General features: G+C 51.5%; 1 protein-coding gene across 1 annotated transcript; it reads left to right on the top strand.

The window, feature by feature from the left end:
* Positions 1–14,236: 14,236 nt before the first annotated feature.
* On the top strand, positions 14,237–57,874 carry SMAD6 (SMAD family member 6). The gene is made up of 4 exons (XM_086471645.1): positions 14,237–15,044; positions 17,402–17,458; positions 19,276–19,353; positions 57,333–57,874. The coding sequence occupies exons 1-4, from the start codon at positions 14,237–14,239 to the stop codon at positions 57,872–57,874; spliced, it is 1,485 nt and encodes a 494-aa protein (XP_086327771.1).
* The last annotated feature ends 12,075 nt before the right edge of the window (positions 57,875–69,949 follow it).

Here is a 69,949-nt window from a genome sequence, read left to right as displayed (position 1 = left end):
AAAAAACTCGATGGAATGTATTTATCTGAAAACAATAGTGTGTCTGGATGGAAAATCAGTGTTTTACACCAATCATGTGGTTGTTATTAATGTTTTCCAAAACACCCAGAGGTACCTTATGCCTTAAGTAAGAGCGGCCTGTACTATTTTGCAAAATGCGCATCTCTGCACCTAAAACTGCTCTTGTATTTCAGCCCTGCATTGACGCCCAGATGGCTGCCAGAGGAATTTCCCGTTCTCCCTAAATCTGCAGTCACAAGGGCTTGATTTCGGCCCAAGATGCTGCAGCAAATATTTATGGTTGCTTTTCAACGCTTCTTTTCCATTCGCTTCCTTAAAGAAGGAGAGCACCCTGGAAGGGTGGAACTGTGGGCCTTGCAGCCCTGCTCTGCTTTCGGCTGTCCAGCGTGGGCTGAGATGCCATCCCTGGAGGCGGGGGCAGTGCCAGGGGTACGCCGGGGGTACCCCGCTGGGGACGATGCTCGCAGGCAGCGCACGGCGGCGCCGGCCGGGGTTGACACCCCGTGCTTTCACCAGGCAAAGGAGCGAACCCAGCGAAGAGCTGCCGCAAGGAGGAATTGTTTAAAGCAGCTCTGGCAGCAAAGGCCGGGCTGGAGGGTTCATTTCCTCGGCTGTAGCGCTGCTGCAGCCCCAGAAACCCAAGATCCACTGATAGCCATTGAGCAAGGATTTCCATTTTTGGTGCGAGTTCAGACTTAAAATAGACAAGTCTTGAGCGAGGAAGAAACTCTGTTGACAGAACATAGGGAACATTCCTCCAGTGTACTTTTGCAAAGGACTATCTCTGTCTTTAATCTCCGCGCCGTTTCCTGCAGGTCTCCCGGGCCCAGCTTCCCTCTCATTGTTAGTGGCGCTTTTGGAAATGACCTCAGGCAGTTTGCAGTGACTGGCGACCCACGGTCAGAATGACTAACCCAGTCTGTCTCCATCCCTTGGACATGTCCCATTGACTAAATAAATGACAGGCACTGACATGTGAATAGAAACAAAAACAGCCTGGCAAGTGAAATCTTAACTCTTTGGAGCAGAGAAGCGTCTGGAGGGGTGTTCAGCCTGCCAGCGGGGCGGAGGGGAGTCGCTGCAAACAGTCCTGTCGGTGGTAAGAGTACAGCGAGCCTCCCCGAGCTGCTCAGGACACATGCAGATTGGGTAGACAACCACCTCTAATATTATTTTTAATTGTTTAAAATTGTTTTCTGAAGCTTTTTATCTCGGCACAGCTTTAATTAAAAGCACGGCTGTGCGTTTATGTGGCCATTTGCGTGTCTGGGTTCAGCATGAATAACTCCACTGACTGTTACAAGCAAGGGTGAACGACGAGGGTGCCTGTCGCAGGACCGTGGTCCTGTATCGTACCCGTAACAGTAGCTCCATAGCCCGCCATAGGAGACCTATAGGTGCTTCCTGATGTTCCAGGTCCCACCTACTGCACATAAACACCCCTCAGACAGGTGATAGGGGTTCCCCCAAGCCTGCGTGGAGCCCGCCAGCACCCACTGAAATCAGCTTTGAGGGGGTTGTAAGGGGCTGTGCAAGCTGTGAGGGGGGTGGATGTATTTATGCCTCTCCTAAAGGCCACTGTGCTGGGTGCTGTCAGACTTCAAGGACTGAATTCCTCATCGGAGCCCCTGCTAGCACATTCTGGCAAGCTTCCTCCAGCCCCCACCCCAGCTGAGCGACATCAGAGTTTGAGAACACGCCACGCCATCCCAGCGTGATATATTTTTTTAGGGCTCAGACTAGCTGCCTTTGAAATCTAACAATAGTTTTACCAGTGAGAATAGAATTACTGTTAATAAGCTACATTTGTGGATTTTTTTGGTTGGAAAAGTAGGAAAGTATTCTCTTTAATATAATCAAAATATATTTTAAATGTTGTAATTACAATAATTAATAATGCTGCTTAGCAGTTATTAGCACTCGGTGCATTGTTAGGATGTCTGCATTAGCTAAGGTTTAATAATAAGCTTCATAGAAATCCAAAAGAAGAAAATAAGGATATGGGGAGTGGTAGTAGTGCTGTGGTCTGATGGCTTCTTGCTTTAATGTAAGGAACAAATAATTCCCTCTGGCTCTCAGCATTTGTGGATAAGGCCATAAAAAAGGAGGGGGGAAAAAAAAAAAAAAAGGAGGAAACCTCAGCTAATAAAAATGCCACCCTTGCTTTACGACTCCGAGAGAAACGTTTGTTGTTTGGCTGATGACGATATGAATAGCTTGCGTTGGGATGGCTGATGTCATTCTTTCGTCCTAACGTTTGCATCAGGAGTCGGGGGCCCGCGGGCCCGCGGTTGGCAGCGGGCTGGTCCTCGGAGCGAGGCACTGGCGAGCCGGTGGGTCACTGTCACAAACACCGACGGGTGTCACGGCGAGGGGACGCGGCAGCAGGGCTGGGCAGCAGCCTCAGTTGGAGGTGGCTTCGGGAGGCGTTGGCAGGTCTCGCAGCTGAGACAGGAAAACGATGTCCTGACCTGGCTTTGGGGATTATTTCTTTTAACGCAACACAATTTATTATCTTTCTTCCCAAATGACTCTTGCCTTTAGCTGTTGTCAACCGGCTGCTGTCCCCTGCCATGGGGCTGGATGAAGGACGGGGCTGGATGAAGGACAGAGCCAGTCCCGCGAAAAGTGGGACAAGAATTGTGGTTCCCACAGCTCTGGCGCCCGAGCCCTCAGCCAAGCTCTTCTGCGCTCGCACACCCTCCTCCTTTCTCTCTCATTGCTTTTTTGGTCTTGGTTCACCAAATCTGATCACTGTGCGTTAACCATTACTCACTCACTAGCCGAATAAAAAGAGGCTGAGAGCTAAAAACCACTCACCTTATATAAAATTTATTTTCCATCAGATATTGTCACTGGGTATCTGCTCCAGTCAGTGCTCCATCCGCTCGTTCTCATCCCAAATTATGCTGGGATAGCCTGACGGGCCATGGGAAGCCTTCTGCTGTTGCCAGACAGCAAGACAGTTTTGCATCCCTGTGCCAGGTTGGCTCTAGTACAGGCTGGACTTGGGTAGGGAGGGTAAGCGCCAGCGTGCAGGGTCAGGCCGTGTGGTCGGGCATGGTCCCAGGTCATCGCCCACGTGAGAAGGTAAATAGATGGCCAGATCTTGGCTGGGACCTGTCCACTGAAGGTGAACACCAGTTTACGCCCTCTGAGGGCTTAGCTGCTAGGGATGGCTGGCATCAAACTAGGGTTTAGTGTCACAAAAGGATGCTGAACTATGGAAAACCCCAGCCGTGGCTCCAAAAGGGGTCTGCAGAGGAGACCTGCACCTCCAGAGCTGCCTGGTTCGGTAGGTGCTTCACCCACGCACAAACCGACGGGGTTGTGCCCACATGCGGCCGTGCTGGTGGCCGGGCTGGCTGCCCAGCTGGGAGACGTGCCGCTGGCACCCAGGGCGCCTTAGGGAAGAAGCTGCTGCTTCTGATCGTCTTGCAACAGCCGAGATGTCGGAGCCAGCAGTTTCCTGGACAGAGACGGCTTCTTAGCAGAGTTTAAGGTACAGTAGGACTGACCCCACGGGGTGCCAGCTCAGAGAGGGGCTTTTTCATTCCATAGCGTGGCAATGGGACAGAGGAGATCCCCTGGAGACCTGACTGGCTTCCAACCACCATCTCCTTACGCAGCAAAGCCTGCTCCGTGCGCTGCGTGTCTAAGAAGCAACCGTGCTACTGCTGGGTCAAACTGTATACTTCTGTGTCCTGGTGTGTGCTTAAGGATGGTTTGCTCTCAGTAACACCCAGCAGTGCCAATGACTTTAGGGTCAGCTCCTTTCCTTCCTTACCCTGCTTTCTATTTTCACATACTTCTGCATGAGCAAGCCCTGGAGACCCTGCAGCCAGCTGCCAGCAGAGATACTCAAAATGCAGTTTCAACACAAAAAGAGATGTGCTTTTGGTACTTTAGCAATGATTGCCTCCAGCTACCTTTGGTCCAGGCTCAAAACAGAAAAGACAATATTCTCTTTTTGCCATAATGATTTTCATATCCCCATTTTGAGGTTGCAAGAAATTTGAGGAAGCATCAGACCAGCGTGTGCTGGTCCCACAGACGTGTCCTGGGACCAGCTTTTGAAGCCTGCCTTTTTTTTTTTTTCATCCTTGCTGCGTTCAGCCTCTCCAGCCAGTGACTCAGTCACTATTTCTATTCTCTTCCCACTTCTGTTCCTGCTTCTCTAAAGTTTTGGTCAGTGGCAGCAGCTTTTGCTAATGTCTTGTGGCTGCTTCCCTCCGAGTTATTATTGGAGATGCCTACGAAATAACAGTGCTGCTCTTTAAGACGCTACTGCACCACTGCAGAAAATATTTACCAGAGATGTGGTAAGCAGCTCTTTACTGGAGTGACTGGCGTCTGCTCTGAAGCACACCAGACGCCAGTCACTTCAGCAAAGAGCTGCTGCAACAGAACAAATTGCCCAGGGCAGCAGATCTTGGGAAGGGAGAAAAGCCAGCAGCCCAGTCTGTCTGTCTTTGTGTTTTCTAAGGGAGAAAAATTATCTTTTTACAAGCCTGCCCTAGTTGGCTCTGACCAGCTCTTCCCAGAAAATACCATCGTAAATAGAAGAGCAAACTATTGCATAAACGGACAGGTTGCCATTTATATCTGACCTTTCTCAGATCTGCTTTGATGTCTTAGTCAACCTATGCTTCCTTCTTGTCCGGCCCTACCGTGTGTTTAGCTCCTGCTTCTAGGAGAGCACCACTGGACACACCAAACCTCAATTAAAATCCATTTTTGACATGTACGTGTACTCCCTCTGCTCTCTGGACCAGCTCCAAACAGCATAATCCTGTTTCTAATCCTGCCCTCTCAGGGAACTTCCAGTCTTGTGTTTGCAAATTGTACGGGTAAATAGGGATAGGTGGAGATTTAAGGTTTTTTAAGGTACTGGGCTTGGAATATTACACAGTTTGTTGCTGGATCAGCATGGTGGCAGCATGCAGCACTGGACCATTTTTCTTACTCGAATAGACCCTTTCCAGCTCAAAAATGACAATTCACCAAAGCCAAGCCAAAAAAAAGTAAAGGGCAGTTTCAGAACTGGGTGTTAGCTGCCTGGAAAAGGCTCCCGAAAGGCAGACTGTCTCCACAGGCTGCTGAATAAATGCTGATAAAAAAGACAAACTCCTGTGTGTTTGTTATGGGCGGTGTGGTTTGTAGATGTATCCTCTGGTGGACGGGGGTGCTGGTAATTCCCTTCCCATTTGAACAGAGCATCTGTTTTCTGTGATATTCCTTGACTCCCATAGCCAGACCAGGACAGGAGGAGTTTGATGGCGAGCCCTGCTGTTCTGCCTGCAACTGGGGAAGTAAAGAATGAGGCTGAGGTAGATGCTATGAGTTTCTGTGGGCCTAGAAATCCCCAAGCTGCTCTCATGCAGACAGATGCCTGGACTCAGCACATCCATCTCTCTCCTGCAGGAGTCTCAGAGGCTGCACCATCCTTGGACTGGCTGAATGTGACTTCTCCTCCCCATCCACTTCTCCACGTTGCACCGGTACCTCCTCGTGTGAGTCCTGGGAGCCGATCGCTGTGCTGACACCACTACAGGATCCGCTGGAGGGTGGTTGCTCATAACTGACCATGAGGTAGGATGTCCTCCTGAATAAAGTCCTAGATTAAGGCTCAGGAGTCAACGTCTTCATCCTCTCCACCCACATGCCACATTTTATTAGATTATCAGTTCGAAAGAACAAGAAAATCACTGACAGTGGCATCAGGAAAGACACTTCAAGGTTTAATGGCAGGTAGATCAGCAGCTTCTTTCCAGAGCACAGAGGAGTAACGATGAGTGTCGTTCACTCCTGTGCTGCACTGGTGGTCAGGAGAGCCACGTTCTGCAACTGTCCAGTGAATCTGTAAAGCAGAGGTAGGGCCTCGAGATCCTGTTGCTTTGAGGAATTGTAGCTTTGCTTTCCAACCCCAAGAAGTCCTTAGAAACCCATATCCGGAGGAGCAGTGGCCTGACCCCCACAATCTTCTCTACAGCACTCTTTGGGTGCATATAGCAGTTTAGGAACTTCTGCCTCGGTCATCCTCACCAGAAGTGCAGAGTCAGAGCAGTTTTGGGGCACGACAGCTGGAGAACCTCCTCAGAGGACAGCCCTGTCCCCATGGGCCATTTGGCCTCTCCTCGATGCTGACACCAAAGGCCAAACTGGAACTCTCAGCTGTGTTTCACTGAGCATCCAACCAACAAAACCAACTCAGAGCTACTGGGCACAGGACCGGCAAGCCCGTTGAAACCTGGCATGGTGTTCCCTTGGCTGATGGCAACCTCCTGAGTGAGCAGCAGTTCTCAGACATTGTCGATCTCATCCAGTGTGCTTAGTTTGGGAGAAATGGAAAAGACAGCAATCGTTTCAGGCAGGGACTCCCTGGCTGGTGGGTGCACGTGGCTGCTCGCAGGTGCTCTGCAAGCGGTGGAGACCCAGGGCAGCTCCTGTGTCTCAGCACAGTCCTCTTCAGGCGAAGAAGTTTCTAGTCCTGGACTTTCACATGAGCTCTGTTCCCTTCTCTAGCACAGACACTCCCCGTTACCTTGAGCAAACCACTTTCCCCTGGACCAGCAGAGGTAACTGGATCTCTGCGTCCCACCAGACCCCATGGGAGCTGGGCAGTGGCGTGCCTCTGAGAGTCCTTCCCACTGCAAGCCCTCCGGATGAGTACAAGGGATGTTAACAGCCATTCCTTGCCTCCCAAGGGCGTTGTAAGAAAAAATACGGTGGAGGTAAATTAACGGTGCTTGCATGGGATCCAGAGGAAGAACGTAACGAGGAGGTACAGTGAAACTCCAGAGGTTTGAGAGTTGGGTTTGATTAGGCAGCGGGAACTGGCTGATAAACCAGATCTCATCCAATCTGAGAACCTGCCCGGCTGGCCAGAGGACAGGCTCGCGCGGGGGACGGCGGCACGCACGGCGGGTGCTGCCCGCGCTCAGGAAATGTCCTGGCTGCTGGAGGAGGAATCAAAGTTACTGACGTGAAATTTGCTGAACCTCAGAAGAAGTTTGGCTTGGGTTCAGTTCAAGTCCAGCAGCTTCTCCTTTTTCCCTGGCTGGTTCGCGCTTGCCTGCTCAGACCGGCCGCCCACCAGAGACGCAGCCACTTGCAGGTGGCCAGCAGAAAGCCGGATGGGCTACCAACAGCATGCACTGGCCAATTGCCTTCCCTATAATGCCGGCGAAGGGAAGCCTTGGCACGCTCCGTGGAGCTCTTTATCCTTTTCAATGTACGGGTAGCTCTGCCTCGCTGAGGTTATGCTGGATTTTTTGAAGGTGTCTGAGGCTGCTCAGGTCTTCTCAGCCGAGGTTTTCATCACCATTAGGAAAGACAGGAGACGGTGCTCCTCCTGCTTCATGATTCACCGTGTGCCCTACAACTGACACAAGAGCCAAGGGGTCCCTTTGGCTTGTTCTCCCACTGGAAAAATTGCAATTTAGCCTAGAGGAAACAAAAGGTTTGGAAATTCTTTGGAAGTTCTTTGCTGTGATATTTGCTGCTGTTTCTTCTCTGTGGGCTGGATCCCCTGGGAAGCTGAGCCCCGCAGCTCTTTCTGCTTCAGCATCCTTTGCCCTCACTGAGCCTGGCAGCGGGTGACTTCAGACTGCGAAGCCACCGCCGGTCCAGCCCAGCCAGCTGCTCCCTGGGAGCGAGACGCACCTTCTGCGATACCCCCCCAGAAGTTCTCTTTTCACTTCGCACTGCCTGGGGTATGTAATAAGGAAACTTCATAGCAGGGATACATTTCTAGTTGTTCTGTATTTTTCAAATGGAGAAAGTGGGTGAATATTCGTCTCTGGCTGAATGTGAAGTGACACAGCAAGGCAGTGGGACTAAACGAGCCCCCTCTGGCCGTGTTCAGGGAGAGGGGCAGCTGGAAAGAGTTGGAAATACAGCTTTTATTAAGGTGAAAAAACCACCTTTCTCTGCTGTGGAGGCTGGCATCAGGTTTGGATGAAGGCAGCCTTTCTGTCCTACAAAACCTGAGCCGCCAGTGCTTTCCTTGGGTTGCAGCAGGACTTTACTGGGATGGCTTGAGTTTGTTTTCCTACAAAATGGAAGCAGCAGCACAGGGGATAATCCTGTACCCATGGCACTGTCCCGACTTGTGGTTCAGTCCCTCTTCGTCCTGACCCAAACCACGGAACTGAACCTAATACCCCATATCTCAGAGGGGTGCTCTCATCTCCAGCATAAAGCCAGACTCTTTCTCCCTGAATAACTGCTTAGTTAGTTACACAAATTGGCCCAGCTTCACCCAGAAGAGATTTAAAGAAATGGGTCTGCAATCACCTGTAGGTCTTCTCCCGGGATGTGAGAGTCCATGTCTCCGCTCCAAGCAAGGGGCCTCTCCTGGGATGGGGACCGCCATGGATGGGTGCCATCACCCCCTGCTGAGGACCTGCTGGGAGATGATTTCGCCTCTGTGGGTTTGACTAGAAATCCGGGCTTGAGCCCAGGCAACCTTTCCAAGCAGCACTTCATGGAAACTGGGAGTTTGCTACCCAAAAAAAAAAAAAAAAAAAAAAAAAAAAAAAGTTTTGGTTTTGCCGAACTGACATTTTCTGACACAAGAAAACATGTTGTCAAAAAACTTCCCAACCACTCTGCTGGGAATGTGCTCTTTGCCATCAGTCCCCAAGGCTGGAGCGCTGGGGTGTTGAAACGTTACTACAACCCTGGAAACTGTGAGTCAGCTTGTCCCCACCCACAGCAGATACTCGTGGGAAGGGCCTTGAAAAGCCTGGAAACAGCAGCTCTTGCCTTGTGGAGTTTCCATTAACCCATTAACACTAATTTCAGGCCCAGTGAAATGCAGTATTTAGCAAATTTCAATTGGATTTTGCCCCTTTTTACCCCCGTCCCCTTCCTGATAATGATAAATTTTGGAGGAGATTTAATATCAACTCATCCCTAAGCACTTTGACCGCTGTGGCCCCACTTCACTCCCCAAGCCCTGTTGGACAGGCTGGACCTGGGCAGCAAACGGAGCACCCACCGCGGCGCCACCGGACCCAGTGGGGATTTGGATGGAGTCACCACTTTTCATCTCACTTGGAGGAAAGATGCCGGTGCAAAACCCTCCCGGCTGTGTCGCTGTGCTGGGATATAAAGGCATTGACTCGGGCACCTCCTGGCAGGGAGGAGGGTCGTGCAGCGCTATCCCGGCGGGGATGCAGGCAAAAGCCACGTGGGTGGCTGCCACCCCTGCCAGCAGCCAGGCAGCCCCTCTGCCCACCCCGGGGGGTGGCCACGGCGCGGTGTCCCACACATCAGGGTTGCCTCGATCAGGTCGGGGGCTGGGTGCGATGCTGCCGCGTGCATGCGGGCTCCGTGGGTGAAGCTGAGCCCTGTTTTCGCGCGCGCCCCGTCCAGAGCAGCCTGTGCCAACCGCTGACCTCAGGCTATCGCGGAGGCCTCTGCAAACTGCGTTTATTGCCGACTGGAAAACACGCGAAGGTGGCAAATCCCGGGTCTTAACTCAGCGTAGGGTGATGGAAAGCAATCCGTGCGTTCCCCTGACGCATGCCCTCGCCTGTGTCCCAGGAGCCGTGGCAAAGGGCGGCTACAACTCGAGCCTGGAGGAGCCGGGATGGGTTTTGCCGTGGCTGCAGCCCACCCGGGGACAGGGGCACTCACCGAGGTGGCGGGGTGAGATCCCATCCTCTGCACGAAGGGTTTCAAGATGCCGAGGTTTGGGAGCATGGAGTCCAGTGGTTGTGAAATTCTCCATAGAGGAAAATCCTCCAAACTTCTTTTTTTGTTTTTTTTTTTAACTTTGGATTTATCAGAATGCCTTGTTCGGATTTTAGCTTTTCCCATTTTGAAGACGGTCCAAAGTCCTATCACACTGTGTTACCGCACAGAGTATAACATTTTGCAAAAGTAAAATGAAAAGTCGGTTTGAACTGGAAAATCATGGCAATGTCATTAAAACAAAGGAAACGGGACATTCTGATGTTGTCAAAACTTTTTCTCTCTGGTTCCTTTCAAAATCAGCTTCCAGCAAAACCAGCCTGATTTTATGAGGCATTTTAGGTTTTGGCAGAGCCCCTCGCTCTGGCGCAGCAGTTTTGTCGTGGTTTCTCTGGTCAGGCTCATACGCTCCGTGCCCGCGTTCCCAGGGGGTGAAACGGGGGTGCAGTGTGTCCCCCGGCCTTCGCTGCCCCTCGGCATCGAGTCAACGGGGTCCCCGTCTCAACCCCATTTTCAAGGCATTAAAATAATCTACATATTGAGCTGTTAAAACACGATTTAAATGGCAATTATGCATTTTGTGTTTTAACCTCCACCTCCTTCTCTTTGACCAGAAACATATAAAATACTAGAGATAAAAAAAAGCAGAAAATGATGAGATTATCATTTCTTATGGAGAACCCAGAGCGCAGCGGTCTGTGCCTGCAGGTTTGGTCTCTGCTGATGCCTTCGACCACGCTGGTGTGGACACAATGGCAGCTCTGCCCCCTCTCCCCCCCACCCTGGCTGCAGTTTGGCTTCAGGAAGAGGTTGGTGCTGGTGCCCTCCCGGCCACCCACGGTCCTCCTGGGCCCAAGAGGATTTGGCTTTATATAGTACCTGGGAGATCCATGTCAGATAAGACTGGCAGGGTTTCAAAAGCTTCTCTCCAGCTCTTGTGCCAAGACCTATAGGATGCATTCCAGAGCATCTCCCAGGAATGTTTGTTATTATGACAGGCAAAAAAAAAAAAAAAGGGGGGTGGGGGGAAGGCAGTGAAAGAGCACATTGCTGTTAATTACTAAAATCCTTTAATAACCAACATTACTATAAATTATACGTGCATTATGACAAGTACAATTGAGCGCTCTGTTTTTCTTGCCCACGTTAGAGCGCGGAACAATGTGCTCTTGTTGCAAGAGCTGAAATGGATGGCACTCTGGGTGAAACCAGGACTTCTCCATCGCATACCTGTGCCCGCAGAGATGGTCGGCCGCCCCGGGTCCCATGAAAGCTCCATTGTTCTTCATGCCATATCACACACACTATGATTATATAGTGTTGGATAAGCAGTAGTACGTTGCTTGCTGAAATAATAACCTATCCTTAGTTTAAACAGTGCTATATTTAAGATTTATATATATTTAAATGTTGGTAATTGCACATTTGTGACATATTCTAATCTGGCTGACAGTTTGTAAATACGATGTAGGAAAGAAAAGCATCAGCTGCTTTTAGGGAGGTAAATCTTGGGGTCGTGCAGGACAGGTCGATCGATGTGGATTTTAAACAAGTGTTGGAGCCTCGCTGGAGCAGCCAGGGGATGGGCAGCGACCCTGCCCGGGTCCAAGATCTAGGAAATCCCAATTTCTGCTTCCATGTCAGAAGCTGAATCTTTTTTTTTTGCATGCCCTTCCACGCCTTTTAGCTTGTCTTTATTCCCTAATGTGAAAAAAGGCTAATAGCATTTTCCTACCCCAGTGGGATGTTGGCTGACTGTTGTAAATAGCTCCAAACCGTGATACGGCTGTAAAATGTCGCGGCTCCGCAGGCCGGTGAGAGCGCTGGGTTTTAGCATGGCCATCAGGGGATGTTATTTCTGCGCCAAGTGAGTCAGTACCCAAATAACATCATCTGATTTTACTCCCTGTTTGGTTTCTACGTAGGGAGGGAGCCGAGGGGAGGAGGACAGCGCTGCACGGGACCATCAATCCCCCATCCACAGTAGTTCAGAAACCCAATGGCAGAGGCAGCAGGTACCTCACAGATTTACATGATTTTTTTACATTGTATTTTTAACAAGGCAAACTGCACATTTCCTAAATCCCACCCAAAAAGGGCAGGGGAAAAAGGGCTTTGCCCTTGGTGCTACAGGTCAGTAGGGCAGAAGTAACCCCAAAGGCAAAAGACCTATTTATATTATAATTATGTTGGTGCCAACCTCAGGGGCACACACAGATGGATTTTAAATGGAGCATTTTGGAACTCCTTACCTTAAGCTGACGCGCACAAATTAAGTTTGCCTTTAAAAAATTGTCCTGACTTAACCGAGTGTATTTAAATGACGTTCTTGGGTGTAGTAGTGCACGTCTGGGGAAACATGCATGTAAGCCTTCGGTTATGGCAAAAGCTGCTCAAAGATGCGAAGAGAAAAACTCGTGAACGTTCACGTCGTCTACAATTTGTTGGTTGAAATACTTTTATTGTTTTGTTTTGGGGGGTTTTATTTTTTTCCTAGCTGGTCAACTGCGGGGAAACAAATTGCCAAGATTTATTTGTGCTCATTAGTGAAGTTCCCCTGTCGGTGCTCGGGCCCATCCTCCAAACTCGGCTTCTTTCTGTGCTCAGCAGCGGGTTCCCACCGATTCCTACGTTGTCCACGGGCCCAAAATGTCGCCATTTTAGCGATTTTTATTTATAATTTTTAAACTTTTTTTTTTGGGGGGGTCCCATCCCCACACGCAGCCCCCCCAGCAGCCCCCCCACCCCTTCCCACCCGGCCGCGTGGGGCGGGACGCGGCGCCGCACCGCCCCCACGGGGCCGCCCCCACAGGGCAGCCGCTCCCCGTTCCCGCGTCCGTCTGTCCGTCCGTCCGTCCCCCCCGCCGCGCTGGCGGCGGCCGCGCTGTGGCGCTGCCGGCGCCCTCCCGCCTCTCCCCCGCGGGGCCGCGGCCGGGGCACGCCGCTCCCCGCCGCCCTGGGTCCCCGCGGCGGCGGCGGCGGCGGCGGGCACAAGGACCCGGGGCGGCGCTGCCCGCGGCGCCCGCGGAATGTCTTTCATTCACGGGCACGCCGCGCCGAGGAGGAGGAGGGGAGGGGGGGGGGAGGGCGGTGCCGGCGAGACGTCTGAGCCAATAGGCGGCGGCGGGGTCGAGCGTCACGCGGCGGCGGGCCAATGGGCGCGCGCCGGACCTGAACTTTTGCCACGGCGGACAAGTTGATACATCGCGGGGGTGTGTCCCGCCGCGGCGGCTCCGCCGCGGGGGGGGGGGGGGGGGGGGAGAGCGGGCGGGCGGGGGAAGCGCGAAGCGCGGCGTTAACCCCTGCGCTGCCGCCGCGCCGCGCTGACCTACTTTCCCCCGGGCGGCCGCGGCGCGGCGGACACCCCCCCCCCCCATCTTTCTCAGTTCAGTGGAGGAGCGCGGGAGCGAGGGGGGGGGAAAGGCGCCGCGGCGGGAGGGCGGGAGACCCCCGCGTTGGTGAGGCGCTGGGGGGGGGGGGGGGGGGTAGGGTAGTGGGTCAGCGGGGTGCGTGTCCCTTTAAGAGTTCGGAAACTTGAGCCGGTGTTTGCGCAACACTCGGTGCCGCGCGGAGCCGCCAAAGTGTCTAGACTGGCACATGATGGGCGGCAGCCAATCGCGCCGCCGCTCGCGAGGGGCCCTGCGTGCGCGCCCCAGCCACACAAAAGCCAGCGAGGGCGGGCGGGCGCGAGCGAGCGAGCGAGCGCGGAGGCGGCGGCGGCGGCGGCCCCGGCAGCCGCGCGCAGGGGAGCGCGGGGACCCGCCGGCCGCGGGAGCGGACCGCGCTGCGCGCCCGACCGCGGGACCTGCGGCCGCGCCCCTGGGATACGTACAACTCACGTGCTGACACCGGCCTTCGCTCTGAGTCCTGCTGTTGGTTTTGGGCTTCGCTGATTTTCTTTTTTTTGTAATTTTTCTACATTTTTATTATTTTTTTATTTTTTTTTTATTTTTTTTTTTTTACTATTTTTGGCCGAAGGGAATCGATACCTCCGAGCGCCAGTTCCCCGCCGGGCGCCACCTCCGCGCCGGGGCGCTCCCCCCCCGCCCCGCGCCGCCGCCCTCCCACCTCGTACGGTGGAGCCGCCGAGGGGCGCAGCCCAGCGCTGCCCGGGGCTCTCCCCGTCCCCGTCCCGCTCCCCTCCGCCTTGGCAGCCGATGTAGGGCACGGCGCGGCGCGCCCGAGCCCCAGCGCCGCCACGGGAGCGGCCCCGCACCGCCGCGGGCGTCGGCGCAGCCCCCGCGGCGCCGTCTATGCCCCCGCCGCGCTCCCTCCCCGCCGCCTTCCCCCATGGTGCGGCCCCGCCGCGGGCCGTCGGCGATTCGCTGGGCAGGGCCGCGGAAAAACCGCCGCTCCGGGGGCTCCGGGCAGGCTGCGAGGGCGGCGGGTCTGAGATGAGATAAAGCCGGCGGCGGAGCGAGGAGCCGCGGGGGGGGGGGCGGCGGCGGCGGGCGGCGCGGGGGGGGGGTGGCGGGGCGGAGAGCGACGCGACCCCCGGCCGCCCGCGTGTCGTATGTTCAGGTCCAAACGCTCAGGGCTGGTGCGGCGACTTTGGAGGAGCCGCGTCATTCCGGACAGGGACGGCGGAGATGGGAGCGCCAGGAGCGGCCAAGACCTCGGAGCCACCGGTAGTTTTAAAATCGCGGAGAAAAACCCTTCGGCGGAGATCCGCGCGGTAGCGCGCAGCCTGCTGCGGGAGGCGGAGGAGCGGCGCGGCGGGGCGGCGGGCGAGGCGGCGCCCCGCGGGGACCCCATGGCGGAGCGGCGCGGGGCCCGGCTCCGTGCCCCGTCGCGGCGGGAGGGCGCCGAGGGGGCGAGCCCGCGGCGGGCTCAGGAGAGCGACTGCCGGACGGTGACCTGCTGCCTCTTCAAGGAGCGGGAGCCCGGCGGCCCCCAGCCCCCCGCCGCCGCCGCTGCTGTCGTCGTCGACCTCCCCAGCCCCGACGGCGCGACCGGCGGCGGCTCCCCGGAGCGGCGGGGCAGGGAGGCGCGGTCGCGGCTGGTGCTGCTGGAGCAGGAGCTGAAGGCCGTCACCTACTCGCTGCTGAAGCGGCTGAAGGAGCGCTCGCTGGACAGCCTGCTGGAGGCGGTGGAGTCCCGCGGGGGGATGCCCAGCGGCTGCGTGCTGGTGGCCCGCACCGAGGTACGCCTGGGGGGCCAGGCGGCACCCCCCCACCTGCTCCTGGGCAAACTCTTCCGCTGGCCCGACCTGCAGCACCCCGCCGAGCTCAAACCCCTCTGCGAGTGTCAGAGCTTCGGCGTCGCCGACGGACCCACCGTCTGCTGCAACCCCTACCACTTCAGCCGCCTCTGTGGGCCAGGTGAGCAGCGCGGGGAGGGGAGAGTGTCTCATCTCTCCTCTCACCCCTGATTTGGGGCTTCTCCCCCCTTCCTTGGCTTTATTTGAACCCTCGGCCCCGCGCAGCGACGGGGATGCCCGGCTGGGATGCGCCTGACCCGGGGTCCCCCACGCTGCCAAACCCCCCCCCTCCGCCGCCCCAGCTCCGCAGCCGAGAGCGCTTCCCAATTGTGCTTAAAAAGCCTTTTTTCTTTTTTTCCTTCCCCTTCCCGCGGAGGTTCCCCCGCTGTTGAGGTGCAGAAGGGGCGATAATACGCGGTTTGCATACGGCTGGCGCCAGCCTGGCTCGCTGTTTATCGGCGCGGCCGCGGAACCGGGCAATTACCGCCGCCGGCTTAAAGCCGCAGGGCCCCGCCGGGCGCACCGGGGCCGCGGGCGGGAGGGGGCTGCGGGGGCTGCCCCGGCCACCAGGGAACGCCGAACCCACGGGGAAGCGGGGAGGGGGGAGCTGGAGCTCTGGCATTTCTGGGGCTTTTCCTGTTTTATTTATAACGTGGGCAGAGGGATCCTGGAGGACACCGACCTCCCGCTGACGGTCCCTTTCTTGGCAAGAGCTTTGATTTATTTTTTTTATTTTTTTTTTTAATTTATTTTGCAATCCGGGATCTTGCCTCGCTTTGCATCATTTCTTTGAAAGAAGCGTCTACGCTGGGCGTGCTTCCCCCGAAGATCACTAGAGGCTGGAAGCAGCTTTTTTTCTTTTCCCTTCAGATGTGCGTTTGTAGGAACTGTGCGTTTCTTGTAGAAATGGGCAAAGTTTCCAACTCGCTTTCCTGCAGCGGTAGTTGTTTTCCCAGCGGTGTGTGGCTGTGAGCCCTGTGCAGGGAGTAGTAGAGAGCAGAGCTTTTTTCGAGTGGCTCCTTATCTGTTTGATAGTGGGTGTCTGTGCCAGGGCCCCACCCGCTGCGACTGGGTGCTGGCAGCCGCGGCGGGAATCTGGGAAAGGCCCTGGTGCGCTTTTCCACAAGTGTTTGGTGCAAAGACCGTCCGTGTTTGTCACCCAGTTTACGGAGGGGTGACGTAGCTGAGCGGTGTGAAAACTTCTCAGTGCTTCGAAGAAGTCCCCTGTGGCAGCAGGTCTGGTGTAGCGTGGCACGAGTTGGGCCATTACGTCCAGACTGGGACATTGGCACCATAATTTATTGTTCTGAGACTTCAGTGCTCTCTGAGAAGAGCATCTTGTTGCTGGGCAGCTTTCTCAGTTAGGGGAGATGAGGAACCTTTTCTTGGAAGCAATGAATGACCACGGGCCACCCCAGAGCCGTCACACGGGGGATGCTGAGGTTGTTCTTGATGAAATAACTCAAGCTGAGCTGCAGTTGTTGGGCTGAGTTCTTTGGGGTTTGGGTTCCATGTGGGAACTGAGGAGCGCACCTTTGTTACAGTGATCTGGGGTCAATGTGATGCCATCGGCTTTCCAGGACAATTTCCCACTGAAGTCAGTGTCTGCTCAATGCTGGTGCTGTGATAGAGCCCAGCCGGCTGCAAGCTCCTCAATTTCAGCAAGTTATGATTCTAGAACAAAATCAGTGCCGTGATTCAGAAGGAAAGAACCCTCTAACCAATGCAAGAAGGTGATGGAGGACCTTCTTCAGCCTTTTGCATCCTCCTGACTCTTAAAAGCGCAGCAAGAGCCAGTTAGATGACCTGATTCAGCAAAGCACTTTTGGGGACTTGCTTCACTTGAAGCACATTCCTGCTGATGTGCTGCTGCTTAGAGCCGAGCGGGTGTTGGGGAGCCTTGCTGGATCGAGGTCAGCGGGAGCGGGGCAGGAGAGGCTGAGCACGGCCGTGGGATCACGGGGTGCTTGTTGGAACAGACCCGAGTTCCTTTGGTGGCTTGTTGGCTGCAGCCAGCCTGGCCCGTGGTGTCGGGCTTCGCGTGCCAAGAAAGGAGTGTCTTTTTGTCACCTGACACCCTATTTCAGTCGTTGTAGTGTAGTATTTGGGGAGCTTTTGTTAAGCCAGTGTCTGCGCTTGAGCCACGGTTGTCCTCAGCGCAGATGATGAAAGCTTCGTTCTTTGGGAGCAATGTGCTGTCCTGTGTGCTTGGGGTCAGGGGTGCCCTGGCAGGGAGGCGGGGCGGGGGTGTAGCGGGGAAACGGCAGCATTTTCGGTAGTAAAGCCCACTTCGAAAGGTCAAGGTGGAACCCCTGTTCTTCAAAGATTTGGAAAACTCTTGGTCTCGAGTTGCTTCCAAGTGGGTTTTCTTCCGTTGGGTGTTTATAACCTTGGAAGAGGTCCTACCCTGAAAGAGAAAGCTTGAGGGTTTCGTTGATAAACCGAACGCTGCATTAACATAAAGTTTTGTTTTTCCAGAGTCTCCACCACCTCCCTACTCTCGGCTGTCTCCTAATGATGAGCAAAAGCCACTGGGTATGTGTTTTCTCTCTTTTGATCTCCCGGCAGCTCTTTTGTGGTGCAGTCCTGGTGTTGGTTCTAGGACATCCCTACGTGGCACATCAGGCAAAAGCCAACAAGTCGGGATTTTATGGCTGCTCATTATTTCTGAGCAAGCATCAGCTGACGGGTTTTAAGAAGTAAATGGATGGCAGTTTATCATACCAAATTACCGTGTAGACACATGCATATTTTCCAAAATAATATGAAGCACTATTTTTAATGGAGGCGTAATGAAAGGTTGCCAGACGTCATGTTTTGTCTGTGTGTTTAATCTGTGGGATGACGGAGCGGAGGGGGAGTGGGAGCTCCTGGGTGCCATTTCCATAAAGCCCTGGCTGCGCTGTGCCACGGAGGAACCGGCTCTTACCCTTCCTCTGCATATTAAAACGAGACATAAACTCTTTGAAACTCCGCGCTGTGTAATTCCGGAATGGTGTTTCACTTTTCCTGAGGAATTAAAAAAGCTTTTTTTTTTTTTTAAAAAAAAAAAAAGGCTAGTGAAAGCAGCTTGGGTGGGCAGGCTGGGCACGAAGCGAAGGCTGCTGGGGAGCCTGGCACAGTGCAGCCTTGGATCCTGCGTGGTGCCCGCTGGCTTGGAGATGTTTGGAATTGGCATCACCGCATCCGGAGCGGCCTTTCTCAGCGCCCGCTTCTTGCTAGAAGCGAATGGGAAGCAAAGACGCAGGAGGGGAGGGAGGAATCCCACGTCCCTTTTGGGTTTCTGACCAGGATCCGTGCAGCTGTGGCCGCATCTGGAGGGTGGGATTGCTCCCTTCGTCCCAGAGTCGGTGGCTTTGATTTACGGAGGGGGCAATGACCGAGGCGAGGCGCTTTCGCTCCCCATCGGGCAGGGACAGGGAGGAGACAGGCAGGGTTTGCCAGGGCGATAGGAGCGGGACGGCCTGCCTGTCCCACCCAGCCCCGAGGGAAGGCGGGAGCTGCCCCGTGCCAAAGGTGAGTCCCTGCCCTGCCAGGCCTGGGAGCTGCCTGCGACCTGCCTGCGACGCAGCCGCTCCTGGACCCGGTGCGTGCGCGCCTGCCGGCTCCCGCATCCCCGCAGCCGGTCTGTGGCACGAGGCAGTGACCACAGTGTCCTGCAAAGCCAAATTTGCTGGTCATGGGGTTTTTTTGTTTAATTTTTTTGGGTGGGGAGTTTCTTTTTTTATTATTTGTTAGGTAGGAAGGCAAAAAAAGAGTTGTCCCTCCCTGTGCTCCCCCTTCCAAGTTAATTCCCTTTAGACACTGCTTGTGCTGCAGGGAGAGATGATAGTGAGCGACACGTGGCTTTATTAAAACAACAACCAGGGATTGAAATTTGCTTCACTGGCTTGTTTGATTGGAAAAATAATAGTTAATCTGTGAGCAAACAGTTGAGCACTTAATTAGAGGGGTGTAAGCAAGAGAGAATAACAAAGACTCTTAACTTGTTAAAACAAAGTTTCCTTCGCTTCAGCAAAGAGGAAGGAAGGAAGGAAGCAAGAATAAACAGCTTCAAGAATTTTAATGGTGATAATTAAGTATAGTAACTATGAGTTGTTTAGAGGCTTGATGTAACTTTATCCAGTAAGCACCAAGTTCCTACTTGTTTGATCAACTTAACTGCAGTTATTTTTGTGGTCGAAGCAATTCAGATTTTGCATTTCCATGGTAGAGGTACAAAGTTAATCGCTGCTTTCTGGCTCGGTGGAGATTTTCTCTGGGGGACATGATGGGAAGCTGGAAAGCCACGGGTGCTCATGTAGTGCCTGCAAACACAGGGGGACTAAAAGTGCGCTTTTGTTTTTTTCCAGATCTATCAGATTCCACGTTGTCTTACACTGAAACAGAGGCTACAAACTCACCCAACGTCACGCCTGGAGACTTCTCAGGTTGGCAGATGTTTGCGCCTTCCCGCACGCGTGGTCTGCGCCGGGGAGCTTGTGGCGGGGGCAGGAGTGCAGGAGGAGATGGGGGTGGCGGTGCTGCTTTGGTTTATATTCTTGGTGTGAAAAGCAGGAAAAAAGAGAGCAGCTGTTTGAGTTGATTGTTCAGAGACGTCTGCGCTTCGCGTGTTGTGGTAAGCTGCTGTTCGTGGGATGAGCGTTGTGGGATGAGCAGCGACGTTTGGGAAGGTGGCCACGGGGCCACACGTGTCCCCTGTGCAAGCCACCCAGACTTTGTCCGAGCCCCGGGGTCGTGGGCTGGCGTGGGGCGCCCGGGCCGTACGCCGTCACCGATTTCATGGCGGGAGCTGTGAGGCCGTTTCCAACGATGCTGCTTTGTGGCGGTTCTTGCCGAGTCCGTCCGGCTAGCCTTACCTGTTGGGTCCTGGCCCCGCAGTGCAAACCCGGCTTTCATGAGCAGGGCTCTCAGCTACGATGCCGCTGAAGCTCCTGAACAAAGCTTTGCTTAATTAGGTCCTGTTTTTTTTGCTCTGCCCCACCCTTGCAACCTTTCATTCATTTAATGGTGCTCTGTAAGGCCCGGGGTGGTTTTACTTCAAGCAGGCAGAGAGTCGGGGCTTTCATTTGCTTGGTTTGGGCTCTGGCTGCGGTGATGGTTTCACGTCCTTCCCCTCTGGTGCCTTCTCCCAGTCTGGGGGCTGGCTGCCTGGAGGGGAGGAGGGACCTGCCTACAGGACCAAGTTTCATTTCTGTGTAAGAAATGACCTGGTTAACGGTCTGAGAGTGAAGGTGAAGACAGACAAAGCTTCGTCCTGGTCAAGCCCCATGTGCCTCCTTCGGTGGTTGGGGTGGGCTTTGCGGTGGGGTAGGACTTGGGCACCTTGGCGCTGAGTAGCTGGATTGCTGAGCGTGTGGATGGGGTTTGCTGCTCTCTCCGGGGGATGCTGTAAGTCAGCGGTGGTGGAGGGGACCCTCGGGCTACTGGTCCGTTAGCCACGGCTTTTCTCTTCTCATTCTCTGCCTACAAGAGTTTATGGCCATTTTGGTGAGACCTGCGGCTTCCTTGGGATGTTTAAGCCAATCTCGACTCTGCAGCACTTCAAAGAGCATTTCAACAGCCCGGCACCGCAGTGTCAGGGCACGGTGGCACATTTCCCTCCAGGGATTTTCCCTTCTCCTTCTCCTTTAAGGTCCTCCTGCCGCGGTGCTGCCGCGTGCCGAATCCAGCACGCCGGCCCGCCTTGCTTTTGTTGTGCTGCCAAGTGTCCATAGCAGGGGAACAATTGATAGCCAGGAGTTGGATCGTTCAGGGTTGTGCTATAATAAATATGTGTTTGCAATTCTTAACAAACATTCCTTGGGCTGGATACATGTCTGTAAAGCTCCCCGTGCCCATGGCTTTTGTTGTAACTTGATAATTGCCGTTAATTATAGCAGCCGAGTTTGAAAACCGGGGTTCCTAAGGATGTAATGGTTTAGCTTAGCCGAGTCCTGTATGGGACATCTGGTGGGTTTTCTGGAATAGGAGAGATTTTAACTTTTACTTGAACAATATAATGATAACATGTGACCGAGATTGTACTGAAATCAGATACCTCCTTTCCCCCTGTGTAGTTTCCAGTGGTGTAACTTTTAATAAGAGTCTGGGGCTGTATGATTTATTTTTCCCCAGTGCTCGTAATTGCTGAAAGAGGATAAGAGCTTCGCTGAAGTTAACCCATACTTGTCATCACAGGGAAGTACAAGGAAAAAAAACCACTTAAGACTCTAGTCTATCTGCTGTATTTCAGTTTGTTTATTCTCCATTTCAACTTATTTAATAGGTCTGCTTGAAACGTAGGCCTGTGCAAACGTTACACAAAGCACGTGGTCTTCCCTGCCTTTTCTTGTGTGGACCGAGGGAGCTCAATGTGCGTTTAACTCTCGTTCCAAAAATAAGTACATTTTGGATCTAGCATCAAGCCACTACTATTTATTGCTTCAGCTTTGATCATCAAAAAAGCTTTTCCTACTAAAACCGCAAAATTCAATTTTGGATAACAAAGAAAACCGTTCTTCTGCTGTTACTCGTTTACTTGATGAACTTCTAAACAGGAAGCTTTAGCATGAAGTCAAAAGATATCATCTCTGTCATATGTATAAATTGGAAAAAAAACCCAACAAACCCTCTTTTTTGAAGTAGACCTTTTCGTGACAATAATAACGCTCTTAAAAATGGGAAAAAGTCCTCAATGAACTAGCAGGCTCATTGTAAAATTCAGAGTAACAGTCAACGTGAACTGGAAGCACAAGTTGCGAGTAGTTGTGCGGATGCAGCCTTCCGTGTCGTGAGCTGGATCCATGGATGATAGCAGAGATCGTGAAGTAAAGCTGTCTGTCCAAGGATCAGTGTCCAGCCACAACATGTCCCTCGGACTGGGAATGCTTCTGATTTCCCAGTGAGGTACAATGGCTTGGGAAGGTCTGGGTTGGTGGGAAAAGACACTTGGAGGTGTTTGATCCTGAAGTTTCCATCTTCTGAGCTCAAGCGGTTTCACATTCAGGCTTGTGGGAGTAGGAAGAAGGGCTCCGTCTTTTCCTCATTAGATTTATTTCGGCAGCTGTGTACGCCTGGGGAGCGGAGGTGAAGAGAACCTGCGGCTTTGGGAGTTGGATTTTGAGCCCAGGTGGTTCCCCTGGGTGGGGTTGTGCCTGTCCCCCGGGTACCGACAGAGCCTTGGCCGGTGTCAGCGTCCCCGTGGCTCCTCCGGCCGGAGCTGGGGAAATACCAGGGAAAGGGCAAAATCCAGCAAGGCAGAAACAAAAACTCAGCCCCGTGACTCATAATTGGTGGAACATTTGTAGTAATTTTTTTTTTTTTTTTCCCTTCCCCTCAGACTTGGCTCCTCTACCACATGCCAAGAAGCTGCTGTACCCGTTAGACTTGCCAGGCTTGTAGAGAGCTGTGCTGCTGCTGCGGGAACTGGTTCGGGACGGTGGGGACGTGCTGGAGCAGATGTTGTAGGCCGTGGGCTTTGGGATTCCCTGCCTTCCCCTAAATCCCACAGGGCTATCCCTCACCTTCCCTGGGAAGGATCCTTTCTTAAAGACCATGAAATAGCCCCGCTCCTCAGCGCTCCCTCCCCTTGCACAGCACGCGGTGGCCGTCTGTCTTCTCTGGCTAAAAAAGCCCCATGTGTTCCTACAAGTAGTGACCAGAGTTCTCGTTAGTGGTGGCATTAAATTCTGGGGCTCCTAAGGACCGTGGAGGAGGGGAAGGGTTGAGCACAGGTAGGAGAGCAAAAGGTGGTGTTGCTGCTTGGGAGCCTCCTGTAGGTCTCCATGCTGGCTTGACCATTTTTTGTGGCCACTGCAGCTCTGGAGCAGCTTGTCCATCCTCTGGAGACTGCAGGAATGTCGGGGCATCGGTTTTCTTTGGAGCAGTAACAAAGAAGGATGAGTAATTAGCTGTAGGAGCAGACAGGTAGTGATGGGTGCAGCTCAGCGCTGCCTCGCAGCAAAGTCTCCCGCCACCGTGCAGAGGTCCTGCACCGGCCGGGTGTCTCCGTTGAAGATACCTAACGAAGGCTGTGCCTGAAGCAGTCAGTGCCAAGCTCTTTGAATAGCTGTTTTTCCTCAAAATGAGCCACTCATCACTGGAACCTGTCTCATGTCTCCCTACACGCCTGCTCGTTACTCCTGGCTTAACTGGGAGTCAAACCAGTGTTTGCGTGGAAAATCTCATTGTTCGTACGGGAATGCCTTTGTGAACCGCTGCTGCCCGCGAGGCTCAGCCCCGTGTATGGCGGGGTTTTCCAGAGGGAAAGGGCTCCCCGTGCTGACTGCGGGTGTCCATGTCCAACCCACCTCCCTTTAGTTCTGCAGCGTGCCGGAGGACCACACCTTGCACCCGGTCCTTCTGCCGCGGACTGGATGAGCTGGTGCCCGGAATTAGGGGATGCTCAGCACCGGGCGGATTCAGGTGGGAGAAATGAGGGCAGCTTGGTGCTCGGTAACATACCTGAGCAGAGAGAAGAAGAGAAAGAAGTGCTACCAGGGCAGAAGTGAGAGCTGGGAATGGGAGAACGGCCGGAGAAAAGTGAGGACAGCAGGGACTGGCAAGAGGGGTTGCACCAGCAGCAAGAATCCAGCGAAAATGCTGCTTTAGGTTTTTCCAAAAGCACTATATTTTTTTTTTTTTATATACTTTGAAATCAATTCACTTCCCATGTGCTCAAACTCTTCAAGAGTTTCAGCTCTGGGGAACCCATTTGTAGCTGGGAATGCACATCTGAGAGAAGAAATGGTGAGCTGGTGGTTTGCTGGAGGAGTGATTAATTCCTCTCCGCACGGCGGAGCGGTGGGAAGCCGTACCCGAAAGTGGAAGCGCACGCGTGAGTCTGCTCTGGGCAGCTCTGGCAAAGCCTAGAAGATGACAGGTTCCATGTAGAGATGGGGTCTGCTCGGTGCCTTCCGCTGTGTTATCCCCTCCCAAGTTGGTGGAGGACAATTGTGAATTTACAGAGAGAGGAAAAACAAAGAGAGACTGAATGGGCTGTAGCTTATTTTGGATTTTTTTCAGGGCTTGGGAAGGTGGAGCAGTTGCTTGCGGGGGCGGTGGTGGGACTGGAGCTGTCAGAGTCGGGGAGCAGGGTCCCCACACTCCCAAAGGGAGGAAGAAGGTGGGAGCGTGCCCGTCCATCCCAGCTGATGACTCAGCCCCGCTGAAGCAATGCCATGGCTCCGAAGCGAGAGCCGGAGGGTTTTTTCTGCTTCCAGCAATATTTAGGATGAACTTAAGGAAGCATATTTTAAAACCCACTGAATGGAGAAAGTGAACGTCTCTCTTCCTCTCCCCCCCAGAAATAACAGACTGCAAGGATTTATGCTAACAAGGAAATTTATGAAGATCCTGTGTGTTAGGAGTAGGAAAAAAAAAAAAAGCCTATTAAATGTGTAAGGCGGATATGTGTGGAAACTGGGCAAACATAGGCCTTTCCAGACTGGGGGAGAGATTGTGAAATTACCTGTTAATAGGAAAAAAAAAAAAAAGGATATTTTTCTCATTAATAGGACAGCAGTTTCTTCTGGGGGTGAAATGTTGGGTTTGCAACTTTCTGATGATGGCCTCTGGCTTCGGCGTGTCTCTGTGCCGGGCTTCCACTATGGCCCTGGGTGTGGGTATCAGCTGGGGGGGGGGGGGGCGGGAGGTTGGGTCTGACCCACAGCACCGTGGAGCCTTTTTGTCTTTTCTTCCCCCCGTCCTATTACAGAAATATAAACCCATTTAAAAAAAAAATAAAAATAAAAATAAAAGCAGAGCATATCTGTGCACCTCTTTTAATCACAGACAGATGTTTATTTGGGCCAGTAATGGTTTTGGTTTCCTTTTTCTTTCATATTTAACTTTAAGTTCGCTGGCGTGTCTTACCCTGCGCAGTCTATAACAATCAGGGTTTGGCTAAAAACTTTTCTCGTCGGAGGAGTGAGCCTGTTGCCAAGAGCTACTTCTTTGATGCAAAAAAATACATCCTGGAGGTGCTTTGTCAGATGTTTTTATATTAAACATTTTTCCTCCGTAGTTTTAGTTTGCCAACGGGAAATAAAGCGCATCTATTTTCCGATGTGCTTCAGAGAGGAATTCTTTGCTCGGTGTGAAAGTTTTCCCCACGTGACTGTGGATGGCCGCGAACGTTGGCATCCCCATCGGAGAGCGTGACTGTGCAGCAGCATCCTTCGCGGCGGTTGGGAGAGCTTCAAAACAATAACCTGCCTTTGCTTTGGGTTTGTCCATGTGCAGCTTCTGGCCCTGCCTGGGGTTGACATCAAAGGCAGCTTCACAAACTACGGGGTGAATCACGGCATTAATCCCTGAAAGGGAAGGTGGGGAAGCCCTTGGAGATGGCATCCCTGGGCTGTCAGCGCCTGTCCCTTTCAGAGAGAGCAGGTGTGCTGTTCTATTCGGCAACAAATGTCTTTGAGTTGATGATAAACCCGCCAGAGCCTGCAGATCTACAGGAGGGCTGCGGGTTTTCGGCATTATGTTTGTGGTTGCCACGGTGGGTGGCTGAGGTGGCAGCTCCTGGAGTTGAAACGTTTTTTCCTTTGGAGCAGAAGGGAAAGGGAAGCGATCGTTGATTCTGCAGCCGAGTGGGCTCCTCGTTGTGTCCAAAGCCTGTTGCTGGCAGTGCTTCATCCACGAGCAACATGACCCGTCACAGAGTGCTCCGCTGGGGTTGTTGGTATGTGGCTGAAGATGTTGCCCAGAGCATTGAGACTGAGCAAATACACCTTACTTACCGATGGTAGAAAGAGCACCTTAGGTCAAGGTGCACACAGTTGTTCCCCTGTTAAAACCCTGCAGGGCAACTCATGTTGGGCCACCAAACCCAACAGCTGTAGCGTTGAGATCTTCAGGACCTTGCTGTTGTAGACCTTGTGGATGACCACTCTTGGGTAACGATATGCTTTCGTGTTGCCACCTGTATCCAACAGCTCATTTGGAGAAGCAGGAGAGGTGCCAGTGACCCCGTCCGTGCAGAGCGCAGGCCTCCGGAAGGGGGATGAAATTTTGGCAGAGGCCGCGCAGCTGTAGAAGGGGTTTCTAAAGCAAGCGACACCTGTTTGTGAAAAACATCCTATGGGTTATGAGCTCGCAGTGCAAGCCTTTTGGTGTCAGAGTTAGTTCGGAGCTGAGCCCCGTTAGTACCGTGGGGAGGGGAAATCAATTTTGTGAAGGGTGAGGGACTTTGCTGGAGATGGGAAGAGAGATGGTTTGTGCTAAAGGTCTTCCGAGGGGGGAAATGAAGGTTGTTCTGAGCCTTTGCATCCAGTGCAGTGAGAGAGTATCGTCACCAGCCTCCAAAAATAGTGTCTTCGAGGAGGGAAGGTATCTCCTGGACTCTGAGATGGAGAAATGTCCCTTCCTTATTAGCTGTACAAGTGCCTTGCGAGAGCAACACTGTTCTGCAGGGCGTTGATGGTGCCGAGCTGGGAGGATGGGAGGGAGCTCCCACAGCATCCTGTGTTCAACTGGGGCTGCTGTGTCCCAAGGACCTGCCTGCCCCGAGGAGCGTCTGTAGTTGGGACAGCTCCGGTGATGTTCTTCATCTGAACTGATAGAACGGTGGGGGACTCCCTTCTTCCCATGGGTTTTTCCCTGCAAGGAGCCAAGGAGTCAGTGATTTTCCCATGGGGCAGCTGTTGCAGAGCTGTGAATCGAGCCGAAATCTCCCCTGTTGCCATCCATTACTTGCATTGCGTCGTGTGCAAGAACATCTTTCCTCTTCAGTTATTATGATGGCTGATACCACTGCTTTAATCCTCCGGCACAGACAGCACTTAGAAAAATGTGGACATAGAGCTGTCCCTAGTCCAGAAGGAGGAGGGAAAAGCCCAAAACCAGCTGCCAGAGCCTTAGGATCATCTGTCTGGAGTATCACGGACTGCCTGGTGTACAAGGGGTGGAAGAAGCTTGGTCTTACCAATATTTGGCCCCGTGCCTAATGCAGGGATTAACGCTACCTCTGCATTTGTGCGTGGACACACGGCGCCCCGGCTCTGAAGGAGAATTTGCCGTGATGGAGCCAGGCAGGATGATGCCCTGAAATGAATGTACCACGGGCAGTATTTGGGGAGCACCATTTCCTTGTAGGCAATACACTGAATTTCTCAGTACATTTCTGCAGAGAAGGAAAGAGAGTTGCTCTTTCTCTCCCTCTCTTTACCTGGAACGGGGATGGCTTTTCACAGCTAGCCCAGGCTGTTTTCAGCCTAGAAGTTCTTGGAGTAAGTACAACACCCAGATAAAATATGTTTTTGTCTGTGGTTCATTGAGTAGTTATAATGTTTGGCCTTGAATCACAGAATAATCGTGTCCCTCACTTCTCCAAGCACCTAAGCATCACACTTAAAAAAAGAAACATCAGGAAGTAAGCAAGTTACTTAAAAGTAAATTAGTTTAATCTTTGTAGCCAAAACATTACATTCTTGCACCCTATTAGGAGCTGGATATGGCTTTCTAGGTAGTAAAAGTTCTTTTGATGTAGCTCCGGTTGTGTCTTTTAAACAGTGCATATCTGATGGCACATCTTTGTTTGAACTTTACTTTTTCTCTGTGCCTGTGTTTTGCTTTTTAAACGGATTTGCTGAATACTGGACATAGTGTATTTATGACCTTTGAAAATGGTGAATGTTTTGAAGGAGGAATTTTGGCTTCTTATAGGGACCTGTAGAGAGAGGCTTGTATTCACAGTTACAGTAATAGATTTTTTTTTTTTTTTTTTGGTGGCACTTTGATGAGTGAGAGGTGTTTATAGGCTTGATTCATAACTGAGTTACTAAGGTTTTCCACGGAAATAACTTATTAAATCCATGGCGCTCAGCGAAACGATTGAAGTCTGTAGATTTGCTGTTCATCAAAGGCACCTCCTTTCCCGGGCTCCAATACCTAACTCAGCATTTTACCTCTGGAGGATGCTCAGACCCAAAAGGGCTGTGCAGTGTGGGAGCTCGAGATGTGTTTTAATAAGAAAGCAAAAAAAAAAAAAAAAAATTACCCCAAGACAAACTGGAAAGGAGGAGGAAGAGAAAAAAAAAAACCAAAAAACCAACATTCAGGAAAAACATCCCCCGTCGTTTGGAGCCGCTGATGGTTAAACCTGGTTTTCTGGAACACTGCTTATTTGTGTGGATTTTACTTTGCTGCTCGACAGCCGAAAAGTACATCCCTTTACTGCTGCTGGCCAGGCTGCTGCAGGCTTTGAAGTGCCTCGAGCCCCTGGAACCGCAGGTTCAATTTACTGGCAAAGGAGACTCGGCTCTTTGTCCTTCCAAAGTGCTCGGGATCGGAGGGGATTAGGCACGCGGCTGCTGTGATTCCCAGCCCTGCCGAGCGCTGCCCTGTGTCCTGCCACGCCGTGGGCTCCGGCAGGGAGGAGAGGAACGTGCTGCCTCCCCGTCCTGCGCGGGGAATCGAGCTGTTTGGTGGCGATCGAGGATGAGGAGGGATGTCAGCTCATCGAGGTCCTGCCTTGCTCATGGGACGTCGGGTTTGGATGGTGCTTGTCCCCAGCAGCGGGCTGCACTCGCTCTCCCTCCTGTTTTATGCCTTTCCCTTGGTTGATTCCCACAGAAAGTGAGTGTTTAGCCTGGAAAAAAGCATTGCCATGAGGGCTGAGCGCTTGGAGAGGGGAGGCTTATGAGAAGTTGTGCAATGCAGCACCAGCCCTGGGGTCTGGGCTTTGGATGCTGAGAACTGTTGAATTCCTGTTTGATTTCTTTTTATTTTTTTTTTTTTTCTGTAAGAACAAAAACATTTCACATGGAAATGCCTGTCTTGGCTGACCTCTTCCAGAGTTGCTAAATGCTGACTTGTAATGGCCTTTGCAGCTCCTGGGGCTGGAGCACAGATTAAATGGTTTCCAGCATTGAAGAGCCAGAGTATGGTGCTGCCCCGCTGCCCCCTTCCCGGAGGTGCTTTTCCTTTGGTGAGAAACTGAGCATTGCTTTGGTTTGTCATCCCCGGCGTTGGTTATGGGAAAATACCAGCAGCATCAGAAGATATAAATACAATTAAAACCAAAGCCCTGTTCCTCCCCAAACATCTCCTGAATCAGCCTTTTTTCAGCCGTTTCAAGGCAAGCAGCTCGTGCCAGGGTTTGCTTCCCCAGCAGGGCCGCGGGGTTGTTTCAGTGCCCCCTTTGCCGGTGCTCAGGGCACTGGGGTTGAGCCCATATTGGGGTTCAGGGTTGTGTCTCATGTTGGGAGGCTGAGCTGTGGCCGGGTGCTGAGCCGTGCTGATCCAGGATCGTGCCCAGGGCCACCCCGCAGTGGTGGTGGCACAGTGCTGCCGTGTGTTGGGATGCAACCGGGTGCTATCGGCTGTGTCCCACCACAGCCGGGCCAGCCCAGCCAGCCACCCCAAAATAATGCAGTGCAGAGATCTGGCTATGATCTGGACTCCTTGTTTAGCTGGTGGTAACCAAACATACTACTTTTATTTTTTCTTTTTAATGTGTAAGAATTAATTCCGATGACCAGACCTGAATTTCCTCATACAGTACAACCTGTTCCTACCTCTCCACGGGGATGAAAACTTTGGCTGGGAACAGGCAGGCTGTGGTGCTTCTCTGTGCACTCGGCATTTTGCATTTCAGGTTATAAAAGCCCATGTAAGAAACCTGCCAAAAAGTCAAATTCCCAACAGCGCAAGAGAGGGATCAGTAGAGAATCTGTATTTTTCTTCGCAGCGGTTTTCTGTTCCTGGTGGAGCAGGACGCCTTTCCTGATGGTACAAGGACCCCTTGAAGCAGAGCCCATGTAGTCCTGCCCTGCAGCATCCCCCAGCCCGCCCCATCCTGCCCAAAGCGTGGTTCCCAGAGCAAACCCTGGACCAAAGCCCCCCTTCCCTCCCCGAATGGCAATTCATGCAAGTGCCCTCGTGTCACATTTGCTCTCCCAGCTGGACGCTGACGCTCAGCTGGACCCTTTGCAGCTTGGCCGTCTCCCTGCCTGGTCTTTGAAGAGCTGTGCTGGTTGCTGCCCTCCCCTTCCTCCGCTTGCTTTCGCGTTTTATGGGTTTGGAGATGTTCCTCCTCCTCAGTGCTCTTTAGCGGCTGGGGAGGATCAGGCTGCCCTTTCCTCGCGTTGGCTGTGTTCTAGAGGCTTGGAGAAGGAGTTGAAGGCTTCATGCTGCTGCAGGGGCAGGATGGGGATACCTGGGCAGGGTTTCTTGCAGCAGCACTGCGGAAGAGTTTGAGACACAACTGTTGTCAGTTTTATCTACGTATTCCATTAGCAGGAGCGAAACGTGCCAGCAGAAAGGCTCTTTTTCAGCTCTTTCCATTTATTAAGGTCTCATTTGCTAAGATTTTTCCATTCAAGGAGCCAAAGAATGTTAAAGACAAAATGCCAGCTGCTTTATGCTTTCACACATAGCAATGCAAACCACTGTTGTCTAGTTCATACAGAAAAAAAACTCATCGACTGAAGGGTTTGCAAAACGGCCCCGTAGCTGCATGCAGGGAGGTGTAGCACGTGGGGGTCTGGTCGGTGGGTGATGATAACGCTGCGTTGTCTTTAGATTTATTCCACCTGTCCCTGCAGGGTCCTGGAGGGCTGGATGTGCTGTTCAGAGCTCATCGCTTTTCTTCCCTTTATTTCCTCTTTCTTTTTTTTTTTTTTTTTTCTTCTGGCTGCTATAAAGCGTGGCCTCTTCTGGGGGCGAGCGCCTGGCGCTGCGCTCAGACAACGGTCCGTTTGTGAGATCCCGCGCCAGCAAAACGCAAGTTTGTCCACTTGGAAGAATGAGGCAGTTGATTTCATCTCTTCCCCCCATGGAAAGGCTGTGGGATCTTGGAGCATCCCTGCCTGCCCTGTCCTGCACTGGCTGCAGGAAAGGCAAACACGGGCAGTGGTGGCTGGGAACTCCCCTGGCTCTGCTTTCCCTCACTTCTGAATAAATGACGTTGGTGTTGCTGGTCCCCAGTGATGCCTTTGGGAGCACCGTTGCATCTTCCCCTGAGCTCTGTAGCACACACAGTTGTTGTGCCCTGAGCTCGTCCTGTGGCTTTTATATCTGTTGCTCTTTGAGCCCTAAAACGAGCTGTATGTGATAATGAGCTGTATGTGAAAATGAGCTGGATGGTTTGGGTTTTTTTCCCCCCATTCTTCCTCTTAAGATCCAGAGAAGCCACAGCAGAACCCAACTTTTTGTGGAAAGAGAACTGGAATTAGACTGAGTAGCCCCTTGCCTTGTGCTCAGTTGCTGAGTGCTGCAGGTTTCTTTAGGGTCCAACACATGGAAAAGGGAAACAAATGTGTAGGGAAAGGTCTTCACACTAATTAAGTCTAAGCAGTAAGCAGAGCACATGGGAAGTGCCGTACTAAAGAGTTAAAGACACTTTGAAATCTCACACAGACATAAATGTGGCTGGGGGAGGCGACACTGCGTGGGCTTGTTCCCGTAGCATCCTCCTGGGCTTGACTTGGCTGATGGTGCTCTCAGCTTGTGTCCAGGGGCCCATCTCGGTGCTGAGTGCCTGTGTGTTGCCTTGTACAGTCTCTGTGTTGGGTTTTTTGGAGTAAAACTTGTGGCCCTTCTGGTGTTTGCAGAGCGTATCGCTTTGGCTGTCCTTCCCCATCTGAAAAGAGGAGCTCTCGTGCATGCAGGCGTTGAGATCAGTGAGCAAAGCTGTGCCGAGTCTTGCAGCTAATAGTCGCTGGTACTTATGAAAAGCTCAGGCTCCACGATTAGATCTGGTTGGTTTTGTCTAGTGCGACAACTTGGTGCATCCATCTGTGGAGAGAGGGAGCAGATGTGAAAATGGGGAGTTTTAATGTCTCAGACCCAAACTGTTCCTATAAAATCATAGAATCACAGGATAGTTTGGGTTGGGAGGGACCTGTCAAGGCCATCTAGCCTTCAGCAGGGAGATCTTTAGCTGGATCAGGTTGCTCAGAGCCCCGTCCAGCTTGACCTTGAATGTTTCCAGGGATGGGGCTTCCACCACCTCCCTGGGCACTGTGCACCGGTGTGTCTGCAGCTGCCATCAAAGTCTTGAGCTGTTTCTGCCACGGGGCTGATAGTGGTAACACTGAATCTGCGAGGTTTTGATTTTGGCCTATTCAACACTGGAGAACTCTTTCTAATAAGATTTTACAAAGCTCTAAAAACGAGACGCCGTAGTTTTGAGGAGGGCGTAGACGCCTGTGCCAGGGTGCAGGAGCAGCCCTTTGTGGGGAGGCCGGGGCTTGTTTTTCCCCGAGTGCCTCAGGAATTGCTTTCTGAAATCTGCAAAAAACCCAACCGAACAAAAAAAAAAAAAAAAAAACCCAACAAAACTTTATGAATCAACCGGGAAGCCAGTAAAAATTAGTAGTAACAAGCTCATTTCAATAGAAATGGGTTTGCTGCTCTGCCGGCTGCCAACCGTTTATGAGACTGGCTGGGTGCCGGCGAGCAGGGTCCAGCACGCTGCATCCTTCCACCCTCCTGCTGCTGGAAATAATTTGTGACTTAAAAAAAATAAATAACACTATTGTGGAGCTTGTTTTATGGTTGGGGCCTGAGTTGGGCAAGGGTGACAGCTCTAGCTAGCTCCGGAGTTTGCAAAACCTGGTTGGGGGCTTTCTCCTCCATCTCAGGTAGGTTTCTGCTGGGTTTCTGCGGTGGAGGTGAGGACACTGGATGAGCGATGCATCCGTGGCGCGTTCAGTCTGTTCACCGGATCCGGTGCAAGGGGAAGAGCTGGGCCGGGGTGGCCGTGCCGACGCAGGGGTGTTGCAGGGAGCGTTGGATGCTGTAAGGTGCCACGTGTTGAGTAGCTCAACAGCACTTGGCAAACACCTTACCTGGGGCTTTGACCGTTGGTGCCCCAGACATGTCTGCTCGTGTTTTCTGCCCTTTTTGTACCGTTTTCCTGCGGGGAGTCCAGGGAAATGCTGCGTGTGAGGAAGCGAATAGGTCGGTCAGTCGGGATTACAGCCCTAAGTAACTCATTGAGCTGCCGCAGTCTGTGGCCATCGGTGGCGGTTGATGAACGTGGTATGAATGAGCCCATCGCATCCCTGTGGTGGGGCGGCCGTCATGCCTTGGTACCTGCCAGTGTGGAGCCGTGGCCTCCCAATGTGAAGCAGTTTGGGCAGCCCCCGAGGGGACCAAGCCATAGGGCTGCTCCAATTCTGGGTCCCCATCGCAGGATGGGACCAGTCTGGCCCTTACTCGGTCCCCATCCTCCTAGTTCAGCCAAAGCCATCAGTGTTCCTGTGGTGTGAGCTTTTGTCCTCACAGGATGGGGTGACCCTGGGATGAGGGGTGGGCAAGAGGAGGCTCTCAGGCTGTTTCATGTCCCTCAGTGAGGTGGCGATACGCCATGTGCTTTGCTTCCCGAGCCCGTGTCTCTGGTGGGGACATCCCAGCCCCACCAAAACCCAAAGTTAATTCCCAGTGAGCCAGATGATGGCTTATTTGGAGGTTGAGAGGATGAGACACCCCCCCCCTAGAACAAGCCCTTTTCTGATTTGGCCCATCTTTAAATACCACAGGAGGTTCCCAGCGTGGGAATCCATCCGACTTTGGCGTTTGCGCTGGGCTTTATTTCACCGCTCGCACGGAGGGATGGTCTGTGCTGGAAGCTGGCGTCCGTGCCGCCCGTCAGCAGCGCCTCGGCCCGTTCCTGGCGGGCACACGGGCGTCCGTCTGAAGCCGTGCCAAGCGTTGGGGACGGCTGTTGGTCTGCGGGCAGCCCGCCCCGTCCCATCGGGTGAGGCTGGAGGGAGGGGGCGGCCGTTTGCACCCTGTTGGCAGTGGGTTGCGTCTGTCCTCTCTTAGCCGAGCTGATTTATACCCGGCCTTGAAAGATTTACGGCCAGCTCCGGGAAAAAGGGAGTGAACCAGTTTCTGGGATGGCACGGGGTGCTCTGCTAAAGCCCCTCGTGTGCGACTGTGGAAACTCCTACCCCAGAGGAGAGTGAGGAAATTCCTTTGCGAGTACGAAGTAAGGTAAAGATCCTATGTGCACGGTGAGTTGCTCTTCCCCCCATTGTTGAGCTATTTTAATGAAAGGGAAATGTCAGCAAAAGTTTGTTTAAAAAAAAACAAAAAAAAAAAAGTCACTTGCACATCACTGGTTTTAGAATAGGAGCGCTCTGGGCAGCTTCTTCGCTGCTGAAACAAGAAAATTAGAGTAGTTTTTTTATTTCCAGGTAATTACAGCCACATATTTTGAAATATCACGGTCTTTTCCATGTTGAATCATCAATACGGACCTTTAGAGCCGGATTGAATTCAGCTGTGCTTGAAAGGGTCGGTCATTTGAGACTTTTAACATTAAAGATCTTTTCAAATGAGTTTTGCTCTTGCCATGCTGAATTTGTTTGTGTAAAAAACCTCAGTGGATTTGGTATGTGTCTGTCTTTGAAAGGCTTTCCTTCAAAGGCTGCTCACACTTGGTATTTTATACGCTGAGCTCCACTGTCCCTGAAGCTCTGCTGCTTCGCGGGGAAGCGTCAGCTAATGACTTCGTTAAAACCTGCAGGAAGGAAAAGCCGAGCGTAGCAAAGCCGTCAAGGAAACTGGATGCCCAGGGCTCATTCCAGAGAGGAAACTAGTGCTGGAGCTCCATCAGGGACTCGCCTGTGCTGGTGTACAATCCGCACCCCCCCACCGCCCTGTAAGGCAGACGTGAGGATGTGCTTAAGCCTTCCCCTGCCCTGGCTGCGTGGAGGCGAGCAGATACGTAGATACGTGTAGATGCCGCAGGGTGTAGGTGGCTTTTTGGTTATCCTGAACGAGGCTCGCGTGGCAAACCAGGCAGGCAGAACTGGGGCAGGTTGGCTCCCCGGCCCGCGCGGTGTTTGGGGCCGGGGAGGTGGGCATTTCGGCGCCGGGTGGCTTGGCGGGGTCGCCGGTAGCTTGCTTTGCTGCAGCATTGGCCGTAGCCGCCGGGCTCGCCTCCTCCCGGGGCTGTGGGTGGTTGCAGTCACCTGGGGTTTGGTCTCTGCCATTCATACAGTCCCAAATGTCGTTCCCTCCCCGCTCCTTTCCCGCTTCCCTTGGCTGCGGACGAAAGGAGCCCGTGGGTGACCTCCGTGGCGTTTGGAGTTTTAGGGATAGTTGGTCCCAGAAAATCCACTTGAGATGTTTGCAGTCAGAACCCAGCAGCAAGAGATGCAGGCGGACCATCGCTATTTAAAAAAAAAGGTCAACAGTAAGAATAATACTGTAGAGTTTCCCGATTCTTGGCTCGAAATCTATTTTTTCCAAAAGTAATTTAATCTCAAAAAACGTGAGAACCTGTCTGACATTGGGGCATTTTGCATGGTTGGATCAGATCTGGCACCAAACAGGTTTTGTTCACGGTGGCGCAGGGAGCCCTTTCCCATCCGGCCTGGCGTATGTGCGCACATCCCCGTGTGCTGCAAATCTTAATTGTCCATTTTAAAATACGTAAGCAGCTGCAAAAAAAAATAAAATAAAAGGGTGCTAATGGAAGGGCTGTCGCCTCCCAAAGCCTTGGGCTGCTGAAGAGGGTTGCTTTCAGAGCCCAGCACAAAACCGCTGAAGGTTTGAGCATGTTGTCCACATTAAATGCAGAGGCTTCGTTCCCGGTGATGCTTTTGGGCTGCCTTATCTTGCCGACGGGAGGAGGCTGCCCTGGCTGGATGTATGTGATACAATCAGGGTTTAAATGAGGACAAACCAACCAACACCAGAACGTTTCTGAGGGCCAGAAGATAATCCCAGATCAGCCACGGCTCGAATCGCTGCTGATCCATCGCTGCCTTGCAGAAAACATTTGTTTCTCTCCTCTTCCCCCCCTTTTCTCCCTCTCATTGAGATTTCTACACAATATTAGTTTAATCCCGATACTCTCGCCCCTCCTTTTCCCTCTCCCCTTCCCTGCAGGCTCTCTTCCTCCCATGCAGGCTGTGAGAGGCACGCAATGAGAACCAGCTGGCTCACAAAGTGAATTTCCCTTCGGAGGCAGGAGCAGGCTGCGTGGAGGGGCCGGGTGAGGGCGAAGCTGGCACCGCATGGTGCCGGGGCGTGCTCGGCCCCTGCTTCTCCCTGCCGCCTGGCTCTCCCTCAGCCTCCAAAATGCTTTTTCTCCTGGCTCTGTCCTCTTTGAAATACGTGGTGTTTTTACGCCTGGGGCATTGGGCTGGCTTCTGAGCTGTCCCACGTCGGAGCATCACCTGGGTCCTGGTGCGGAGGGAGGACCAAGATGCGGAATGTGCCGCACGGCTTTCGGACTTGCTGCCGTGGCTCGGCTGCCCCCGGTTGTTGCAGCACAACCTTGCTTTGGGGAGAGGTTTGTTAGGACACGGTGCTTACTTGTTTCTCCAGCTTTTCTGCGGGTCGGGCTGCCTCAGTGTAAATCCCTGGGTTTGAGTGCTTGTGGCGTGTTGAGCACGGGAAGCATCCGCTGAGATTTTGAGCCATGTTTTCCACCCTGTTCAAACACCCGGGAAGGTCTTGGGCATTCAGAGGATGCGTCCAAGGCAGGCAAGCAAATTGAGGATTTAACTGCAAGCAGAGTTGGTTGAAGCATTAACAACTCACACCAGTCTGCTTCCTTAGCTACCAAAGCCCCTGCTCACGTTCATCCTTCAGTGCCTCAGAACGGTGCAGGCAGCACAAGCTGGAAAACTGGGGGTTGTAGCTAAAACAAACATCAGGATTAACGGCTTGGCTCGGGCTCCTCACCTCGGCAGGGGTCTCTGCCGGCTGTGCAGGGCAGTGCCCTTTGGCTGAGCCTGGCGGATGGCGAAGGGAGGCACAAACGGGATCGGTGGTGGTTTATTGCCCTAGCAGAGCGTTTCTCCAGTGCCTGGGCGAGTGCCTTCACCTGAAGGAAACAGCTTGGGCTTATTTTGGAGCTTTAACTACTTATTTCTCCTTTGAAGTTGCATTTAATGCTTGTGTCATGTGAATAAGCTGAAATATTGTATAAAAAGGCGTGTAACATGCAGGCAGCAGGCTTCCCCAAGTGCTGTATCTTTGTCCCGTCTTAACTGACGGCACAGGGACGGGACTGCGTCTCCTCGGCGTGATGCTCCGGTGCCGCTGCTGTGAGTGGTGCGGAGTCGTACACCACTGGAGACTTTGTGGTCTCCAAATGGACTAGAATCGGTGCTGCAAAGGCAACGGGGAGTGTTAAATGCAGATGCACTCCCAGACTCCAAGTATCAGGGCAATAATACCTCGAATTATTTTCCTCTGGTGCGATGAAGCACGCTGTGATGCAGAGAGAAATTCTCAACATTTCAATGTTTCAGAGCTTCAGAAACATGATTTTTCTGGCTAGTTCTACCTAGCAGCTCTCTGCAAAAGGGGTGGTGAGGAAACGCTTGCCTGTGTGTGCCGGGGTGCCTGCGTGCCCCTTGGAGTGCTCTGGCCATCGCTCCCTTCCCGACGTACCGACCGACCCAGTGGCATCCTTGCAACGAGGGGGGAAAAAAAACAAGGCTGGGTTTTTGGAAATAAGGCGACTTGAGTACTCCCAGAGCGGTGCCTCTCTGTTTTGAGTGAGGTTGTGGGTGTTTATTTGAGGGAAGAGCTGCTCAGCCAAACATCCTGCTTTTAAACTTGACTTTGTAGCAGTCGGAAAGATGCCTGCAGCTATATTTGTGTGCAGCCTCCGACTGCCGCCGTGGTGAGGGCTCGTCTCGGGGCACGGGTGGGATTTGCAGCGAGGGCTTAGGAACAGGCTCCCGTCGTTTTGGGGTTTCTGCTGCGTTAAAGGCTGTGATTGCCTCGTCTTTGCCCTGGAGAAGCGCTGGCTGTTGTAGCACACGTCCATCAAGGTGTCCAACATCAAGCGGGGAGCTGGGTCTCTTGCAGGGCTCTGAAAATCCCACCCCTTCCCAAAGGGAGGGTGTTTGAGCCCTGAGGCTTTGAGACAAAATAAAAGGCAGTGAGAACTGCCAAGTTTGGGGGGGGGGGGGGGGGGGGGGAGATCTTGGTTTTGGGTCAAAACCGCTGTGTTTTTTTTCCCCTTGTTTCAATCCCAAACGCAGCCCTGCCAGAAACTTGGCTCAGCTTCACCAGTAGAATTAGGTATTTATGTTTCAGGGTTTGTAAGGAAACCTGAAACCAGGTGAGTTTGGCCGAGGCCGGGCTCTCGCTGGGGAAGGCGCGTGGGGCTGTGCACCGCTCGCCTCGTCCTCCACCACGTCTCCGTGCGGCGAAGAGGAATGGAACAAGGATGCGCCGAAGGGAGGATGCAAGCAGGACTTATTTTTGTAAATGTCTTTCTTAGCAACAGGGCTAAAAAAGAATTGATTCATGTGCCATGTAAAAGGAAAGCCTTTTTGTGCTGATGCAGAGACCCTTTCGTGGCTGGGGTGGGTCTCTGTTCAGCAGCAGCCCGGGTTTGGCCATCACAGGGTCCTTCAAGCTGCAAGAGAAGTTAGTGGCAGCTCTTGTTTTTAAAAATTCTTTCTGAGATTGGGGATGCATGAACATGAGTCGTAACTTTACTGTCTCCTACGTGCCACAGCATGATGCTTTTTCAGCCCGTGGTTCCTCTAAATAGTCCCTTTAATCTTGTATCAGCCTCTGCAAAGCTGGAGCGTGCAGATTGTAGCATCAGGAGATCTCATTTACCTTTTCAAGGCATGGAAAAGTGTTTGTTTTTAGCAGCGCTGAAAAATACCGAAGACATCCGTTAGTTACGTAGCTGTAGCTAAATGCCACCAATTACGCGTGAATTTTGTGTCTGCAGGTAGAAGGATCCACTAATGTATTTATATTCAGAGTCCATTTCCAGCTCCATTTCATATCCAGAGTGATCTAGGAGGATGATGCATTACCCATAAGATTTGAATTCTCTTAGTGAGCTGTTGCTTTTGCGTGTAATTAAAGAGCTGATAATTTTGGGGGCCGTTTCGATGCTGCCTGGGTAGCAGTCCTCACACTTAATGTTAGATTAATACAGATGTCCATGTCTGAGCTGTTCTTCTAGATGCTTAACTGCAGTCAACAGGGAGAAAAAGCCATTTGCAGGGCACAATTCATCTTCTCCATAAGGGAGAAGTCTAAAAGTCAGATGAGTTGTGCCCCAGAAGTGCTGGTTTCTCATCACTCACTGCTGGGGAGCGCAGCCACGAAGGACTGGGCTTGCTCGCATGGACCCGGGATGCTGTGATTTATCCTCGTGGCAGCTGAGGCAGCAGAGAGGATTTGGGTGGTTGTGAGGCATGTGAAAGAAACAAAAATTATCTATTTTTAAAAGAGGGAACTGTACCATGCTGGCCACTGAAACAAACAGCAAAGTTCTCCGTGACTTCAACCAGCACTGGACTATCTCCATTGTTTAATAGCCGTTGGAAGCATGATGTCATGGGCAGAAAATAGCGCCTGTTGTTGTCAGAGTAAAAGTTTAATTTCTTGTAATCTTTTCCTGGGCTGCCGCCCCTTCCAGCCTTCCCCGCGGGAACCTGCGAGCAGATCTCCAGCCCCTTCCTGATTGTTTTTCCAGCTCCATTACACAACGCGCGTTTGTTTGGTTTTGCAAATTGGTCATGAGCAGTGTCAATAGCTGGAGATACACAGAAAGGGGAATGGACTTTATTTGGGTTTTAGGGCCTTCTAAATGAATAGAGCCAAAGTAAATACGGAGTTTTATACTGGGACACGCTAACTAAACAGCCCTGCGAGCTCGTGGGGAGAGGTTCAGTGGAGTACAGCAGGGATGAAACCGTCAGGGTAACCCTGAGCGTCGAGCGGGACTCGGGATTCATGAAGACTAATGTCCCCTTGGGTCTGGGTTGTTGTTTCTTTTCTTTAATGATGGATTTATGAGGAAGTAAGAACATGAGGGCTGGTAACAGCACACTGGGTGACTTTCCCTTCTGTCTTTGGAAACTGCATTATGTTTATTTGCGGGGACAGTGGTTCAGGCTTAGCCTGAGGCACTGTCCCCGCATTTATCAAGCTCTATCTTGAATTCAGATTGCCATTCCTCTGCGATTGCTGTGTTGTCCTGCGATAAAAAACCTTTCCAGTGTTTCTACTCTAAATTGACTCGTGGCAAGTTTATCCCCGTTTATTCTGGATCTCTCTGTAGTTACTCATTGCATTAAGCTTTGTAGCATAGACTGGGAGAGGGCAGGTTAGAGCTTCGTTGTATCACGGGGCTTGGGCGTTGTGCTTCGTGGTTGTACCTCCCCAACAAACTCAAGGACTTTAGGTGGGCACCTCAGTGAATGAGACATCCCAGGTCTGTGTGGTCTGAGCATGGGACCGTAATCACTTCAAAGCTTTCCCAGCATCTCGCATCACGATGGTGGCAGGGCACTGGTTTCTTTTGCCACCACTGTTGTCTGCAAGCATTAAAATGACGGTGGTGAGATGCTGTTGGTGGGAAGCAGGGGATGGCCAAAGTACCTGCGGCCGGACCCTTCCACTGGATGCAGTTGCATCGTTGAAAGGAGGGATTGTGTGCAAATTTGAAGCTTGTTGGAGCTGTTTCACGGCGCTGATGGCAGAGCCATACTCCATGTTCGGATGAGTAAGGCTGATTTCATCGCTGATGGCAGACTGGAACGGCCCAAGCGTTTCTAAAACAGACAATTTGAACACCCAGGCCAATTTCTGCTCTGAGTTACAGCTGTCTAAATACAACCATGGTGAAGTCAGTTGAGGGACTTCAAATTTCTGGTCAATATTTGGAGCAGAACCTGGCTGTCCCCACGTGCAGCGTGGAAGAATTTATTTGTAAGAAGAAGAGGAAAATATGATGGTGGTTGGAGAATAAATGAGGGTTGGAGAATAAGAGTCAGGCTACCCTGCTCATCATGAATTTTTACTGTCCTGCAAGAACTTTCCCTTTAGAAAACAGGTTGCCTCATAGCCATGGTCGCTTGCTGAGGGCAGTGGGTTATGACAATAAATAAAAGGGAACAGCACTTCTAGAAATGCGAGGAATGTGAAAATGTTTAAATGATTTAGTACGAGAAAACTTTATTTAAACATTTAATTGAAGAGCATGCTTTCATCTTTAAAACATCGGTGTTTGAACTCCCATCCAAGTTTTTTCCGGACTTTCTATGCACTTCATCATACACAACAGAAAGCTGGGTTTTGCAAAGTGAATGAACTTCCAGTTCCCCGTTTCCATTTGTTGTCATTGCCTCAAACACACCTAAATTACAATAAAGAAGCCATTCAGGGGAAGAACTGCGAAACGTGTTATTTCCTGCGTTAGATGAGAAGATCTGCATGTATTTGAAGGATTCGAGCGGGGAAACACCACGTTCAAGCAAGTCTCGTAAAGCTACGTGGCTTTCCACGCGGAAACCACCCTGAATACAGGCGTGTCCGTCAGCACAGCGTCTTGTTTTCCTGACCCAAGGGAATATTCACCTCGGAGAAGTGCATCTCTCCAAACAGCACCCCCGAGAGCGGCTGCAGTGGATGGCTGGCACTGCTTTGGTTGCAGTCATCTGTACCAGGGCGGGATGCAGAAGTCGGCTGTAATGAATGAGGCTTTCTTTCAAACCTGCCACGTGGCATTCGGGGAAAAAAAAAAAATCATTTAATTCTTGAAATGGATGCGTATTAGTGGATTATTTGGGACTTAGATAATTTTTGCCCGTATGGCATTAAATCTGGTGCTGCATTTCAAAGAGGAAAAATCTCAGGCCTTCTATCCATACTGCCGACCGCTGCGCAGCAACTGTAAATAGGTTTTTTGTAAAAACCAGTGACACTGGAGTGACTTCACTGCGATAACTTGTTGCCGCACATAACCGTGCTCTGCTTTGGGGTGAGCGAAGGGGATCAGCTTAGTAATTATTGCCGTAAGATTGTGACCTTAGGGCCCCTTGGGTCCAGCATTAGCATTGGAAATGTCCCTGTTTATGTTCTTAAAACCGTCTAAGCGTGCGCCGCTGCGATGGCCTGCCGGGCTCTGATGGGGAGATTTATGCTTCCTAAGCACATTGTAAAAATTTTATAAAGTAGCTTAAATATTTACACAATAAGCATTTAAGGAAACAGTTATGTCTCTAAAGGAGCTGCTGATCCTTTCGGTCCATGAGACCATGGACTTGGGGTTTTTGTTTTAGCTGTCTGACCTCCAGGAATTCCTTTTTTTCACCTCACTGTTTTTAAGCAGACAAACAAATGGAAACTCGTACACAGGAACCTATAAATAATGTTAATGACCTGGCTTGTATCCTCAAAAGCCAGGAAATTTAGGAACATGACGGCAAGCTGGCCCTTTGCTCACCGAAGGGGGGAAGGCGTAGCAGGGAGGAGATGGTGGCGAGGACAGCACAGGTCCTGGGGGGTGACACGTGTGTGTCCCCAAACAGGGAGGCGCGGCGGCCGCAGCCACCAAGCGCTGGCAAGAGGCACCTTGCTGGAGGTGCAGCGATGGCACGTGCAAGGTCTCGTCTCCGTGCGGGGTTTGATTTATGACTCACAACCTCGGGGGCTCCTGTCGTGGGGGTTTGGGGGTTCTGGTGGTGCTGTCGCCGTGGTTTGTAGGGGCCTGGTTTGACACGGGTGCTCCTTCTGACAACGTGGGGCGTCCAAGACGCTGGCAGTCGTCGTTGCACCGTGGTTTTCAGGCAGGCACGAGCATCTCCAGCACTTTCACCCTGCCCTTGCAATTACTCTGATTATCCAGCCCTGCGCCCCTACGGCATCCCGCTCGCTGCTGGGTGCCGAGGCGACTCGCGGCACGTGGCTGGACGTGACTTGGGGTGAGCTTTGGTGGCGGGCAGGGGTTTGCCAGCTTTGCCTTGCGCTTGCCTAAGGACAGCCGCCCTTCTTTTGCTCCCAGACTGGATTTTGCGAGGCTCCAAGCGATGCTGTATCTCTGGCACGCCTACAAGGTGCCCGTGGAGCTTTTATTTCTTGCCTCAGCTGGCACGAGACTGTGTGACTGCCTGGTTTTCAGCCCTGGGAGCTGCTCAGCCCTGCTGAAAGAGAGTACAGCTGCTGGTGGCGACGAGCGGGGCAGCCTTGGCCTTCATGGACGTGTTACAGAAGATGCAAGGGGTCCAGCTGGGCGTCCTCTGCTTGGTCTGCTTCGAGGAGAGCAGCCCAGACCCCTCGGGGTGGCCATTCCCTTTCATTTAGGGCTGGTGAGGGATGGATGCCCCCTTGGATGGCAATAGGTGAAAACCTCGGTGAGTGGGGAGCAGCGGGGTGGGTGCTGCTGGCACCCACCGCCCCTTTCTTTGTGCTTCCTGAGACGTACGGGGTTGGGTGGGTGGGTGGGTTTTTTTTTTCCTCCTGCTCGCACGGCAAACGGATGTTTAGATCAGAAAGGAAACAGGATCGCTGTTTTCTCAGCTCCTCATGAAGCAAACAGCCCTTCAAAATAACTCCGGTGTCGTAAATGCCAGGAAAAATAGCAAAGCCAAAACGTTGTAAGCAAATAATTGGTCTTTTTGTTAAAGGTCTCCTCCTCAGCTCCCAAAGTTTGCATATTGGACCGGTTGGTTTTAGGTTTTGTTTTGAGGTTTTGCAATTATTTTCAAAGCAAACAGATTCGGTATGTGCCGGATGAGAGATTTTACTGATCCCGGAGTGCTGCTTCCAAATGATTTCCCTGGGACAGCGAAGCTTTTGGGTGGGAAATTGCAATTACTGTAATTCTGGAGCTAATACTTGGACCCCAAGTGCCCAGTGCTGGGTGTTACCCTGGAGGAGGTGGCCCCAGAGTGTCTCGCAGTAGGAGCCCACCCAGCCGGGCAGCGTCTGTCCTTGTCCCCTGCAGGGACGGCTCCTGCAGAGCCTTTTGGCCGGCGCTGTGGGAAGAGCACAGCCTCCCCACACAGCCCAGCCCAGCCCGCCTGAGTCACCCGGGACAGGAAAGGGTTTGGAAAACTGGCTGGAAGGGCAGGCGATGCCCTGCCTGCTCCCTGCCTGCCCCCACCCGGCGTCGCTTGGGCTGAGGGTTAGTCCTGGAGCTCCGGGGCTGGGGTTTCACCCTGAGTTTGTGCACGTGGTGCCACGACCGCCCTAAAACCCCGGTGCCAAAGGAAACCTCGAAAGCAGCTCCCTGCGGGTGAGCACCGCTGTCCTTCTCGGTGGCAGGACACACGTCGTGCCCCTTTCAGGGACTTCTTTGAGATACCCAAGCGAGGAGCCCAATTGCTGCCACCCACCCCTCCCCACGGCACCCAGACCCCACGGGCACCCTTGTAGGACCACGGGGCCACCAACCCTTCCCCAGGCACCGGCCCCCGGCTGGCTCCTGGTCTTGTGCAGGGGAGCAGGATGTGTTTAAAACGCAGAAAGTGATGAAGTGTCGCCCGGACTGAGCTGTTTCTCAGACCTGCGGCCGTCTAATCCCAGCTTTCGGCTGCTCAGCCTCCAGCAAAGGGCTCGCTCGATGCTGGCTTGGAACTGCGGGCTGCACACTCACGGGGTGTACCCGAGCCCGCTTGGCTCCGAAGGGCTCCACACACAGTGTCACCCATCACCCACCACCACCACGCAAGCATCCAGGTGCTCCCGTGGTGGAAAACCCCTGGATTTTGCAAGTTTGGTGGGTTCGATAGGGATGGAGGATGCGGGGCCTCCCGCTTCATCTCCCTGGGAAAGAGCTCGTTAGCGTAATGACTGCAGACAGTGTTGTGCGCCGAGGTGGGGAGCGAGGGGGAACAGGTACTTCTTTTTGAAACTTTTATTTTGTTTTTTTTCATTTGGAAATGCAGCCTCTCGCAGTCATGCTGTCACGGTTAAAATAAGGTTTAAATTACAGGGCTGGCTGTGGCTTTTTCCCTTTCTTTCAGAATTTTTGCCAACTTGCAATTTACTTAATGAAATCCTGCTATTTCGTTTAACCGGGATATTTTTTGCAGATGTTGATTTAACCCAGCTTTATAAAATATGTGAACTGTGCAGTTTCTTTCCTATTTTTAACAATTTAAGGATTCTAGTGCAGGAACTTGAGAGAGTTTCTAACGTCAATAGCGTTGGTTGGTTTGTACCGTGCAAATACTGGGGTTGAACGATGGGGCTTCTACATCAGCTGCAGCCCCATCAGAAATAGTCAGAAATGTTGCAATAATGAGCAAAAGTTGTCCCAAGTGAGAACTGTGTTGCTCGTTGGAGCTTTGTGAATGTATTTCTGCAAAATATCTGACCGTGATTTTACACTCAGTTATCCTTCAGGTTTTGTGCAGGGGGGTTCTTTGCATCCATATGGATGTGGTATCTATATATATATATATATGATATATATAGAATGGAGAAGAGAAATGGGTCTGGTTTAGGCTGCTGACAGGCTGCCTTTTTAATGTATAATACCAGGCATATTTCACCCAATATGCCTTACTTTATTTTTTAAAATCCATTTCCTTTGAGGGGAGGGGAAGAATCTGATATTTCTCTTTCAGTGCTCGGCTGTGTCGGCGGCTGTGCAGTCTTGAACTTGTTAGCCATAACGAAACGTTCACATAATCTCCCTGTCCTTGATTTACAAAGAGCCCAACCTGCTCTCCTTCCCATTTTCCTCTCCATGGGAAGATCATTTACTTTGGTACTTAATTTGCAGAGTTTCTAGCTGCAGCCTGTGCATTCCCTCTTGAAACAGCTCGTAGAGGAGTTGCAACCATGAACCCTGCATAGGCCGGTCCTGAAAAGGTTATTTTTAGCTTTCAATTTCAGCTGCCCTCCAAGGAAGATGAGAACTTGTCCAAGAAAGGTGGAAGAGTTTTTAATCCGAACGAAGACCCTTCTTGAGCTCCGCTCATACACACACAATTATTTTTGCTGGATTATATGTTGAATGAGCATTACTGGAAATCAGGGGACCCGGAGCTAATGCTGGCAGCGTCTCTGCCTTGCGTCTCTGGCTGTATCCGTGCTATAACTCATTAATCCTTTTCTCTTTGAACATCCTGAGTGAAGCTGGAGTATGGGGGTGTCTGTGATTCCTGTTAATGCAGCGGGCTGGGATGTATCCCACGGAGTTCTGTGGGTATTTTGGTATTTTCCGTTTTTTTCCCCCCTTATTTTAAATGAAGCTGTGGGGTTTAGAAATGAAAACAAGTCCTTCTTGGCCAGGGAGGGTAATTAGCATGAGTCACCTCCACTCTCCATGGGCAGATACAGGGTTGGGAATTCTGTCATCTGGGAGATGACTGTGAAGATGCTTTTGGGGACTTTTGGAGGCCGCACGTTGCTGCCTCGCTGGGCTGCAGTGATGCTTGTGAATGGAGTGGGTTTCGTACAAATACGTTGGTTTTCATCCCTCGTCCCCTGCTTATCCCTTGCACAAATTTTCTTGCTGTTTATCTGCGCTTTAATAGATTTACAGCGCCATTCCAGGGACTATAAAAACAAGACGAGGTATGTTTGGTCTTTGGGGGTGGTCTTACCCCAGGCCAGCAGAAATGCATGCCCTGTGCCGCCTCAGGGTTACTGATTTGTGAATTTTACAGAAAAAGGGCCGGGAGATCCCTCCCAGTGCATCCACCATGGCACACAGATGGCACAAGGGTTGTTACCCACCACGTTCACAGTGGTATAGGTTCTCCTGCAAAGCAGGAACCACCAGCGCAGCATCCTCGCTGCTTCGACTGTGAATGCGAGGGACCAACTACGGTTCTTAAATCCTGAGATGCTTAAGTCATTGTTTAGTCTTTTCTTTAAGTGGGAGTAAGAGCCCATGGATGCTGGCCACGAGCAGTTGTCAGTGGAGCGGGCTGCTTGCTTAGAGCAAGGGCTGGAATGGACCCAGAAGATGTTTACATGTAAATACATGAACAAGCTATCGGAAAATCTGGCGTGTGTGGGTGCACACGCATGCACGCATCCCTCTGCACGTTCCTCCCGGCCCGGCTGCGGCTGTGCAGACTTGCATGTGTTTGCGAGCACGAGGGAGAAGCCATCCCCGTGCTCCCTTCCAGCGCTGCAGGACCCGAGTCTAGCCTCTGCCTTGCTGGTCACCTTCCACTGGGCTCTTCCCACGGCCGCTCGCGCCACATACGGGCTCCATCCCGTTGCCTTTAGTTCCTCTCCAGCTGATGCTGGAGCCCCAAGACCTCCCCATACAGGTTTATCCTTTCAGCGTGACCAAACTGGCTTGCACACCAGAGGGATTATTTCCTTGGGAAGGCCAGGCTGGCACCCAAAATCCTTTTAATTCCTTCTAAAACTTTGGCAAATCCACCACGAGCGAGGACTTGAGGCCGCCGCAGGCGGCGTGACGTGCAGCGGCAGCCGTGGAGCTGTGGCTCCCCGTCTTGCAGCGCTTGCTCAGACAGTGAGGCTCGGGGAGAACTTTATCGGGAGAAGGATCTTGGGCTTTGGCCAGCCAGAGCAAAGCCTGAATTTCCATTTCACTCTCAACCCCTGTCTGCTTCCCGCGTATGGGAGGGCACTGATACCGTGCTGGAAAAAAGTGTCTTTCTTAAGGAGAATTATTGGACAAGGGGAGGCATCAGCCAGAGCCCTTTTGCGAGGCAGAGGATGGGTTGGGATGGAGGGCCCACAAACGTTCTGGGTACCAGCAAGGGTTTGGGGTGAAAGCCCAAAGTTTTTGTTCTCCCAGAGGTCCCAATCTGGGGTCTCGCAGCTGCCCGATGCCAGACTCTGCACCCAGCCGGCCTCGGAGGAGCAAACCAGCTCATTCCCAGCCCATATGGAGGAAAACATTTGATGGGCTCCAGCTCGTGGCCCCCGGGCAGCCTCTCCAGCCCGGCACTTCTCCATCGCAGCTTGTTTTCCAGGTTGGCGATAGTTTCCTAAAGCTTTCACAATCCTTGATACTTGCAGTGGTGTTGGCATCGAGCCGACAGACATCTGTCTCCAGCGCCTCGGTCTTCTCTCGAGGATGCCACTTGTGGCTATGTGGCATCCTCACTTCAGAGCAATCGGGGTGGCCTTGGGTTTTTTCGGCCCGCTCACTGCTTCTCACGTCGTCTGCCTCCGCTCTGAAACCCCATGGCTTGTCCTGAGGCGTAAATCCGATAGAGGTGAGATAGCGGGGCGAGGCTGGCTTCGGTCTCGCTCTGGAGGGAACGGCTCAGGCTGGAGTGTAAGTGCAGGCTCTCAAAATGTATCTGACAGTGACGTTTTATTTGGTATTGCTTTGATTTTCCTCCCAGGGAAGCATCTCCGCTCATTTTCTGGTGAGTAAAAACAGAAAAGCGTGGCAAAGCTGCTGCAGTCGCAGCCTGCCTCGTGTCCCGTGCAAGCTCTTAAGGCCAGAGTTTCCAGCTTTGCTGGCATTTTGGGGAGCGGGTTTTGCATGACCAGGCTGGGACATCTGAAGGAGGCCTCACGTAGGGGAACCACTAAGCATTCATCTTCTGGAAATGGCAAATTTTGGTCATTACCAGAGGAAGCTGAGCTGTAATTTGGGGCTGGGGTGGTGCTGAGAGCAGTGTGAGTAGGTGACGGTGTGCTGCCTGGCTGAGTGGCCTTTGCAGGACAGCCCTCTTTGTTTGGAGGAGCTCAGTGCCCTCAGATTATCTAACAACTAGAGGAAAAAAGGCCTTTTCTTTTTAATCTGCTGCTTTTCTCCAGAGGAGGTGTCTGCGTCAGGCGTCCTGCGCTGGATTACTGGTCCTGCTCCCCCCCCGGGGATGCTCCGATGCCCTTAGCAAGCGTGGCAGCGGGGAGTGAGGAGGCTTGAACGCCTTCAGGGGCGTCTCTGCAGCCTTGGTGGTGTTCTCACCAACTCAGCATCTGGCTTCCCGAAACAGCTCCATCACCTCAGATTCCCCTCCACCCCGGCAGAAACCCCTGGTGTGAACCAGGCAGGGCTTTGGTTCAGTTGCAGCCTGAGCCTCGCGTCTCTGGACCCGTCACCCTGCAGTGAGGTGATTCCCAGGCTCAGCCGGGAGCCGAGTCCGGCACCCAACGTGCTCTGCCCAAGAGGCATGATGGAGGCGGAAAGTGGTGTTATTCCTGTTTCTCTTCAGAGAGACCTACTAATTAGTTTCTTCTTTTAAAATGCTTTGAAGTGCTCAGCCGAAACTTCTCCATGAGCAGAAACTATTATTATTTATTTATGCCGTTTCCCAGAGTCTCTGCTCCGCTGCGGGGTGCTCCGATCCGCCGCGGCTCTGGTCATTGCGCAGATTCTATTTCCCTCCCCGAGGGCGTCCAGTCGGGATTTCTAAGAGCACCTAAACTGGCTTTGCCAAGCCAAAAACGGCTTCGAAAGGCAGAAGAGAGCTGAGGAGGTCCCGGGGGGATTCGGCCAGCCCAACTTCTGCCCACCAGCCCAGCCCGAGTCGGATGCGGTTGGCGTAGCCGGGATTGCAGCAGGCGGCCCCCGGATTAATTAATAGCGAGGGCTGGCGCGGCGCCAGGCAGGAGCGGCGCGGGGAAGGGAGCCTTGGACGTTGCGGCGGCTAAAAGGGAAATCTGCCGCGTCGGGTGATTTATGGGGTGATTTCTCCCAGATTCTCAGTGGTTTTCAGGCTCGGGGCGGGGCGGCGGGGATTGCATACACTGTTGTTCGGAGGAGCTGGAAAGGTGTGAGTTTTCAACCTGAAAATGAAAAAAAAAAGGGGGGGTTTTCCCCCATTTTTTTTGTCCCAGCACCCCCCACCCTCTGCAGTGCCCTTCAGAGAGCGTTTGGGGAATGAGCCTTCCCCCGCCCCCCGAGTGTAGTCAGTGCCTTGCTCAGGTGGAGGCAGATCAAAAAGCCGATCCCAACTAGATGGTGCTCCAAAGATTTTCAGCAAACCTTCTGATTTTACAGAAAATCAGTTAGTGGAGACCTTCCCCCTCCCTTATCCCCTGTGTCTCTCACCAGCTCGTTTCTCTCCCCATTTTTTCAGCTGGTTGGGGCACAGGGTGGAGGCACCCACGGCCGGGCAGCGGGGATGCTGCGGGTGCTCACAGAGGTGCTGAGCGCGACCCTGGGATTTTGCTGGGCTTGGACTTACCCGGGGCTGGTTTCCAACAGTGGAGAAGTCTCAGCCAAATTCTGGTTGATGACAGGTCTGGTGCTTTCATAGTTGGCAGCCAACGTAGGTGATTATGTTTTGGGCTCCTTTTGAAGATGTATTTACACATTGTTGTGTTAACTTTTACATGCCAGGTATAAAGCAGTTACATGCACAGCCCAGGAACTTAAAAGCAATGAATGTGCCTGCAAAAACGGTGAGCAAGGGAAGCTGAGGTTATATGGAGACGGCTCAACTCAAAAAAAAAAAAAAAAAACCCACCAAAAAACACCCACCTAAATCTCTGAAAACATTGCCCTTTAGAAGTAACGCATAAAAATGTCATTGAAAAATACCTGAGTTGGGCTTTTCCAGTTTTCTTACTTTCTAGGACTTTTCACCCTTTGCTGAAAAGACCTTTATGAAGCAAGCAGGGGAGCTGGAAAAAAAAAGCCCTGCTGAAATACCTTAAAATCATGTTCTCAACTGTGTATTTAATGGCCAGAGAAGGTACATTAGAAACAAACTCCTTGAATTTAGCTTGAAAGTAAGCTAATTGATGATGACTTACAAATTCCCAGGCAGAACTGAGCATGGCATGTGTTTTTCTTTGAAGGAGATGAAAAAACTAGCATGAGCTGATGATTTTGCAGAGTGGTTTCTTTTATGCAGAGAAAATTGTTTTCATCCTAATTCTTGGCATTGGCTCCTGTCCTGTGTTGCATTTTGTTTCTTGGGCTGCCATGGAAATGTCCCCCTTTCCCCCCAGACATCTCCACACGCCTCTTTCACTGGCTCTGTTGCCCATCAGACCCTTTTTCGAACTAATTTAATTAATTAACCCAACGCAAGTGTTCTTCTGAGTTAATAATCCACTGGGTTAACGAATTAAATGGGCTCACGGAGGCGGCTGGGGAGCACCAACTCTGCTCCAAGGTAAAGGCTGGAGGAGGAGGAAGATGCCTCCTCCATGGTGGGTACAGTCACAGCGAGGGCTCTTTTCGGCTGTCTGTGGTGCTTGCTTTGGTGTTGGGTTTTTGCTGGGTGAGTGAGCTGAACTGGTCTCCCTGGCTGCATGGCAGCCGCATCCAGTGTGAGGAACATGCCAGGAGCCGTGCTGGCGTTGGAGGAGTTGGGACCCGCCACGACAGTGGTGACACCAGATTAATCGTAATATGGAAAACCCACACTGTTACTTTATGATGGAGGTGTGAGCTGGGCTGAATCGTTACGTCTCTCTCAGCAGAGCAAACCAGAAGTCTGGGAGAGAGTTTGATGCTCTGCAGGATGGGGAAGGTGCAGGCTGCTGTCCCTACGGCTGACCTCGGCCATCGGCTGCGGAGCTGATGGCAGCTTTTCGGGGCCTCTGTGAATCGGGGAGCAGGTTTGGCTTGGTGAAAGCTGGAACATTAAAGGATCCTCCGTTGATTCTGGGCCTGAAGGAAAAGGTTCAGGATGGCAGCCCAGTTCTTGCCCAGCCTCCTGTTGGCTGGTGGGCTTGGGGTGTTGCCTTAAATCTACACGGTGGAGCCACTGTTGGAGCGCTCCCATGGGCTGACAAAGCAGCTGCTGGCCCAGACGTGGCTCACCAGCCGCTGCAGCTCCTCCAAGGGCGGGAAGGTGCCTTCAAAGTCTTAACCTCCCGATGAGGATGGACAGGCAGACGGTGCCAGTTGGTGGCCCTGTGTCCCCAGGGCGTCTGCGTGGAGGAGCCCCATGCTGGGGGCAGCGCTCAGCTTCTCCCCGACCCGAATGGGCAGGGTCTCGTGCCGGGGGTAGATGCCGTGGTGCCAGTTGCGGCGCGGGGGCTCTCGGGGGGCCACAGTGCCGCATTCCAGCTGAAACTTGTAAGGCAGAGGTATTTTAAGTATATTGGCTTAACGAAAATGGTTGTGAGCTTTGCTGGGGCAGATTGACAATTAATTTTTTTTTTTTTTTTTTTTTTTTTTTCAGGGTCATAAAAATTCCATTTCTGCTGTGGAAAGTTTTAACCCCTTCCTTACCCCGGGGCTTGTTTATAAGGGTATTAATGGGGGATTATTTTAACCAGTAGCTCCATGGTGAACTGTTAGAAGATTTTGGGGAAATGTGCATGTTCTTTGTGCCGGGCTTTTTGTCTGGACCTTGTTCACAGTGACCTGTGTGTGGCTGTAACGATCCTGCTTCCATACCTCATGCGTGTTGGGTGGTGTAAGCATGCGTCTGTGCTACGGCAGAGGGGACAAAAAAGACTGAGCATGTATTTAATGGAGTCTGAAGTGGAATAAAACAGCGTGGAAAGAGGTTGGCTGTTGAGAAAGGAGGTGACTGAGCTCCATGGCCAGCGGAGCATTAGGCTGCCCCGTGACGTAGGAGTACGGGAGGGTGGGACGTGAAAATGGGGTGTGGGCTGAGTTGTGGGGGCACTTTTGAATATCCCACATCATCTCTTCAGGTGCCCAGACGTGCATTTTTGTCCCCATCACGTCTGGAGAGTGCAGTGATTTTTTTTTTTTTTTTTTTTTTTTTTTTCACATGCATGGTCTTCCCTGTGGGCGCCTCTTCAGTGTGTTTTGAAACCCCATGAGCGTGGTTTGGGGTCAGGTGGGGAAGGGGGGGGGCCTGGCACCACCCTTTCCTCACGGGAGGGCTCTGCTTGGAGAAACCACACGGGGCCACTTGTGACTGTTTTCCTCAGTAGTCCGTGCAAAAATGGGAATATTCCTCAAAGTGCTGCAGCAAACTTCCCTTCTCACCCCCGTTCCCTTACGCAGCAAGATCTTGCTTGCAGCCGTATATTGTGGGGGCCATTTGACCTGCTGAGAAGAGGTTTGGTGGCTTTGGAAGAGCCAAAGCATGAATCAGAGATATTTCATGTGTTTTGTGATCTGCCCATGTTTTCCGCCCTGCTTTTAAGTGCAACATCAAGCAGTGGGACTGTGCGGCGTTTTGTTTGGGAAAAAAGCATCTTTCTTTTCTCTTTTAATGCACTGCTTTGAACTTTACTGGCATAAAACGCTGTCAAATCACAAATAATCCAAAACCTCAAGTTATTTTCTTTACCTCCACACTCTGCAGGGAGCGAAAGCAGCAGTGCTGCGAACGCCATGAGGATTTACAGTGTTTGCTCTTTGCATTTACTCCCGTACCCGGATTCCTTTTGCCTGAGCCATGCGAGACTCTTTTCCCGTTAAGTTCTGGTTTTGATTCTCCGTCTTGCTTTTTTATCTTGTTTTCTTAATCTTAAATTGTTTGCATTTCCTTTTGAATGTGTCTGCTGCAAGGCATCGCTGCAGCGGAGGAAACGGCAGCTCGGAGGACCGAGTAAACAAGAGCCAGAGTTTCAGCCCATCCATCTGATCGATAGAGGTGGCTTTGATGGAGGAGATAGCCCTGACGCCAGCCTAAATGTAGCTGTTAGAAGTTGTAGCTGCCTACAATGATAGTTGTTAAAAATGCGTGGTATACCATCGAGGGAGGCACTGCAGGACTAAAACATTTTTCTTTCTTCAAAAAGAAAGCTAACAAGCCAGCCTCTGTTCCAGCAGAAAGGGGCGGGGGGGGGGGGGAGTGGAAAAGTGGATTTTCTTGTCTGTACATAAAGGGCAGCGTGGAGAGAGAGGAGGGAAAAAATGGGATATTTATTTAAAAGGCAGAGGACATGGTTTTCTGCCGGCCGCCCCTGCTGTCTGCTGAGTGGTAGTGGCTAATAGCTGGAGGCGAAACTAATACTTGGCAGGGGATAAGACACAGCGCAGGCCCCCTTGTATCGGGGGCTTGCTGAAGCGCTTGTTGCTTTCCGTCAGGGCCGCGAGATGAGTTCACGTTGTCGGGATTCGGTTGAGCGCGCTGGAGGGTGCAAGAGGGCGAAGGCACCCACCGCGGCACGGGGAGCGGGGCAGCGGCGATGGATGGGGCTGGGGGAGAGGAGGGAGCCTGCCCGAAGCTTTCTGGAGGCAGAGGCTCTTCGGATGAGCCTTTTAACCGTCTCCTTTTGGGGTGTTTTGTTTGCCTGTGGGCCACGGGCAGGTTGCTTTTGCGGCTGGTGCGTGGCTTTTAAAGCCTTTCTTCACCCCTGCTCAGGAAAAGTGGGGTGGAAAGGAAACTTTCAGCTGCTTGATGGGCAGTTAGCTAAAACTCACATTCTCGCCTGTTTGAAGGAGCACGGGACATCTCCAGGAGTGCTTTGAGCTGGCAGAGCTGTCGCTGCCCGGCAGGAGCTGTGACAGGGTGACAGAGATGAGAAGCCCATTGGCAGGGGGGATTTCGCCCCCCGAGATGCATGCATGGATGGATGGACTGAAGCTCATGCCATAAATTCCATGGAAGTGATTTTAATAAGGCTATTTCAGATGCATGAAAGCAGGAGGTGTAAAAAAACCCTTCCCCTGTTTTCAGCATGTGCGTCGATGGATGATTTTGCCAAAATATTTGCCAGGTCCTGGAAAGCAGGGATGTCATGAGGGATGGTGGCACCTACAGCGAGATGTTCTTGTAGAACAGCCACTGGTTTCCTCCTCCTTTGATTTTTTCCCCACTAAGTATGTTAATTTGCAGTAAACCATGGGAAGCACCTATTTAAATGTTTATTGGTGACTGTTCCCCTCATTAATTCAGCTGATGGGGAAACTTCGGTTTTGAACTTGTCCCATTCTTAGTCTGTAAGGGAAATTCAGGGGCTGAGTGGTACTTTCTAAAAAAATGTCATAACCAAACCAGCTTACCTAATGGGCATGCAGGGCTTTGTGGAGGTTGGGAGGTTAAACTGATGCAGAGCTCAGTAATTGCTACCAGCCTCCAGGCCCAGCAGATGAAAAGCTCTGAGCTTGTCTGTAGCCCCCCCCCAGCATCACTCGAGTGGGACAACAGCAAAATTTAGCATTCGAGGAGAGTTTTGGAAAGGCACTGGGGGCATTTCAGCTGTATGATGTCCCAGGGGAAACTGGGCGCTGGGGAAGATGTACCTGCAGGTGAAGCTCAGTTGCTCAGTACTTCTTTCTGCTGTTGTGTCATTTATGAACTACATCTTGTTTCACCTCTTAAAAGAAAATCTGGAAATATTTACCGTAGTGCTTTTTGAAGAGCAAAATGCGCTGACCATCTGCATGGTGGTAGACCAAGGGGTGTTATCAGAGAAGGTCAAAAGGTTTTTGTTCATACCAGGCTGGTTTCAGGGGTTTGTACAGATGTAACTAAGGATGGTCTTGCTTCGGTAATGTTCCATGTTTGGGTCAGATTTGTGTTAATGCCATAAACTTGGTTAACGGCGATTTTGCAACTGCCACAGAAATACTGCAAAGATGTTCTGAAGCTTTTCATCACCAGTTTCATCAAAGTTTCTGTTCTTGGTGGAGATCTTAGTGCGTTGTATTGGCACTAGGCAGCTGGAAGCGGGGAGGTGTTTCTAACCCAGAATTGCTTTTGAATCTTCTCTTCCTTCCCAAAAACTTGCATGTTCGCGTGGCTGGTGCTTTGCTGGGCATCATGAGATACTTGAGAAAGAGTCAAGTCCAGTCATCAGTCTTTAATGATGTGCTTGGGTACAACATATCTATCAGGCACTTGACGATGAAGTCGTTACCCTTTCGGAGCAAGTTAACTCCTGGTGATCCAGACACAGTCATTTGAGATGGCAGAGGAAATACAGTTATTCTCCAAAGAGTAAGAATGGGGGAAAAAATGTGACTTTGCTGATTTTTGTCATTAGCAGAGTTCAGCATTAGGATAAGCTTGTTACAGAGTGACTCTTGAGTGGTTTCCACTGGGGATGGCTCAGAGACACAAAGACCCATCAGTTCCACTGGGACATAGTGGAGTGTCTCACCCCACCGTAAGGTCTGTGGCTCGGGGACAGGACCTTCCACTTGGGGGAAGGAAACCCAAGTTTGCCTCACCGGGCTCTGGGGCGCTACCATTGCTCTGACCAAGGGTCTTCACCCATTTCCCTGCTGTGCAGAGCCACGGACTCTGAATTTAGGGGTGCATCTCACCTAGCTGTATTCAGCTAGGCTTTACCCATGCCTTCAGGAGGTCCAGGCCATCACCTCCAGTATTAGGGGGCATGAAGCTGTTGGCTCGCTCTTCCATGGATTGCAGTAAATGCAGGGAAGTGGTGTTTCTTTTCACAGTGGGGTTGAAGTGTCTCGTTGCTGCGGGGTTTCCTTCCCAGTTGTGAATAAAATGTGTATCAAACCAAAAACGGGCTGTTGGTGGCCGTGCTGGCTCCTAACCCGGCATTTTCCGGGCGGTTCAAACCTGTGACGGGTGAAGGGGTCGGTGCAGGACGACGATGAGCATTGCCCACGGCACAGAGCGTCCCGCCGGCCTCCCCGCTTGCCCAATTATCCCCCATCTCCCTCCCCTTAAATCTGTAGAGTTACCACTCAAGTTAAACTCCAACAAAGCCGCTTAATTCAAAGATGGTTAATGGGGAGGAGAGCCCGTTCCCCTCCGGGGTAATTTGAGCCTGAAAAGAAACGGGGCTGTAGGGCTGCGCTTGAAATCCGGTGCGTCAATAGGGTCTCTGAAGCAAAATAATGGCATCACCCCGCGTGCGAGTTAATCGGACGTGATGGCACGAAGGCAGAGGGGTCAGCAGGCCGCGGGCGCGTGATATATTGTCAGGGAGCTTAATGCAGGCATGGAGCAGGGCTGGCTCGAAGCAGAGCTCCTTGCTTGAAATCCCAGGGCGGTTTTCTGTTAGCCGGTGTGGTGGGAGCAGGAGTGATGATCAGCAAGAGGTTAATTCACCCTCTTCGGGGCTCTTTTAGGGCTGAGAGTTCCTGTCTTCCTTCTGGAGGCATCGTAAATCCTGGAGGCATCATAAATTAAGCGGATTTCTGGCAGTCTGCGTCCCTCCCATCTTCCTTGAGTGTAATTCCTAGAAAGAAGAGACGTTTCTCATTGTTCTGGAGAGAGTTCCAATGGCTTTGTAGGAGGACATGTATAGTTTGTAGCAGCTACTCCCACTTGGCATGAAATGTCTCCTCAGATTTCATGTTCCCCGTGGGAACATCAGCATCGCTGTCAAAGAATATTACATAGCAGAGATAACTGTCGGGTCAGTCATCCAAGCACTTCATGGACATCCTCTGTGTTTCAGCACAACACAAGTTGGCCTTTGAAAATGGGCGTACACCGCCACAGCAATGGTGGAGGAGCCTGGGGACCCACCAAGCTCAGGGGTGCCTGGGTTACAGTGGTACAGTATCCATGCTGGCTCTTGGTGGTCGAAATGCACGTATCTTGAGTACACAGGGTCCCAGCTGCTGGACGCAGGGTTGAACGTGAAATTAGAGAGAGAAAGAGGCGTTGAGTTCCCTGGGAGCTGGTGGGTGACCTGTTGGGTCACCAGCCTTTGCTTGAGCCTTCTTTCTTGGTGGCATTCGCCGTGATTGAAGACAGGCTTTGGGTGGGAGATGGGCTTTGGGTTGAGCACGAGCTTTGGGTCAAAGATGGGCTTTGGGTCAAAGATGGGCTTTGGGTTGAAGACGGGCTTTAGGCTGAACACAAGTTCAGTTCCCGCGTGAGCAAAGCCAATGGGTGGGAAGAGCCGTGTGCTTACCCTCCATCCCTGTCTTTTCCCGGGCGGTCGCAGCAAACCCTGACTCTTCCTCTGCTTTCCCCCACAGACGCCAGTACGTCGCCCGATGCCGTGAAGAGGAGCCATTGGTGCAACGTGGCCTATTGGGAGCACCGGACGCGCGTCGGCCGCCTCTACACAGTGTACGAACAGTCTGTCAGTATATTTTATGACCTACCTCAAGGAAACGGCTTCTGCCTCGGACAGCTAAACCTGGAAAACAGGAGCGAGACTGTGAGAAGGACTCGAAGTAAAATCGGCTACGGGATTTTACTGAGCAAAGAACCGGACGGCGTGTGGGCTTACAACCGCAGCGAGCATCCCATCTTCGTCAACTCCCCGACACTGGACATCCCCAACTGTAGGACTTTGATCGTGCGCAAGGTGATGCCGGGCTATTCCATCAAGGTGTTTGACTACGAGAAGTCCTGCCTCTTGCAGCACACGGCCGATCTGGATTACGCCGACGGGCCCTACGACCCGAACAGCGTGCGGATCAGCTTCGCCAAAGGCTGGGGGCCGTGTTACTCGAGACAGTTTATCACGTCGTGTCCTTGTTGGCTGGAGATTTTACTCAGTAACAATCGATAACGGTCGGCCTCTGACGAAAGGAAAAAGAAAAAAAAAAAGACACAGACTATCCCAAATATCATCTACCTAGATTTAATATAAAGTTTTATATATTATATGAAAATATATATTATACTTGTAATTATGGAGTCATTTTTACAATGTAATTATTTATGTATGGTGCAATGTGTATATGGACAAAAAACAGAAAATGCACTTTGGCTTATATAATTCTTTCAATACAGATTTTTTTAAAAAAGAAAAATTATACAGCAAAAATAGGAGAAAGCCCTAATTTTGATGTATGGTTTTTTGAAATATTATTAATACCCAGACAAAAAGCTAATACCAGTCACTCATTGATAATAAAGTATTCGCATTATAGGGGGGGGGTTTAATTGTCTTTTTTTGCCCCCCCTGACTGAGGTGCGCAGCAGTGGCTGCTCAGGCGCTCTGCAGCTGGGGGGGTTCCAGAGGGGCAACCGCTGTCTCCCACCTCAACCAGGACCCTTAGAAAAACAATAAATGAGTTGCTGGGAGGCTGCAGTTGTCTCCAGGAGGAGGGTAAATGAGGACAGTTTCAGAGCCAGCGAGCAAGCGGAGAAGGTGAGAGGAAAGTCTCCCGTACCTGGTCTTGCTCAGGGCTCTGTGATCTCTCTGGTAACACGAAACAGGATGGGGACATCGAGAAGATGGGTGTGCACGTTCGTCTTCGTGCAAATTAATGGTTATCAGGGCAAATCAGCGGGTATCAGTGCTGGTGGGAAGAGCAGAATAGACTGTGGCCCTACAAGCTGCCCAGTAGGACCAGTTTGCATTATCAGCCTTGCACGGGGGTTGTCGGTGAGTCTGGAATCTCCTGGACGTGTCTGATGGTTGAAAAACAAAACGGTGGGTTTGGACAACTCCTGGCTGGGTGGATCCTCAGTTGGAGACACCGTAGCGTGGCCTGAATTTCAGGAACCTCTCGGGTAACTTGAAACAAGGCGGAGGTGAGTCGGATGAGTTGTGGGCAGATTTGTCCTGTAGCTCTCCCAGTCTGTCGTCCAGGCAATGAACTGATACGGAATTGTTTGGGGATAGTATATTTGCTCTGAGGAGCAGTTGCAGCCAGAAGAAGTCCTGGTCTCGGCTGATTTACTCTCTCTGGAAATCCTGGATATCATTAGGCGCTTTGCTGACTTCTGCGTGAGCTCCGTTGCTGTCAGCGCTGTAGCACCCGTGCGCTTGCACGGGCAGGTTGGACGTTGTCTGGCTTCGCTTCCTGAGTGAAGTTATTTATTGCCAGTGACTAGTGCTGGCAACACTTAAAGCTACGTTACAAACCCCCTGTACGTTTGACTTTCCTAAAGTCCTGGCCTGTGGACTCCAGTGACTGCAGAAGCACCTCAGCTTCCAGTGTGCAGAGGATGTTTCTGTAGCCCTCTTAGTTGCAGAGAAAAACATGCAACGAGACCTCTTCGGTGGCTCAGAACCCAAGAGAGAGAGTACAATAGGACGTAAACTCGCTGTTAAAAAGCCCTCCTGATGCCTGTCAGGGTCATGCGTTTTGGCAACTGGACTTGGTGTTTCTATAGCAGCCACGAGCGAGGATGGGGACGGTGGGAACCGCAATCCCTCCAGGGAGATGCGCAGACCTGGGCTGGACATCGGGGGAGAGACGCGAGCCGTCGCAATGACGGTTCTGCAGTCACCTTTCAAATTATAACCACGCTTGATATTTAATTGGGGCCACGTTGGTTGAGTTCATGCAGCATCAGCATTAATACTTGACATCATTAATTTTTGTTTGTGTTACAGCCATTGTTGTCAGGGAGCGGTGTCAAAACACGTCACTATCGTTTAAAGCCAGCTTTCAAGAGCTTTGCAGGGTTTTTCTTTTTTATCCCATTTGGCTTAGATTTGGTGGGTCCTGCCATACCACCTACATCACTCCCTGTATCACTTTCACGTGGTCGGTCAAGAGGCCATTTTTACATTTTGGGTTTTTTTAAAGAGATTTTTGTTAATACTGTCCTTGTTTGAACTGGGAAGAATCAGCCAAAAGCCGAGTTGCTTCTTCCCATCTCCTTTTCTCCTCTTCCCTGGCATTTCCCACCACCACCCAGAAGGTTTTGCATTTGCATCCTGAGCTGGCTGCCGCCTTCCTCCCTGTCCTCCTCCTCGCATGCACACGGGGAGGAAGCAGTGCTGTCATGATGTTCCGCTTCCTACCGGCTTCTTCCTTATTTTGGACAAAATAGCACCAAGGATGGGCGTTGCTCACTCTTACACCACCGACAAAAGACCTCATCCCAATGCCCACGCACGTGCCATTGATTTGCCCTGACTTTGCGTTTGCAGCGTGGCCGGGCTGGTCAGGCACCTTTCCTCTCCCTTCTAGGTTTGCATCCGCGAAAGGATTTTTGTAGGTTGAAATTTGAGGGTTAACTTTGGGGTTTCCCTTGTGCAATCCACTGATTGTGCTTAATTTTTCTTTTTTTATTACTCACGTACTTCCCCGGGAATAAATCTGGAGTTTTATTTCAGTTGACAGCAAGGCTTTAAAGGGAATAAAAAAGGATTTTATGGTGAGGCAATGAAATACGACATTAAGTATTCTTTTCTGTCCCATTTCTCCCCTTTAATACCTTACTGTAATCATTCAAACTTAGGACCCTTTAAAGAAGCTTCAGGACTTCCAAGTTACTGAACTCCACGCCGGACCCTCGCAAAACTCAGCTGAAGCCTCCCCCGCTGTGATTTGAACCTGGGGGCTGTTGGGTGCCTTCAGTTGGCACCTGGAGCAACCCTTGGGGTGGCTGGGGAGGGAGGGGGCTTCCATCAGGGGAAGAACCGTTAGTTCCCTGCCAGGGCTTGCAGGAGCACCTGGGCATCGTTGGGTTTTGCTAACGACCCCCGTGTGCTCCGTGTGCTCCCACCCGCAGCTGCGGGTGTTTGCTCATCTGCCCCAGCCCCTATAAAACCAGGATGGCCCCCACCCTCTGGGCAGCCTCCTGTGCTTCTCCAAATGTGGGTCCTTCTCCTTTGTGGAACAATCGTGGTTTTCCAGCACCCAAGGTAGGTGGCACATCGTGTTTTCTTGCTCCTTTGAGGTCTGTGTGGGGGTTACGCTGGTTTAAGGGCAGAAATTAAAGTGGTCCCTTGCAGGAGGATGCTGGGGTGTTTCCACCTGGGCTGGGACCGAGCTGATGCTGCTCTGAGTACCCCATCATTGGGGTGCTGCAGGGTTTTGTGCGACTGCTTTTTTTTGCTGGAACTGGTTTAGCTTTGTGCTGGGAAGGTTGTTGGGTCACCGATGAGGCTGCATTGGCATGGAGTGCTTTGGGGGGGGATGTGTTGTGCAGTGGAGCAGGGAAGTGCTTTTTTTTTTCACGTAGTGGTGCTGGGACACCCCTCGTGCTACTACAGGGGGGCAAACTGAGCTAAAGGTTCTGGGTGTGCCACCACTCAGCAGCACAGCAGGATCCCTGTAGCCCCCCTGAGCCCTGCATGGTCAGAGGAGACACAAGGGCAGCAAATGCCTGAGCAAACACACCTTTCCACCTGTGCTGAAGGGCTTTGGCACTGCACTGACCTTGGGTTTTGCTCCAGTTCATCGGTTACTTGTATGGAGAGGTCGTGGTTTTGTTGTAGGACGGGGGCGTTTCATGGGTTTGGTGCCTCAGTTGATCTTAAGTGGGTGAGTCTCACCCCTCCAAGGCAGTGACTCCTCCTCAGGTGGAGCTTCCCCAGACCACAGCCCTCAAATTTCCTTGTCAACAAGGAGTAAGATCTTGATCCTGCAGAAGAGCCTGAGACAAATGATCTGACTCACCCTGGCTGCTTTATGGATCATCTGCGGAGGTGGTGGGATATGGACGTGTTCTGAGGTGTTACCCAGGCAGTGAAACTCACACCTTTGTGAGTGCCAAAGCATTGTCAGAGGCATCAGCTGGTTCCTCATGGTGTTAGGGGTGCGACCAGGAGGCTGAAGGCTGCACAGTCTGTTTCTGGCTTCTCTGTGCCCAAAGTCTTACTGATATGAAAGCCCCGAGTTAGTAGTTCTCCTAGTATTGGACCTGAGTCCTTATAGGCTTTGATTTGTGGAGTGTGTTTATTTGATAAGATCCTCTTAATTTGGGTAATACTGCGTTTTCAAACTGTCTGTGCAATAGGCTGATGAGAAGCAGCCAGTTGCTGCTTGTAGGTCCCAGAGGCTGCTGCTCCTCCTGTGAGGAGATGTTGATAATCCCTGTCCTTGATACTCATTGCTGTGATGATTGAGAAATACCTTTTACTAGCCAGAATGGAAAAGAAATGAAAACTAAAAGGAACCACATTCAGCTCTTTTTTTTTTTTTTAAAAAAAAAGGAGGTAAGATGCCTTTGTGGCACAGGTTTTGCCACAGTTCTACAGAGTCTGTCACTATAGTAGACCATAATCCTTCATATAAGGATTTTATCTCTGCAGTAAAAGTGTGGGGGACTTGTTCACTGCATAATTAAAAGCTGAATATTGCCCCCCATGTGTGGGCTAGCGAGGAAAAAAAAAGAAAAATCACTGTTAGTGCAGAGGAAGGAGCTGGAGGCTGGTTTTGGGTTGTGCTGCTGCTTGACTTCATGATCTTTGTAAGTAACAGAACATCTCCAGCTCTGTTTGGGATGTGAATTAATGTTTTTACCAGAGCAGCAGAAGAGCTTGTCCATGTCCCTGTGCTTCCCAAAGCTTCCTATAGTTTCTGGCGCTCTGCCTGGTGGTGTAGCTGTGTGTAGCTCCAAGCCAGCAGGTGGGATTGAAGTGGAGGAGGAGCTTTAAGAGCTGCCTGGAACATGGTGTGGTCCTGGGTCAGAGGTGCCTCCGAGGGGTGTGAAAGGAGCCTCAGGAGCAGAGTGTGTGTGTGGAGGGATTTCTGACCAATGTGAGGACCAAAAATCAAGTGTCTCATCCAGGTAAAAGGCCCTGTAGAGGGAGCCAGGTGTGGGGATGGGGCTGTGTGTGGCTTTGGGCTTTGAGCTGTTGACTTGGTGAGCGGGGCTGGTGGTGAATCCACTGCTGCCTGGTTGCCCTGACTGGTTTTTGAGCTCAGTTTTCTGAGAAACTGGGTGTGGGGTGGCTGCGGAGCTGGAGGGCAAGAGAGATCCTGGTGCCTTCACCCCATCATGTCCCTCGTCTGAGCAGTTTGGGAGTAGGAGCTGCCTCATGGGTGAATGTGGATCTGGTCTGATGGATGGCCAACACGGATGGCAACTTTCCTGGAAAGCAAAAAATAAAGATTCATCTCCATTTCCCCTCACTTGAGGTGGGCTGGGTTACTGAGCTGGCAGCCCCCAGGAAGGGAGGTGCGCTGGGGGTGATGTGGCATTGCAACGGGGTCTGCAGCACCGCTGGGTCCTGGGTGGCATCTCGGGGCCGGTCCCTCCAGCCACTGTCCCAGCACTGGCACCCCAAAGCTGGGGCTGGGGAACCGAGATGCAGTGGTTAACTGCAGAGCATCCAGGGTTATTTCCTGTAAATAACTACTTTTGCTGTCCTCAGAGGTCTTATTTTCCGTTTGGTGCGTGATGAAGCATTGCTTGCTGCTTTGTGGATAATCCTTTCTATATTCCTGATTTATGTCTGCGCTGGTGCGAGGCACAAAGTCGCATCTGTACCATATACACTGTGGGAACAACCCAAAATTGCTCTGAAACTCGACTGGCTTACAATTATATTGGATTCTATTAAATTAAAACACATAGCACATATATTACACAATAAACCACAGCTATTTCATGGATCAAATTAAGTTTTATTTGGGCAAATTACAACCTTTCTTACAGTTGGGCCTTTGTGAAACCATTCCTTTTTAATAAAAGCAGGCATTTTTGGCAAATGCTCTTAAAGTGTGCATTCCCAATAATTGCATATACTGTTGCTATTCTTTCTGGGATATATGTGGCTAATTATCTCCTCCTATTTAGGATAGGTTCAAATGAGCAGTATCTTCCCTTTCCTCCTCCCCCATACCTCCCTTCTGCTGGAATTTCTTATTGCTTTCCATTTTTATTAGCTTGGCTATGGAAGTCAGCAGAAAAAAATACTTCTCCTCATTAAAAGCAGGAGTGCCTTTCCCGGAATTTCTTGGGGAAATGTGACTCCCTCAGCTGCCCTCCAGCCCTGGCTCGAGGGGATGTGGGGTTTGGGGGACAAAGCTGAAAACAAACCTGTGAGAGGTGAGATGAAACCTGGTGTGTGCATGAGGGAGCTCTGGGAGGGGATGTAAAACGCATCCCATCTGTGGAGACTCCTTATTAAATAAGTGTTTTGTTTCTGCTGCGGCCTTTTTCAGCGAGGGGTATGTGAGAAGGCACGCCAGACCCTGTGAAATATCTTTTGTGGTTGCTCGTCCTCACGCAGATTTTGCAAAAATCAAATAAATTGATCAAAACTGGCGGGGATGGACAGACAGGGTGGCTCGCTCGCTCCCTCGTTTCCTTAGGAGACTTGGTTAAAAAACAAACCCCGTCAGCTACTCTCTGGTTTTGAGAAGTGCTGCTCCGCTGTTTTTCCTGCCTCTTGCCTTCTGTTTGCTGTTGGGCCAGGCTTAGAGCTACCAATTTTATTTTCTGGGAATAATTTTTCCCACAATATTTTCAGCCTGGACCAGGAAACAGAGGAAATGCCCTAAGTGCAGTCTTCCTCGGGTAACATCAGTATGATTTCGAGACCCCCAAGATGGAGATAAACAGCAGAGCAGCAACCAGGATTCCTGATTCCTGCAGACCCAGCACAAGACCTCTGCAAATTTTAGGCTCTTATTTCTTGACACAGCAGCACCTCTGGGTGTGGGAAGGGTGCTCAGCCCCTTAGCTGGGTGGCACGGGGATGATGGAGCTGTCGCTGTAGAAGTCCTAAGCACATTACATAAAACTTCAAAGCTTTTTGTCAGTTTTCCAAATCCTTCTGGGCACTATTGTCAGAAGATCAAGAACTATTATTTAGCCTCCCAAATCACATCTGGATGCTGTTTATGGGATTGTGTTCGGCATGATCACATCGGCGGGAGGGGGTTTAGCACTGGCAGTGGGAACTGATCTTGGGGATGCCAAACTGCCTGCTGCCGGGGCCCGTGGACTGGTGGCATCTCCCTATCCCAGGCACAACCAGCAGTCCTGGTAAAGGATCCTTGGAGCTGTTTCCCTGTTGCTTTACAACCGCTGCCAAGTGTTTACTCGGAGGTTCCTCATCTGCATGTTGGTGCTTTCCAGCTCCTTCCCTCTGCAGCTCCTTGGGGGTGCAGGCAAGCTCAGCACCCTCCAGCTGCCAATTGGAGTTGGGTGGCCTTGTGGCATATGTGATGGGGCTGCCTGAGTTCTCCACGGTTCCTGCAGAGATTGGACATCAACCTGTGACACCGAGGAAAGAGGAAATGGTTTTATTCTAGCCATATAAAAGACCCCCCGAAATGTCTTTATTGAGTTCTTTGTTTGCAGCTAATAACTGGAAAGGATCTCTGACCTGTTGCCTGCTTTCCAGTATGGCCAGGATGGGGTTGCCCATTGCTGCTGTTGCCTATATGTGATAGTGGTGCAGGAGACATTGGCACTTGCTCAGTCCCCGGTGCCTCCGCACCAGGGACCAGTGGCGGGGCAGGAACCAAACGAAATGGCCACAAAACGTTTTTGATGTCCCGCCTGTGTGACCATGGTGTTGGAGGATGGTGGGGGCTGTGGCAGTAGGTCACAGATTGGCATCACAGGGAGCAGCATGTGCAATGGGAGAGGAAGGGAAGCGTCCCCAAAGCATCCCTTGCAGCCTGGCTGTGGGTTTTGGAGGAAGAAGATTCTGCACCTTGTCCATGGTTGTCTTTTTCCATCCATGCCTTCTGTTATCTTCCAGCCTGGGATTTTCTGTTTTAAGCTGGGTGATGCTCTCTGTCCCAGCACTGGGCTGAGTCAGGTTGTGGTGCCACGCAGGGCGATGGCATTTGGGACATGGGGCTTTACAGGCGGGCGGTACAAAGTGTTTGGGGGAGCTTACCGAAACCCTGGCTGTGGTTAAATGCCCCCATCTGAAGGGCTTTGTGTGGAGCGTGTGCTGTGCCTCTTCCCATGGCAGCAGGGACATCTGACATGCCACCGCGTTTGCTTTTGGGATGCAGAATTGAAACCACAACCCGTTCCTGGGGAAGATACACAATGAGTGTGAAGTGCCTTCTCCCAAAGGACGCTGGAGGGGGAAGGGTGAGAAGAAAACCCCCACAAGTCTCTGAGAATTACTTTCCTTCCTCTTCTCCTTCCAAAATAGCATAATTAACAGAAATAAACTTTGCAATACTGTTAATTTTGAAGGTCTTGTGTGCCAAGCTTGAACATGCAGAGCTCAACTGAGCAGGCTCTGAGCACTGGGAACGGTTAATTATTACCCAAATGGTGTCTGAGTTAGTCTGAAAGGATTGAAGAATTATGAAACTGTAATGAGGGAGGCCCGTTCTTGGCAAACCCTTACGTGATTCAAATGCTGGGGAATTCAGCATGTTTTTCTCTTTCTTCTGAGGACTCTGTAAGCCAGCCGATGGTCCCGATCTCACGGTGGGGATTGAGTGGTACCATCAGTCCAGGGGAGCTGTAACAGCTTCTGCAGTTCTCTCTCGCAGCAGCAGTTTAAAAATAGCTTTGAGTCAATAATTAACCCATTGCTACTTCTTGAAACTCCCAAGCGTGTGAATTTCTGGATACAAGGGTTTGGTGCTGGATCTGTAGGAGAAGCTCTCTACATGGTGTGTTAGGTATGGGGCCTTGCAGTGGCCTTTCTCTCTGCTCACCTCTGCAGAGCCTTTGCGTACTCTTTGGGCTCACATGTACAGTTTTCACAGGGAAGGGGTCTGCTTCCCCACGGAGAGCTGTCCTTTGGCCTTGGAAGACCAAGAAAAAAGTTAAAATGTGTTAGAGGTTTTGGCAGGAACTTCTTGGGTGTTTTCTGCTGAACATGTGGATTCTACAGAATTGTGCTTTCTCTGATCTTCAGACCACACGTGGTCCATGTCCAGTCTGTTGGCTTTTGACCTGTCTGCCTGAAAAATGAGAAGTCATGGTGCCTCAAGAGCTTCTGCTTACTCCATGCCTCCGGACACCGTGCTCTGTGTGTGTGGTTGGGGTTCAGCCTCTCTCAAGCAGGTTTTCAGTCCCAAATCTCATGGCAAAGGTGGTGGAGGGATACAGTCATATCAATGTAAAGTAGTCCCTAACACTGATCTCTAAAGGTGATTTGGTTTGAACAGTTTCATTGGAACAGTTGCTGTTCTGGACTGCTGTGGCCTTTTTGTCTTGCTCAGTTTGCTTTCCTCCAGTTCAAATCTTTGAAGTATCAGAAACACATCAAGCTGGAAACTGAAGCAAAAGAAAGTTTAAAAATCCTTTGGTGACCCATGTCCTGATGCTCTTGAAGCTGCTCCATAGAGCCCGGGGCTCCCCCAGTCCTGACTCCGCTGTGAAGTGGAGGAGGCTCCCTGCAAAGTGACGTTCTTTGGAAGTTGAATCCTTGGCATGGGAAACTTCTAAAAAGTTTTTTTCCTCCTACAGATGTTTTTCCTTAGTTCTAATGAACCAAGTTAAGTGTGTGGGAATGCCTTCAGTGCTCTAACCTTGGGGGCTTGATGCCTTTCTTTCTAAAAATGTCCCTTGTGCTTCTGTCCCTGCACTCATCTCATTTTTAGCTGCTTCGCTTGCAGCTCTTCAAGGAACAGTTGCATGTAGATGGTCAGAAATACTGTTCTGCTTTGCTCGAAATGTCTTCTACCAGGAAAAGTCCCTGCTGAGTTGTCTTTCTGCTGCATGTGGTGGACTGCACAAGATTCCCCTCTGGTCACTGCTTTTGGTATTTAATAAGGGCTAATCCTTCCCCTCCTCCTCCCCCAGTTAGTTGTGTCTTTGTGGTGTAATCCCCTGTAGGACACATGCTCTGCTCTGGAAAGTGTCTGGAAGGAACCTTTGACATCATTGATCTAAAGTACTTCTGAAGAAAAGGGTTCACCTGAGACATTGCCTTAGTTAATGGGCAAGGCTTTCTTTCTCTTTGGATTGGAGACAAACACTATGAGCTGGTGCAAGATGAAGGCATGGGTCAGAGCAGGGGACAAATCCACCTGCATCTGGGATCAGTGGTGTTGGGAGCAGGGTGTCCGGCTGGGATTCAGCTTGCTGTGTGACCTGTTGCTAGCCTCTGACCTGTACATGGTGATGAGCTAATGAGTTGGATCAGCAACCTGTTAGCACCACCAGACTCTGCTCTGGAGGGTTTCACTTGTGAACTGGAGGCTAAACTCTTAAAGAAGCATCCAAATTATTTCTCCAGAGAAAGGATGCCTAGAATGCTTTTTATAATCCAAGAGCTCCTTTGTCCTGTAGGACTGGAGGTCTCTTCTGTCCTTCCTGCTTGAAAAACCATGAAGAAACTATGTCAGAACCAGACTAGTTTAAAGAATACTGAGCTTTGCAGTTTTCGCCTACAGCTTGGTCTAAAAGGCTGCAGTCTTGCAAATTGTTCCAGTTCCATCGGATCAGAATTTTCTAATCAAAAAGTAGTCTCAATTTTCATAAAAAGCCTTGAGCTTCTCTTTTGGTTCAGCTGATTGTTTTAATGTTCTCTGCTTTTGCTGTTCCCTCCCCTTGTGTCTCTGGGGAAAGATCTGTGGGAACTGTGCATAGTTAGTTGCCACTTCTGGTTTCTCCCGTCTTGTGTGTAAAGTTACTGCAAATCCCAAGAAAGCAGGGTACCGGATGGCGAGATGGAGGTTCCACTTCCCCTGCACTCTGTGTTTATGTTCATTTCTATTATGGGCAGCCAGGGCCTACTAGCCTTGTTTGGGAAATAATTTTTTGTGGCCCGTGCCTCCCCACCTGGGATTTGGGGATTGAGGTGTCGCATCCTTACATGGGTTCCCCCTCCCTGCACTCACCCCCAGTACTCTTATGGGCACAAAGTGCAAAGGTCCCACCAGTGTCCTGCACATGAACCTCCAGCAGTTTGTCGGGAGAACTTCTCTGCAGGACCGCAGCCCTGCATCCATGGGAAAATCACAGGAGACCTATTTCTTCCTCTCTGCTTCCCAGTTTGATCAGTCCCTGGTAGGTTGCCCACCTGGGTCAAACCTGTGGTGGCTTCAGTAGACAGTCCTTCCATAAGCAGGATTTATGCTGCTAACGATGGTGTAACCCACCCATCGCAGTGCATGTGTAGTAACATGGGCAGGAAGCCTCTCGCTAGCGGAGGTGACTTCAAGTGTGTGTTGCTGTGACAGCAACTGACCTCAGGATTTCTTTTCCTTTAAAAAATAAGCTTGATAGCTTTGCTCTTGGATTCTTGTGTGAGAAAACATCTCATAAGGATACACATATGAGCTGGTATCAAGGAAGGTGAAAGGGGCTGTGCAATTTTGGAGTTGGCAGAGATGGCTGTACTTTTTTTTTACTCTGAAACTAGGCAGGTTGAGATGAAATTTCCAGAAGGTTTTTGACAGCAGCTTAACATTTGTAGACTTTGGTATATTAAATGTAAAAGAAAACTCTGTGGTAATTTTTTAATATGATGTTGAGAAACGTTTCCTTCAGGACAAGTGGTGGTGTGTGGAGGAGGGTGGGAGGTCAGAGCTGCTCCTTGAACAAGACTTGGGCAATCCTCCCTCCCTCGCCAACCTACACTCCCCCAGAAGAAACCCCTGCTCTGTGCGTTTGAGCTGATTCAGTACAACACACCAGAGAAAGGGAAATAAAGTAAAGGCTCATAAAGCCTCTGGACATCACCTCTTGGAGCAGCAGACCTTGAGTCAACAGAAAACATCTGCAAAATGATCCTCCAATCCTCCATGTGGGCAGGAGAAGGGTACAGGGAAATGTAGCAGATGAACTTTCAAAGCTCAGCCCTGCTTTTTGTACAGTTGTGAATGCAAACTACTGGAGCAGTGTTGAACAAGATGTTCCCTTGTTTTAAAAACACCTCTGGGATAATTGTGTTGATGAGCTGGGAAATGTTCTGCTCCCTCCTTTTCTAGAGCTGCTGTTGGTAATGTCCCCCTCAGGTGGATCAGGGAGAGGGGAGGACCTAGAAGCCGGTGTTTATTTAAAGCTCTGTACGATG

This window comes from Leptosomus discolor, chromosome 11, assembly GCF_034619465.1.
Source record: "Leptosomus discolor isolate bLepDis1 chromosome 11, bLepDis1.hap2, whole genome shotgun sequence".
In the NCBI taxonomy this organism is placed as follows: Eukaryota; Metazoa; Chordata; class Aves; order Leptosomiformes; family Leptosomidae; genus Leptosomus; species Leptosomus discolor.
The sequence above is the reverse complement of the archived record's forward strand: the minus strand, read 5'-3'. Positions and strand labels throughout refer to the sequence as shown.

Bases quoted from the DNA above. Each gene is read 5' to 3' on its own strand.
- SMAD6 (XM_086471645.1), top strand. From the start codon at position 14,237: ATGTTCAGGTCCAAACGCTCAGGGCTGGTGCGGCGACTTTGGAGGAGC. The intron at 15,045-17,401 runs GTGAGCAGCGCG...TTGTTTTTCCAG, and splicing joins CAGCCGCCTCTGTGGGCCAG to AGTCTCCACCACCTCCCTAC. The intron at 19,354-57,332 runs GTTGGCAGATGT...TTTCCCCCACAG, and splicing joins CACGCCTGGAGACTTCTCAG to ACGCCAGTACGTCGCCCGAT.